Source organism: Leucopleurus acutus (assembly GCF_964270905.1).
Source record: "Leucopleurus acutus genome assembly, chromosome: 1".
Lineage (NCBI taxonomy): Eukaryota > Metazoa > Chordata > Mammalia > Artiodactyla > Delphinidae > Leucopleurus > Leucopleurus acutus.
The window spans coordinates 93,214,685-93,286,773 of NC_139142.1; the positions used below are offsets into that span (position 1 = coordinate 93,214,685).

The following is a 72,089-nucleotide window of genomic DNA, read 5'->3' on the forward strand; positions in this document are numbered from 1 at the left end:
CCCAGTGAAGAGTCAATGACACTCCAGATTCTTAGACCAAGCCTGTACAAACATATGGGGTTTGTCAATACCAGAGAAAGAGAATTTCAAGTTGAGTAATTACTCAGATAATTTGATTCTGGGAGAGTTTGCTTTCATCATGCAAACCAGCAGTTCCCCTCTTCCTGTCCTCCTCTGGTCTCCACCTCCTAGTCCTGTTTTCCCCTAGCATATTTTTTATCTGCATTATCTATAGACAACTATATCCACCTCCATCTCACTTTGACTGTATAGGTGATGGCCTTGGCTACGTATATGTACACATTAAATACAGTAGATGTTCAAGGGAATTGGATGGCTGAAGTGCAGTGGTCCAAAATCTGTTTTCCTCTACTGTACAGCTCTAGTCACAGTAAACTGTGTGTTCACAATCATCTAGTGAGTTAATGTGAATTAAGGAATTTAGACATTGTCTAAAATCCTGGACTGTCTTTTGCAGATCTGGATTATTTGGATGCTTGTCTAGACTTGACTACAGACATATCCAGGTGCACAGGCCTATTTCAACATATGTTTAGGCCATGTAGATGATCCAGATGATTCCAAGTTCAAGTATTTCCTACTTTTTTAATCTGAAGTATAGTTGATTTACAACACTGTGTTAGATTCAGGTGTACAGCAAAGTGCAAATATTTCCTGCTTTACTAATGCCCATCCCGGACCACTTTGAATACCTCTCCCTTTTACCTGGATTCTGGGTCAATTAGAATGTCTCTGAGCCAGAGTGTTGATTCAGTACTGATCTTGAGAGTAAGAATGGAGGACAGTAGGAAGCTGCGTGTCACTAGGCATGGCCAAAAAAAAAAAGAATGGGGGACCGGCATGGATTCCAAAAGAAAAGAGCTCTGCCAAATAGCAGGATGAGAAGAATATTCAGGTTGACTCAATGGCCAAGATTTACAAGTGTATAAATGAGTTTAAGTTTTCAGTTTTTAAGTGGCCTTCAGTATACACATCCATATTGGTGATATAACAGAAAGAAACTGGTATTTGGAAAATTCACTCATCTATTTTATTCTCTCTCAAGAGCTAATTCCGAAGTTTGCATTTTACCCCTGACTACATGTAATGATTAGATAAACTAGATAACTGTTAAATCTCTAAGGTAATTGTTAAATCTGAGCTAGGATAAAATGTGATTGTAGGGGATCTGCCCTGGCCATGTTCTCTACTGATCTGTTGCTCTTTTCTTTGGGGCCATGGAAAGTAAGATGGGGAGAAATGTTGAGGGAGAAGGATAATGGTATATGAGGAGCACTCCTTAGAAGTTTGAACTCACTGGGTTGTAGATTTAGATATAGATTCAGAGACTTCCCCTCCCCCAAATCATGGACCTGTGATAAGAGTTAATAGGTGCTACTGCCTAGGGTATTCTCTTTCTTAGGGCACTCATGGAACTAAACAACAATGCAGACATGAAAAAAAGGAATTTTATTTTAATTTCAAACCCATTGTATGAATTTCTTTCCTAGAACACATATATAATCTGGTTGAGGCATAAATTGAGAGACTGGGAAACCACAGTCTTCCATTGAACTTTAGCCACAGTTAAATCACATGAGGTTAAACAAGAGTTAATTTAACATAATTCATAGGAAAAGGCAAATGCTGAATTTGTAAGTATTTCTCCAAAGGTGTGAATATTGCAGTACCCAACCCACCGAAAACAAAATCAAAAGCCCTTTATTCATACTAGTGGGTGTGTTTAGCTCTAGGTACCCAGTGTCAGCCTGGCCTTTGTAATGGAATTGAATGCTTCTGCCCCAGTCATTACAAAGCTCCCATCTCAGGGCAGGACAGTGAGGAGTGGGGCGTGAGTCTTGCTGATGGCTTGTCTTTCCCAAAGCATGTTTTGTGGAACTGGGCCTTTAGGGCTGCAGTTTCCTGCACAAATCTTGGCCTCCGTATTTTCTCCTGCAGTCTGGTTTCTGGTTTGGATGCGCTCAGATGACCGGTGTCTCCCGGCTCGCTAACACCCCACAGGAGGTAAGTGTATAAAAGACCAGAGGCCACGGTTGTTCATGGGAGGAGGACTACCTGGCAAAGGTGGGTGTTTTCCATGTGGAATACTGTTGAGAAGTGCTCCAGGGCAGGGACTGACCAAACTTTTTTAGTGGTCGAGGCACTTGTCTGAATTTCTTGGGATGAAAATCATTCCTAGCAGGTCGTTGGTCTCATCTGGGTGCAAGGATAAGTCATTTTTCTTCTGCATCTTTTCAATACATCGACCTTGCAATGTCTGTACGTGGAAGCGTCTCAGAAGTGTGACCAGGATGACCTTCATCATCACCATGGCAATGTATTTTCCCGCACAGGCCCGGGGCCCAAAGCCAAATGGCTGAAAGTACCTGTAAGGAACCTAGGAAAATGATCAGACAATTAGCCCGAGAAGTAAAGGCTAGAGTCATGCATATCTGTTTGATTCACCCTGAAAACACTGTGAGTCAGAATGCTCGGTTTCGGCGACTTGGCCATACTGCTCCTTCACGGAGAGGAATGACTATAACTCAGATAAGCCTCTTTCTCCCTCCAGTTTGATTCACCCTTTGTGTTACGGACACAACTTCAAACAATTCCCTGTTTTGCTTTTCATGTAAATACTCAGCTAGCTCTGTGGGAAGACCATGGCTTTACTGCTGTTCTGCCAGTCATTGAGGCAAAGATTGTTGTTGTGCCAGGGCATATAACATGATGACAAGGACAAATTTAGGCAAAGGTGTGGATTCCCTGTCTATTAGTGCCAAGGATCTAAATATATTTAGTTATACAAATATTTAATGGGACACCTCTGCCTGTCTTGTCCCCATTTGGACTCACATAGTGCCTGGCACTTAATACACGCTCAGTAAGTTATTTTTGACCAATTGCCAACATGGCGTGGGTTGCTTATCTAGAAATAAAATGAATTAGACAACTGGTTTAACTAAGATCATATTTCCATATGCAAATGGAAAAAGGGGACACAGAGGGAACTATCAGGATAATTCAGGTTAAAAAAATCATTGCCTAGAATTGACATAATGGAGGCAGAATCTCCAGTACACCTCAGTTACAGAAAAAGAAGAAGCTGAGGCTCTTGTAATTACAAAGTCGTATATAGAATGAGGCCTAGTGCTTGTGGGGCCATTTGAGAAACCAAAGGCCCACTGCCAAAACCAAATCTTTTCTTCTCACTTGATTTCCATCTGAAGCAGGAGTGGATTTCCTTGACTTAGATGATGCTACGGCTGAATCTACATGGTGACAAGGTGATAAGTTTAAATGGAAAAGTTAAGTTTAAATGGGTTGGTTAAAGAAAATTTGCCTCATTTTAAGCAAATTAAGGGCCTGAATTGTTCACCTTTTGACCTATTGTGTGGCCTCCATCAAGACATTTCTGAGAGCTGGAGAGCCAGCCTCCTTGCCTTGAGGACAGACATGGTGGTCGTGTTCCAAGCTAGGGGAAATGTGTTTTCCTGGTGAGGTGTGAAGAGAATGAGTAAATAGAATGAAATATACATGGTGCAAACACAGAAACAGAGAGGACTTAAGAGTTGACATTTTCAAGAGTGGCACACACAGTTTTAAGGAAGGGCTCTTACATTCTTGGCAAAGTTTTCAAGAGTAAATTCATTGGGCTTGGGGAAAAACTCGAGTCTATGCATTCTTCCAATATTCAGGATAATGTTAGTCCCCTTTTTCACTGGGTAGCCATCGATGACATCATCCTCTAAGGCTTTGCGCATGACCAGGTCCACGACAGGCTGGTACCGCATGCTCTCATAAATAAAGTTTTCTACCACTTTTAGTTTTTGCATATCATCAATCCTTATGTCTCTTTCAGCTGTGGGATCAGATAAAAAGGACAAAGTAGGTCATGTTAGTTTCAACATGTGATGGGCATAAAACTCATAGTTTCAGATCAGTATAGTTATAGGTCAGTTCGGTCTTGGTTGAAAAAATTTATATATATAATTGTAAAATATTTTATGTTTGGTCCACAGAGTATCTTATGAAAATTCAGATTTGAAGTCAATTATCTTAACATCTGAGAGATTTCATACAAATGTCTGGATTTGTATAGAAATTAAAAAACAGGTTACATTGGACTCACATCCCCACATGACAATAGTTAGCTGAGGGTGGGTGGCTGATGAGCCCTTTAGAGGAACTTCCTCTCTGCAGCATCATGTAGACCTACCTAATCTGCTTCAAACATTTATTGCCACCTGTGTGGTTCTTGAGTTTTGTCCCCTACTCTGAATTCTAGAAGACGTTCATTCCTCCTCTAGTCAAGTGAGATGGTGAGATTAATGATGTTCACAGAAATTTTCTCTTCTGGTATCCAATGCAGTCATCTGTCAGAAAATATCACTGAAAACTACCCACCACCAGTCTCTCCCATCAGGAAACTTGCACAAGCCTCTTAGATAGCCTCATCCACCACAGGGCAGACAGCAGAAGCAAGAAGACCTACAATCCTGCAGCCTGTGGAACAAAAACCACATTCACAGAAAGATGGAAAAGATGAAAAGGCAGAGGGCTATGTACCAGATGAAGGAGCAAGGTAAAACCCCAGAAAAGCAACTAAATGAAGTGGAGATAGGCAACCTTCCAGAAAAAGAATTCAGAATAATGATAGTGAAGATGATCCAGGACCTTGGAAAAAGAATGGAGGCAAAGATCAAGAAGATGCAAGAAATGTTTAACAAAGATCTAGAAGAATTAAAGAACAAACAAACAGAGATGAACAATACAATAACTGAAATGAAAAGTACACTAGAAGGAATCAATAGCAGAATAACTGAGGCAGAAGAACGGATAAGTGACCTGGAAGACAAAATGGTGGAATTCACTGCTGCGGAACAGAATAAAGAAAATGAATGAAAAGAAATGAAGACAGCCTAAGAGACCTCTGGGACAACATTAAACACAACAACATTCGCATTATAGGGGTCTCAGAAGGAGAAGAGAGAGAGAAAGGACCCGAGAAAATATTTGAAGAGGTTATAGTCGAAAACTTCCCTAACATGGGAAAGGAAATAGCAGCCCACGTCCAGGAAGTGCATAGAGTCCCATACAGGATAAACCCAAGGAGAAACACGCCAAGACACATAGTAATCAAATTGGCAAAAATTAAAGACAAAGAAAAATTATTGAAAGCAGCAAGGGAAAATTGACAAATAACATACAAGGGAACCCCCATAAGGTTAACAGCTGATTTCTCAGCAGAAACTCTCCAAGCCAGAAGGGAGTGGCATGATATACTTAAAGTGATGAGAGGGAAGAACCTACAACCAAGATTACTCGACCCACAAAGGATCTCATTCAGATTCAATGGAGAAATCAAAAGCTTCACAGACAAACAAAAGCTAAGAGAATTCAGCATCACCAAACCAGCTCTAGAACAAATGCTAAAGGAACTTCTCTAAGTGGGAAACACAAGAGAAGAAAAACGTACAAAAACAAACCCAAAACAATTAAGAAAATAGTCATAGGAACATACATATCAATAATTACCTTAAACGTGAATGGATTAAATGCTCCACCCGAAACAAACAGTGTTGCTGAATTGATAGAAAAGCAAGCCGCATATATGTGCTGTCTAAAAAGTCCCATTTCAGACCTAGGGACACAGTCAGACTGAAAGTGAGGGGATGGAAAAAGATATTCCATGCAAATGGAAATGAAATAAAGCTGCAGGAGCAATACTCATATCAGATAAAATACACTTTAAAATAAAGAATGTTACAAGAGACAAGGAAGGACACTACATAATGATCTAGGAAACAATCCAAGAAGAAGGTATAACAATTATAAATATGTATGCACCCAACATAGGAGCACCTCAATACATAAGGCAACTGCTAACAGCTATAAAATAGGAAATCGACATTAACACAATAAGAGTGGGGGACTTTAACACCTCACTTACACCAATGGACAGATCATCCAGACAAAAAGTTAATAAGGAAACACACGTGTTAATTGACGTAATAGACCAGATAGATTTAATTGATATTTATAGGACATTCCATCCAAAAACAGCAGATTACACTTTCTCCTCAAGTGCACACAGAACATTCTCCAGGATAGGTCACATCTTGGGTCACAAATCAAGCCTCAGCAAATTTAAGAAAATTGAAATCATATCGAGCATCTTTTCTGACCACAACGCTATGTGATTAGAAATCAATTACAGGGAAAAAAAGGTAAAAAACAGAAACACATGGAGGCTAAACAGTACGTTACTAAATAACCAAGAGATCACTGAAGAAATCAAACAGGAAATCAAAAAATACCTAGAGACAAATGAAAATGAAAACAGGACGATCCAAAACCTATGGGATGCAGCAAAGCAGTTTTAGAGGAAAGTTTATAGCAATATAAACCTACGTCAAGAAACAAGAAAAATCTCAAGTAAACAATCTAACCTTACAGCTAAAGGAACTAGAGAAAGAAGAACAAACAAAACCCAAAGTTATCAGAAGGAAAGAAATCATAAAGATCAAAGCAGAAATAAGTGAAATAGAAACAAAGAAAACAATAGCAAAGATGAATAAAACTAAAAGCTGGTTCCTTGAGAAGATAAACAAAATTGATAAACCACTAGCCAGACTCACCAAGAAAAGGAGGGAGAGGACTCAAACCAATAAAATTAGAAATGAAAAAGGAGAAGTTAAAACAGACACCGCAGAAATACAAAGCATCCTAAGAGACTACTACAAGCAACTCTCTGCCAATAAAATGGACAACCTGGAAGAAATGGACAAATGCTTAGAAAGGTATAACCTTCCAAGACTGGACGAGGAAGCAATAGAAAATATGAACAGACCAATCACAAGTAATGAAATTGAAACTGTGATTAAAAATCTTCCAACAAACAAAAGTCCAGGACCAGATGGCTTCACAGATGAATTCTATCAAACATTTAGAGAAGAGCTAACACTCATCCTTCTCAAACTCTTCCAAAAAATTGCAGAGGAAGGAACACTCCCAAACCCATTCTTTGAGGGCACCATCACCCTGATACCAAAACCAGACAAAGATACTACAAAAAAATTATAGACCAATATCACTGATGAACATAGATGCAAAAATCCTCAAGAAAATACTAGCAAACAGAATCCAGCAGCACATTAAAAGGATCATACACCATGATCAAGTGGGATTTATCCCAGGGATGCAAGGATTCTTCAATATACTCAAATCAATCAATGTGATACAGCATATTAACAAATTGAAGAATAAAAGCCATATGATCATCTCAATAGATGCAGAAAAAGCTTTGGACAAAATTCAACAGCATTTATGATAAAAACTCTCCAGAAAGTGGGCATAGAGGGCACCTACCTCAACATAATAAAGACAATATATGACAAACCCACAGCAAACATCATTCTCAATGGTGAAAAACTGAAAGCATTTCTTCTAAGATAAGAAACAAGACAAGGATGTCCACTCTCACCACTATTATTCAACATGGTTTTGGAAGTCCTAGCCATTTCAATCAGAGAAGAAAAAGAAGTGAAAGGAATACAAATTGGAAAAGAAGAAGTAAAACTGTCACTGTTTGCAGATGATATGATACTATATATAGAGAATCCTAAAGATGCCAGCAGAGAACTACTAGAGGTAATCAATGAATTTGGTAAAGTTGGAGGATACAAAATTAGTGCGCAGAAATCTCTTGCATTCCTATACACTAATGTTGAAAAATCTGAAAGAAAAATTAAGGAAACACTCCCAGTTACCATTGCAACAAAAGGAATAAAATACCTAGGAATAAACATATCTAGGGAGATAAAAGACTTGTATGCAGATAACTATAAGACACAGATGAAAGAAATTAAAGATGATACCGACAGATGGAGAGATATACCATGTTCTTGGATTTGAAGAATCAATGTTGTGAAAATGACTGTACTACCGAAAGCAATCTACAGATTCAATGCAATCCCTCTCAAATTACCAATGGCATTTTTTACAGAACTAGAACAAAAAAAATCTTAAAATTTGTATCGAGACACAGAAGACCCTGAATAGCCAAAGCAGTCTTGAAGGAAAAAGTGGAGCTGGAGGAATCAGACTCCCTGACTTCAGACTATACTACACAGCTATAGTAATCAAGACAATATGGTACTGGCACAGAAACTGAAACATAGATCAGTGGAAGAAGATAGAAAGCCCAGAGATAAACCCACACACCTATGGTCAAGTAATCTATGACAAAGGAGGCTAGGGTATACAATGGAGAAAAGACAGTCTCTTCAATAAGTGGTGCTGGGACAACTGGACAGCTACATGTAAATGAATGAAATTAGAACAATCCTTAACACCATACAAAAAAATAAACTCAAAATATATTAAAGACCTAAATGTAAGACCGGACATTATAAAACTCCTAGAGGAAAACATAGGAAGAACACTGTTTGACATAAATCACAGCAAGATCTTTTTTGATTCACCTCCTTGGGTAATGGAAATAAAAACAGAAATAAACAAATGGGACCTAATGAAACTTAAAAGCTTTTGCACAGCAAAGGAAGCCGTAAACAAGACAAAAAGGCAACCCTCAGAATGGGAGAAAATATTTGCAAATGAATCAACGGACAAAGGATTAATCTCCAAAATATATAAACAGTTGATGCAGCTCAATATTAAAAAAAAACAAAGAACCAAATCCAAAAATGGGCAGAAGACCTAAACAGACATTTCTCCAAAGAAGACATACAGATAGCTAAGAAGCACATGAAAAGCTGCTCAACATCACTAATTATTAGAGAAATGCAAATCAAAACTACAGTGAGGTATCACCTCACACCAGTTAGAATGGGCATCAGCAGAGAATCTGCAGACATCAAATGCTGGAGAGAGTTTGGAGAAAATGGAACCCTCTTGCACTGTTGGTGGGAATGTAAATTGATACAGCCACTATGGAGAACAGTATGGAGGTTCCTTAAAAAACTATAAGCAGAATTACCATATGACCCAGCAATCCCACTACTGGGCATATACCCAGAGAAAACCATAATTCAAATAGGCACATGCACCCCAATGTTCATTGCAGCACTGTTTACAATAGCCAGGTCATGGAAGCAACCTAAATGCCCATCGACAGACGAATGGATAAAGTAGATGTGGTACATATATACAATGGAATATATCTCAGCCATGAAAAGGAACGAAATTGGGTCATTTGTAGAGATGTGGATGGATCTAGAGACTGTCATACAGAGTGAAGTAAGTCAAAAAGAGAAAAACCAATGTCGTATATTAACACATATATTTGGAACCTAGAAAAATGCTACAGATGAACTGGTTTGTAGGGCAGAAATTGAGACGCAGATGTAGAGAAGAAACGTATGGACACCAAGCGGGGAAAGCAGTGGGGGGTGCGGGTCGTGGTGTGATGGATTGGGAGATTGGGATTGACATGTATACACTGATGTGTATGAAATGGATGACTAATAAAAACCTTCTGTATAAAAAAGTAAAGAAAATTTTTTAAAAAAGAGAAAAATATCACTGTTAGTCTCTCCTCCTCATCTCATCAAGGACAACCTGGGTGGTAAAGTGGCAAGAACGCCCTCTCTCCACCACAACAAATGGGGTGCCTCATCAGCTCCAGGTGAGCTGGGGATTGATGGACACCTCCATGTCTCAGCTTGGCTCGACACTGGTCAGAGAGGCTTGGATTACTCTCAGAATTGGCAAAACTTCAAAGCATCCTGAAATGGGCTACTGTTTTTGCAGAATGAAAGTCAACCCAGGGTCCTGAGGCAGCTCTGTCTCCTGTACAGTTAGGTTATTCAGGAGTGGTCTCACTTGGTTAGAGAACTTTAACAACACAGCCCCTCACATACTGCTTTTCGAACACAGCAAGAGTCTAATGGGTGTATTTATCTGTGGTGGGGAGTTAGAGGGCAGATGATGGAGAAGGTAACAAAAGGCATACTTTTAGAGGTAATTACCAGTCCTGTGGGTCTAGGGGGAACAAGTATACATGTACTAGTGGTTGTCCCAGTTTTATCTTTCAAGAGGACTGTCGTGTCAGGGGGATATCAGGGGGCACAAGAACTTTTCATGTCTCAAGGAAATTGTATTAAAGGTTTATGATCTCAAGAGCAGTTTCCCCTGTGTTGCCTGTACCCCCATCATTCTGTGACTCTCTCTCACTCCACTGAGCTTGTTTCTTGAATTCTCTTTTTCTCACGAGACTGAGAGCCCAGGACTGCAGGGATGGCACTGGCTTGTTCACCGCGGTGCCCTTGCACCTGGCACAGAACCCATAACCTGAAAAGGGTGCTTGAGAAAACATTCCAGAATTTGAAACCCGGATGTCATTCTGGCTCCTTACTATCTACCTTTCCAGGCAGTGGCCCTCCTATGGCAACGCGTCTGCAGAACCCTTTCACATATTTAATCCGTGTATGAAATTTCCCCTTGTCATCTGTTTCAAGCAGCACTCAAATGGTTTTAAAGATAAATAAGATAAAAAGTTTAAAAAATACATGGTGCCTTTTAACAACAAAATAGGTTGTTTCACAGAGACCTGTAAAGTCAAGAAAGAACAATCTATATCATTACTGATACCTCTTCGCATATGTCTGAAATGTGTTCCTAAAGAGATTACTTATGTGAAGCACACTCCAAATAAGGCATTCTGTTTTCTCCAGAAAGCAATTCTGACTTCTTCTGAACGTGGCAGTGTCTCCAGGGAAGGGTGGGGATATCCAAAGCAGTGGCAGAGTGATGCTGAAGCAATGGCAGAGCAGGGAGGGGACAGAGTGGGGAAGAGCTGAGCAGGGACCTGGAGGCTCTCCTGCAGAGGAGGAGGAGAGGGTGGGGGAGGGAAACTGATCGCTCCCCCGCCTCTGCTATTATCACCCTTTCCTCCTCCCTCTGCCACCACCTGGAAGAACGGGCTGCTTGAAACCCAGAAACACTGCAGAAAATGATAGCCATTTCCCTGGGTGGACCGTCAAAAGCCTTTTGTCACTGATAAGGTAGCAAATCCTTGTGGATGATCCCATGTTTTTTTACACACAGACAAATAGAACCGCATATATGTGTTTATGTGCCCATCAAAAAAGACCTTGAAGAATACACATCAAAATATAAACAGTGGGGCTTCCCTGGTGGCACAGTGGTTGAGGGTCCGCCTGCCGATGCGGGGGATATGGGTTCGTGCCCCGGTCCAGGAGGATCCCACATGCCGCGGAGCGGCTGGGCCCGTGAGCCATGGCCGCTGAGCCTGCGCGTCCAGAGCCTGTACTTTGCAATGAGAGAGGCCACAACAGTGAGAGGCCCGCGTACAGCAAAAAAAAAAAAAAAAAAAAATTTAACAGTGATTCCCCCTGGGGAATGGGAAGGAGAGTCGAAGGGATCAGGAAATAATACTTTCTGCTTTATATATCTCTCTCTTATTTGGATTTTTTTCCAGCCAGCGTGTATTTTTTTTTATATTAGAAAAACACAGAAACCTGTTTGGCATAATGAAAATACGACACATTGACTTGCTCTGTTGTTCTCTGGGTGGATTCTAATAAAGATTTTGACATAAGATTCTTAGGACCTAGAAGCTGATATTCAGAAGGAATTGTTTTCTAATCTCTATTATTTGCTTGATAAATTCTTACCAACAACAGTCTGGATTTCCTTCATTATTGCCTCTTCAACTAGGGGGTGCTTTGCAATGAGAAACAGCATGAAAAACACAGAGACGGACATGGTGTCTGGTGCTGCAATCAGCATTTCCAATACGCACTGGTTCACATTCTCTCTTGTCAGGTCACCACGTTTCTGAACAATTGAAAGCGGGGAGAAACATTGGCAACGTGAATGAACGGTTCAGAACAGGAGGGGAGGTGGCGCTCAAGGATTAATAACCTCAACAAAATGAAATCATAGAAATTATGTGTCTCTGTGTCTGATGATGGACATTTGCATTAACAATCTTCATCTCAAAGCTGAAGAACTTAACGAAATATCTATGTGTTCAGTGTCTTTGGATTCCCCAGTTTTCCTATTTTTATTGTGCAGAAACACAGAAGTTTCAGTCTTAAAGTTCAATCTTACCTGACTGTCTAATAGGGGGCTATTGGATTGGGCATTATAGAAATACTGGAGCATATGGTCAAAGCAGAAACATGCAACAGTTAACAGGAGAGAATTTTTAGACACTGATACAGTCATACACGTATGTTGTGTGGGAATTAGGGTCAGTTCAGGTCTGTACCTCAGCCAAAATCAACTCAGTGGTGAAATCCATTGAGTCTTCCAGTTTCTCTGCTATGAAAATCCTGCGTCTTTTTTTTTCTACCAGAATTTCCATTTCTTCTTTCAGCTCCTCACTGGAAAAAACAGTGTAAATATTATCTACTTGTACACAGATATGACATCTAGATAAATGGATTTGTTTGCCATGTTTAAAAGTAAAATGATCTGCTTTAGTGGAAGCCATTAGTGCTCATGAATAACTGAATTTATACTTAATTCTTCACAAATATTCTTAAATTACATATTATATCATGTTAAGGAACCAGAGTTAGCCCATGTATCTCGGCAGTGGTAGCAAAATCAAGGCTGTAACTGTAGTTAAGGGATGAAAACTGGTACCAAATGGCTAAATCCAATTATGTTGTCTGCTATTTGATTGGGCCAGCACAGTGCTTAAGTTAAACATCAAAAACCAAAGCCAGTGAATGCCTTTAGTGGGAGCATGCACTCTCCAGTCTCCCACGGGCACCTCCATTTCCTGTGTCTTACATCCACCCAGCCCACTTTTATCTGCATAGTCTCGAAGACAATTGAGTTTGAGGTTCCTCTTCTACACAGGCAGGAAGTATTTTTCCTGATATTTATCTCATACCTTGCAGTTTCTGCCTCATAGTAACACTAAGTAAATATTTGTTGAACGAATGACTGTCTGCATCAATATACATATGCCTTTTGACAGTGTGCAGGCGGGAAAAACACCTTCGACAAAGGGTCAGGTTCTGGTCCAGGTTGTTGTCGTTCCACGTAACCTAGTTTAAGTCTCTGAGTCTTATGTCTCTTTTAAAGTGAAGGGATCAGGCTAGATGAACAATAAGGCCACCTTGAGATCTCAATTCTGTTATCTTTGACTTTGTCTTTAAGTGTATGCATTCACATATAATTGTATTGTTCCCCAATCTCAGGGAACAGTATTCTGTATTATGTTAAATGTACAGTAAATCTTTCTTTCAAATTCTTGTTGACACAATTGCCTACACGCTTAAATACTCCGTTGACCTAAATAGCCTCTATGTTTACTTCAGTTCAACAGGAAAAGTAACAGAGGATTCTTTAAGATACCTCCTATCTTCAAAAGTTTTTTGCGGGGGCATCTCAAGGAAGATGTTTAAACATTCTGAGAGATATTCTTCAGGGTAGTATTTTCATTGTGTCATTCTAAATAAGGATGCCTACTATTGTTTATCTCTGTAAGTATGCTTTATAGGCGCGCGCACAAACACACACACACACTCACCATTCCAGACATACAGCAGGGATATAGTCACGTTTATTCATTTACCTACCCATCCATTTGTTCAGCAAATATTTGTTGAGTATCTCCTACATTTATTCAATAGTGGGCTAGAATGCTCATAGCATTCCTACCTAAGCAGTGGCTCCCAAATGGCCTGGGATGTGTTGAAATGCCCCTAGACTTTGAATTCCTAGAGAATTTCTTGATGGAGCTGCATCCACTTCTAAGCATCTCCTTCCTCCCTGGGCCAGAATCAGGGGCCTGTGAATATCCACTGGGATTCCTCCTATTCAGGTTAAAATTTGCTTCTGCTTAAATGTATGTATTTGAATTTGTATGTCATTAAAAACTAGGAGAATTGAGTTAAATGTCAGTTTACAGGGAATAAGAAGTCTCTGACTTACAAATTATATTGCAAGAATTCCTCTGTTTGTACGAAAATAATGGTGGCTAGGTTCCTAGTCCAGGCCACAAACACTTATTTAATGTATTCTGAGACTGAAAAGCCTACATTTGACAAAACAAAAAGTAGAAAACAGTACTGTGCTAATATTGGGAATTCAAAGAGGGAAAATTATAAAATTGAATAAATAGGGATGGAAGTAGATGTCCCAGAAACCTTTACATAAATATATTTTTAAAAATATTGGTATGAAAGACAAATTCTATATGATCTCTCTTATATGTGGGATCTTAAAAAAACAATAACAAAAGGAGAAATCCCAACCTCAGTTTTACAGGAAGAGATTGGTGATTGCCATGAGTGCTGGGGGTAGGTTGGGTGTGAAATGTGTGAAGGGGGTCAAAGGTACAAACTTCCTTCCAGTTATATGATCAATAAATCATGGGGATGTAATGTACAGCATGATGTCTACAGTTAATATACAGTATTGCATATTTAAAAGTTGCTAAGAGAGTAGATCTTAAAAGTTCTCATCACAAGGAAAAAGTTTTGTAACTATGTATGGTAAAAGATGTTAACTAGATTAATTGTGATGAACATTTCTCAATATATTCAAATATTGAATCAGGCTGTACACCTGAAACTAACATAATGTTATATGTCAATTATGCCTCAAAAAAAGTATCAGCATTATTGCAATGGAATGCAGGGGAAGGAGATTAAAAGATTTCTTTAGGTTTTTACTGCTCTAGATCAGAGGAGATAGTACATAGTGAACTAACCATTGGCAAATTTATATAGAGAGGGAATGTTGTTGAGATAATTTTAAAGAAACCAAAGAGAAACTGTTATACAGTCTCATGCAGTAAGTTTCTATGGGCCTGCTGACCATACTGAAGCTAAACTAATGACCAAGTTTAACTGCGGACCAATAAGACTCTTGAGACGACCACAAATTCTGACAGCAGTGAAGAGATGAACCATTTATCTTACCGATTCAAGTCACAATAAACTCCGGTAGAAACAAAGAGAAATGTTTAAAGGACCAGGTGTCCAAATCATCCACCTAATACTCATCATCCGCTTGAAATACATAAAGCAACATCAAGCTGACTACCTGGAGACTAATACTACTGAATTTCAAAACACGCAAACAGGATGAAGTTAGCTCTTCAAACAACTTTGGGAAATTGTAGAGATGGAGAATTTAAGATAGTCAGGGACATCTGGGAAAGATATGAACAGAGGGATGGGGAAAACTAACATGTTTATTGCCTACTATGTGTCATGCTTTGTGCTGATTGCCCTTCATAGAGGATCTCATTAACCTGTATTGCCACCACGGAGGGTATGTTATATTTTACTTTGAAGAACTTCCCAAGGACATTTGGTTACTAAGTGGTAGAGATAGGATACAAACCAGGTCTGTCTACCTTTAGATCCCCTGTGCTTTCCACTGGTGGTTAGAGGTGGCATGTATACTGGCTGGCTACTTACACTCTGAAAACCATTGATTATCCCTTAGGTCATTGGGCATTTGTCTAGTCTTCTGCTAGACTAGTCTGACACCAAAGCAAAGCCATTTAATGACAGTTTTAGGATCCCCCAAGATATAAGATGCATAGCTAAACAAACAACACGTCTTAAAAAAGTTCATCATGAAAAAAATTCTCTTGCAACTACTGTCAATTCTGACAAATTGAATTAAGTTAAATTCATTCAGAAGCAACACAACAATAAAATGATTTATGTTTCCATTTTTCCAGACATGCAAAGAGAATTTTGACTAATGATAAGGATAGGTTCAGCCAACCCTTCTCTTCAACTCAAAATACACAGCAGTGTCCTAGTTCCAGAGATGGAGCTCTCAGCCTCCTAGGGGAAAACTGCCCTGGGCCAAAGTCTTCTTTTCCTCTGTGGTCTGGCCACATGCTGCCAAATTGCTGTAGGAAGTGTTTCACCGGCAACTTAACAGCTCCCTTGCGGTCTGGAGAGGAGAAAGCTTGCCGAAGAGGCCAGCAATAACTAAGACACAACACAGATCAATCCAATCTCAGCAATAAATATTCCAAAATATGTTACTTACACAGACTTTTCATACTTTCTGCGTAGCCAAGAAATCTTAAAGAAGATGTCTGGTTTGAGAAGGAGAGCTTGCCATGCATCAAAATAACCCTGGATTTTAACCACGATGGCCCTTTCTGGAAAAACAGAAAAAGATCAGAACAGATGAGCAAAAATGTGAGCCCAAGAATGGTACACTGCTCAGAGAAGATCCCCTGTAGACTCTCCTACCATCTGGGACTCTAAGCAGGTCAAGGTTCCACCTTCACTGGGTGTTTCAGCCAGGGGAATGCCACTAAACAAATCAACACTAATTTATTCTGCTTGGCATCTAAACTGGCCACGTTAACCAGAGATTTGCCAGTTTCAAGTTTGTGCTAGAGACACAGCCTAGAATCTCACACGCTTCTCCATGGCTGAGCCTCCAACTCCCTTCTGTTTACCTGACCGTTTGAAATGAGAAGTAATTAATGCTGTTATGGCCTCAATTCTGGTGCCTGGAAAGGCAAAAAGCCTCCCCACTCTGTTTATATTTCAGTCCAGAGTGTAGAATTCATCTTGGAATCTTCAGTGCCTTGTCCTGAGTCTTGTGCACAGTCAGATCTTAACGGATGTTCTCGAATTAAATTGAATACTAGAGAAAAGAAAACCCCTGCTTTTTTCAAATTACACACAAGAGAAGGGAAGAGACATGAAGATGCAGAAACTGCAGTTCATAGAAATGAAGAAGCTTGCCCAACGTCATACAGCCAGAGTGGCAGGAAGTCCCTAGGCTGGAGCTCGATTCTGTCTGACCTCAGGGCCATGTCCTTTCCTCTTCGGTGCACTGAGTCCCTCAGGCCAAATGAGAGTTTAACAAGGACCCGGTGAGCAGAGGGAAATATGCATAAGTCTGTATGGGTTATGAAGGTTCTTAGACCGCAGTCTGCATCCATAAGTTAACAGAGAGCTGTACAATTCCCTTTACTTGATCCCTCCTAAGAGTCAAGGCTAGTGGGGAACCAAAGAGCAGGGACTTCTAAAATAGGTACCTGTCATATCTTAGGAGAGATGTACGTGGAACAGGCAAACAGGACTTTCAGAGTCCCTGTGTGAAAGGGGATAAGGCAAGAGGCTGTGACTTTCAGAGTGAATGGGGCTCCCATCCTAATGTCAATCAGATGGGGTTCCTATGACTCTGGTAAGGAATCATTAAAGAGCCGGGGAGATGAGGTGAGGAGAGGGGAGCGGAGAAAGGGAGGGCTTATCGCTTGTCTGCTTGTCCAAATGTGGTCAATCAGGGAGCAGGTGTGATAGCTCAGCCGGTTTGGACAAGTGTGAAACTCGTGCCTTGTTCTTGTGCCTGTGATGTTCTTCCTTCAGATCTGCACGTGGCTCATCCTCACACTTCATTTGGGCTATTTTCAGACATCCTCTCCACAGAGGCCTTCCTGACCACCCTTTGTCTCCACAAGAGCTTCAGCCTCCCACTGACCTCCCCCTTCACTTTCTAGCCCTTTGCTCTACTCTTTTTTTTTTTTTTTTTTTGAGGTACGCGGGCCTCTCACTGCTGTGGCCTCTGCCATTGCGGAGCACAGGCTCCGGACGCGCAGGCTCAGTGGCCATGGCTCACGGGCCCAGCCACTCCGTGGCATGTGGGATCCTCCCGGACCGGGGCACAAACCCGTGTCCCCTGCATCAGCAGGCGGACTCTCAACTACTGCGCCACCCGGTAAGCCCTGTTTATTTAAGGCACTTATTATAGCCTAATATATTACTAGATAGTTAGTTGTTTACTGTCCATATACCCACTAGGATGTAAACTCTTTGAAGGCAAGGACTTCGTCTTGTCCAACTGGTCTATCCCCAGAACCTAAGTCTGGCATAAAATAGGCAATCAATAAATATTAATTGAATGAATGTATGAATCAATGAGCATTGCTAGAAATCAAGTCAGGAGAAATTACATTAAGCTGACAGCAGCAGAATGGAATGAATCCACATGATTAATGTTTGTTCTTTTGTTGGCGGTAGAGTTGCATGTATGTGTTTAATATTTGATTCTGTAATATAGTGAGGAAAGCAGTTTCTTGAGTGAGACATCTTGCAAGGATTGTTATAAATGCTGTGACAAAGTTTATGTGAAGCAACTTTTTATACTGCTTGGCACATAGTAGATACTAAATTTATGTTAGTTATCATCATCATTTCCAGCAGCCTCAGTACCCTTATCATCATATAGAATCAAAATTTTCATACTTAGTGGCTTTGAGGGAGAGGTATGTATGTACATTTATGTGTGTGTGTAGATATATGGAATGTGTCTATGTGTTTGTGTGTGTATATATAACTATACATACATATATACACATATATATGTCTATATCATGCCCAAAAGAATGGTTGGTAATGGTTAAATACATAGGTTTGGTGGTAGGATATATTTATGACCAAATCAAATGATCACATCTGTTAAGTTTCAGCTGTGGGTAGAATCCTATTTTCTAGAGCAATGAAGAGAGATACAAAAGAAATAGAAGATGGCCCCTGCTGTGGATATTTATGACCTTATAAGTGAACAAGGCAGACATACCAGGAAAAATATTTGGGAATACTTAGAAGGGTTTAAAGAAGAGCAGTATGCAAAAGAACATATCTTTGCTTGAGTCCGTTATCCTTCTTCTCATGCCCTGTTTAATACAGGGCTGAATGTCAAGTCATAAGAATGAAAATTTCAGGGCTTCCCTGGTGGCGCAATGGTTGGGAGTCCACCTGCCGGTGCAGGGGATGCGGGTTTGAGCCCTGGTCCGGGAGGATCCCACATGCCGCGGAGCGGCTGGGCCGGTGCACTGCAGCTGCTGAGCCTGCGCTCTGGACTCCATGGGCCACAACTGCTGAAGGCCGCCTGCCACGGCTGCTGAGGCTTCCGTGCCTGGGGTCCGTGCTCTGCAGCAGGAGAGGCCACAGCAATGGGAAGCCCGTACACCACAATGAAGAGTGGCCCCTGCTTGCCACGGCTGGAGGAAGCCCGCGCACAGCAATGAAGACCCAACACAGCCAAAAAAAAAAAAAAAAGTAAATAAATATATTTTTTAAAAAAGTGAAAATTTCAGTACCGTTCAAGGGGATCCCCAGGAAGAGCTTGTTAGAGGTGTCCAGCATGATGCACCGCACGAGGGTCAACACATCCACATAGCCCGACTCGTTGCGGACCTCCTCCAGCCTGTCCAGATGCTTGGTGATGGAATCAGCACAGACGGTCACCGTGCGCACCAGGCCGGGGCCAGACAAAGCTGAAGGGTACACGTCAGAGTGAGCCGCCTCCAACTCCAGGGCACACAAACTATCAGGCAATTTTGGCTTTTTATGTTTGGAGCTTAACTGACAACAAATTTTTATTCAGTAAATGGGTGGAAATTTTCATATTCTTTTTATTTTTCTATATTCTACTAATTGTCTACTAGAAAGTATCACTTTTATGATTAAAAATGAATGAATGAATGAATGACAAATCTTTTTAAAACAAATGATTCACAATTAAACTTTTATTCTACCTATGACAAATCATTTGTGAGATTGCAAATGAAACATTTAGTATGTGTGATCATAAATTACAAATCAGTAATTTTCTATATTATGTACATTTCTCTCTAAAGAAGGTTTGGATTTCACTTGGGTGATATTTTATGTTTCAATGAGTGGCAGAATATTGCTACAGAAGTATTCAAATTGGATCTTACTTTTTAGATCTAAGGTGCTTCCTGTTTAATTGTAGTTCATATGTGTAAAGTCCTAGTCTTATAAACTACCAAATGTATCCTTAATTTTGGTTTCTCTTCAAACTACATCCAGATTAATTGTACTCAATCAATGTCATAACAACAAAACAAAACTTTGTTGGTTGAACAGTTTTCTTCACAGGACTGAGAACACTGGGGACAGTGATAACCTATTAGCATTGTACTTCAAGTCCATAGTACAGGGTGGCCCTTGATATATATTTGTCAAAAGGAGGAATGAATGAATGAATAGATGAATGAATGAATGAAACCAGGTAGAGTGAACTGGCTCTGATCTCTCTCTTTCTTGGCTCCTGACCATCTGAGCATCTAGTGGTCCTAATGGTAGGTGGTCTAACATGAGTTTAACTCTTAAAGTCCTCCTTTCTCTGTTTGTTCAAGGTTGCTCTAAGCTTTCTTTAGGAGTAATCTCTCTTTTTTACGTCTTTTTTATTCAGACTTGCTGTTAAAGTCAGAGCCCTCAAACAAAGCAAATCAGCTGTGCTGCAGAAGCCCCTGAAGGCACACTTTCCAAATAAGAAAGGAAGCCTGGTGAGTGGTCCTAGAGTCTAAGCATTTCCACCCATGTGTAAAAAGGAAGTTTGGGTTGGCAGCATACGTTCTGACTTTAGGAGGGACCTGGAGGTATGAAAGGCCAGGATGCTGTTTCCTGGGTGACTGTCACAGTCACAAGTGAGATAAATGATTCCTCAATGAATCAGTCCTTTGCATGGAAGGGTTGGCTTTGTTTATCACTCCCAGACTGATGTATGATTTGCCTCTACGTTCAAGAGCTTGAAACCACATTTCAAATGTATAAACCACATTTCAAATGTATAAAAGGAATGGGGAGCCTTTAGAACCTGGAAAAGGCAAGGAAACACTTTCTCCCTAGAGGCTCCAGAAAGGAACACAGCCTTGCCAGTGCCTTGATTTTAGCCCCGTGAGACCCATGTCAGACTTTTGACCCATAAAACTGTAAGGTAATGAATGTATAGTTTGAAGCCAAAGGCTTCCATTCCAGCAGCATATATAGTAAAGGGGGAAACCACTAGATAAGGAGGTTTGTAATCCAGTCTCTGCTCCTCCATACCTGGCTATGTTGCCTGGAGGAAAAATCACAAGCTCTCTAGAAATGTACTCCTTAAGTATAAAACTCAGAGTCTGGATGGAATGACATATACAACTCTTCTCAGTTCTAAAATTCTGTAATTTATTTGCAAATTGCTATTTTAAGATATCTGGGATGTCAGCCAATGATTCAGCAAACATGTTGGTTATGCTAAATCAACTATATGGCTGACATACTAAGTTCTTAACTGAAGTGATCTTAAGTATATAGGGTGCCAATTCTCCTTCACATTCATGAAATTGTTTGTGGGTCAACAAGAAGGACAGAGTTTGTGTTGGGTGAATATGTAGGCTCTGGAATTGTATCCTGTGCTACCATTTGCTGTTGGTGGAAACTTGGGCTAGCTATTTAAACTCTTTATGCCTCAGTTTTCTCAGCTGTAAAATGGAGGTGATAAGGGTATTTAACACATGGGGTTGCTGTGGAATTAAAGTTATCAAGGGCTTAAACAGTGCCTACTACATAGTACATGTATAATGAATGTTAGCTCTTACTGTTTCAAAACTGTGAAGCAGCAGAAGTTAAAAATGATTTCAAGAAGGCATATTCATAGACAAAAGAGCAGAATGTAGCCAGACATCTGAATACCTTTCATAAAGTAAGTTCTAACAGCTTTCCAGAGGACTGGATTATTGTTAAATATGACGCCTTTCTCATGCATGCCAATACACTGCAACCCAAGTTTGCTGCCGAATCGGGATGTGTAGTGACTGTGCTTCATTACATGGAACACGCTTGAGGACCTGCAGAGAAAGCAAACCTTGGGGTTACTTGTTGAGGGTCAGGAGAACTCAGTGTGATGAGTTTGCCTACCAGGTGGCTCTCATACCAAATGCCTGTTGATCTAAATGCAATGCATAATTTCTAGTATTCAGATTAAATAAGCACTTGTGTTAGCACAAGAACTTCCTTCTCCAGTTGAAACATTTCTACTGCTAGCTCTCTGTTTGAGCATCACTAAAGATCAACACACACGCGCGCACACACACACACACACACACACACACACACACACAGAGTTATTCGTTATTTCCCCTTATCTAACTCCAAGTCACTAAAATACTCCCCATTACTGTTGTCAGAGCTACAAGGCTGTAAGAAACTGAACCCTCCACACCACCATATTCCTGAGAGCCTCCAGCCTCCAAGCAGTCCCTCTCCAGACAGTGCTCCCCATGCAGAAGTGAGCCTCATAATTGGAAGTTGCTGGAATACCTGAAGTCTTATCTCTTTAGTTTGGAAGCAGCAGTTCTGCCTTGTACCACCCGTCCCCCAGAGGCCCTAATCAGGCCTGGCCCCTCCAGGGGAGTATCATTATAGGACTGAAGGACATCTCCTGGGCACCTCTGGCCCTGGGCTTGGCTGGCTGGGCTGGCCTGGAAGGCTCTCTCTGGTGGTGACAGCAGCTGTCTTGGGGCTCTGCGTCCATCATGATTCATCAAGGTCTCCAGGGTCACAGAGTTCTCCCAGGACATAGGACACGCTGAGCCATTAGATAGCCCTTGCTGTGGCAACCCTGGGACCTTGCGAGGAACCCAGGCTTCCTTGAACTTCCTGGTTCCTCTTCCACTGCTCTGCCCTCTATTCCCACCCCCAGGCCTGGCTCTTAAGGCCTGAGCTGGGTCTTCAGAGCAACTAGGAAGGAGCAGGCAGCCCCTCCCCACCCATGTCCTCCTTCAGGTCTTGCTTCCTGCCCCAAATCCTACTCTAATTGGGGCACGATAAGGCAATGAGCATTATAACATGTTGTAAAATCCTAGCTGAAGACGTCATGGGGCCTCCGTGTGTGAGGAGAATATTGTCTTCTTAGGACAGTGGTACAGAATTCTTCTGCAGAGAGACTCACTTTGTTGAGAAGATGTTTCAATAAGATTGATTATAAATTAGGCTATGGCATTGGAAGTATAAATTGATCATTTAAATAATTTAACATTTGAGAGCATAAAGGATAAATGGATAGTTAGTCTCTTCAGGATAAAAGATGGGGTGGCTTTATGTCTTCTATTGTATTTTCAATACGCAAATCCAGATACTTCAGTTTGTATTCCAGGGAATTAATTTGACTGATACATAGATAAAATTTTGTCCTGTATATGACATCATGCTATAGAAGGGACTGAAATTCTTATTAACTAATAGACTTCAGAATTCTAGCTATTCGTACTGTCCCCTAAATCACTCTGTAATCAAAGCAGCAAGTAATTTGTATACTCTTTACTCACAAACTCAGATCTACAAATTTTAAGTGATTAGTTGACAAACAGAATACTATTTTTCTGCTCTGACCTGTAGAGCTTTTGAGCATATCATAAAATACATTGGTCTGTCCATATGTTTTGAGGAATTACTGGTCAATTAAAAACTTCAACCCAAATAAAGAGCGAACGATTAAGTCAGTTGTCCTTTAGGGGGCGCCAACATCTCAGTTATCCTGAGACAGAGGCTCTGACTTGGCAAAAAACAAAGTAGGGAAGACAGAAGTGATACACACAGCAAGCAAAGTGTCACCAAGGATGAGGAGTTTAAAATAAGGTCACTTATCAAAAGTAGGCTGGCTTTATCTAACTGGAGTAAATCAGGAAAGTGAAGAAGGGAAGGTTGGTGATGAACTAGGGTTGCCAGCCCAGAGCTCCCCTGATATTCAGGAGAACATTAGAGATCTTCCCACAATGCGGGCCGGCCTGTAACACCAAGTGAGGGAGATGTTACATTGACTGACTGACTGACTGGCTGGGAGAGTGAGGACTTCTTACCACTGAGGAGAGACAGTGTGAGTCCCCAACCTCAGAAGGAACAGTGGGTAGTGTAAGATGCCTGATCCCTGGGGTAATTATTCTTCTTGAAACATGACTGAAGTCAAAAGACATCCCCAAAGATGGCAAACCTAACGTCTCTTCAAAATGAAAAGTAGCCAGGAAGTAAGTCCTTAGGTGGTAAAGAAAAAGCTACCCTCCCGTTCTGAGTTTAAAGAACTCACACACCTGTGGTCAGGTTCAAGATTGATAAGTACTAGAAATAGGGGGGAGACAATCAATGGAATATTTGATACCAAACATTTAAAAACACATGCCTTGTGTAGACCTGTTCTGTGCCTGTGACTTATACTCCATCAATCCTACCACATTTTCCCTGTCCTTTGCCCTCTAATATCCTTACCCAGGTTTGATACTGAGGTCACTGCAAGAGAAAAAGAATCTTTGTAACAGAGAGTTCTGACTGTAACCACCCTAAGCTGACCAAATTTAGTATCTCTAATATGGGAACACCTTCCCTGGTCTCTTGATGTGATGCAATGTGAAGTGCCTAGGACTAACAGGAACGTATTATTACACAACAATTAACCTGAATCGAATAGAGCCTATAGACCTAGTGTTCAGTTTATAAGCAATACTGGGAATAGAAGAATATGTTCAATGACACCATAATGAGACAGTAAGAGAGATTTGGAATGTGGGACATCCTGTAAGACAACTGAAGTGGTCTTTTCAGAAGGTCAAGGTCATGGGGAAAAAGGGGGGAGGACTGCTCTTCTAACTTTCCTGTTCATTTGAACTTTTCATACTAGAAAGTTGGAAAAATATTTTCTTGTCGATCATTAGAGTCTCTCCCTTCCATGCATCCTCAAGTCCCTTGACCCTCTGCTTACTTTGTCCTAGTTGCCTGGTAAAACCTCAACCCTGGCTAAATCCAGCTCTCAGTTTAGCTTACTCTGTGCTTGCACCTGGCAGTTGAATGGGGCCAGGGAAAAAACCATACATGCACATGGACACACACACACACACACACACACACACACACACACACACACACAAACACTGGCAGGTCTCAGTTAAATTCAAGTGAGCCCTTAGTGCAGCTGGCAATTCTACTACATTTCCCAAGTCCAGTCACTCTCTCACTTTCCTGGATGACTGTTATATCCTGTCTCCTCTGTCCCCCAGTGTTGTACTTCTCACCTTTATTTCAACTACAGACTTCATTTCCTATTTTATTGAGAAAACAGAAGCAACTGGAACCTCTGCAAGTCCAACCACCAGGATCAGTGCCCATATATTCAGCCTTCCCTCCTGTTACTGTGGATGAACTTGCATGTCCCTTTTCAAGGGCACATCCACTTGTTACCTGGACCCCCTTGTCATCTCACCTGGCACACTCCTTTTGTGTGCTGCATCAACACTTTCGTCTGTAACTCATCATTCCCATCAAAACACACATCTTAATATCTTGTATCTTAACAAATAAAAGCTCCTTGGACCAAACATCCCTTTCATTTCTCTGCCTCCTTTATGGCAAAAGAGTGTCTGTACCTGCTGCCTCCAATTCTTCTCTCCCCATTTTCTACAGTGGTCAGACGTTTGCTCCCAGCACTGCATAGAAACTGCCCTTGTCAAGGTCACCCATGACCTCCCTGGTGCTAAATGCAATGCTCACATCTCCGTCCAGTCATGTGGCACTATCTGGAGAGTTGACAATTCCATCCTCCCTGACAGGCATTCTCTCCTGGCTTTCAGACCACCACACTCTCCTGGTTTTCCCTTCTCTGTGTGGTTGTCCTTCTCAGCTTCCTTTGCTAGTTTCTGACTACAGTCGAAGGTCTGAATGGTTAGAACTTCCTTCTTAATATCCTATTCAGCAGTACTAGGCAAATCAAGTCAAAATATCTGAAATGGAATCCTGATTTCTCCCCATCCCGAAGTTGCTCCACCCACCTCATCTTCCATATAGCCCATATCTACCTGATAATGGTGTGGACAACCATCCTGGGTTTCCCAGCTTAAAAATCCCACAACGTGGGAAATCCTCTGGTTCCAAGTAAACTAAGACAGTTGTTCACCCTACTGATAATACTATGTTTTAGCCTTTTATTGTTGGTATATTAATACTGCAACAATATATTCCTCTACAAGGGTAGGGATTTGGGAGTGATTTGTTCATGATACCTGTTGTACATAATAAGTTCTCAATAAATATTTATTTAATGAATGAATGGAGAGCCAATACTTTCTATGATAGTTTAGAGTCATCCAGTGCTTAGTATAGAGTAAATTCTAATAAATAAATGTACATTTACAGAATAAAAGAATGAATTTCCTATAAATTCGGAAATGACTAAAACAGGTATACAAATTCTATAACCTTAACTGTTATGTTAATTGCTAACATATGGCCAAATATCATCCTAATTATCATGTTAAATGCCAGTTCCTCTTTATGGATGCTATTCACATTCTATTTTTGATATTTATGGCAAACACTAACATATACACATGACATATAGTGTCATGCATAACTTCTGTAGAACCTCAATAATTTAGCGCATCTCTGCCTGGGGAATCATGCATACTTTATCTACAGGTGATCAGATGGATCTCTCCCCATAGCCCCCAGTTGCTCAGGCAGAATCGTGGCAGCACTGGTGCCTGACTCGCACCCCATCGTGCTCCAAAGTTCTGCAGCCCCCCACTTCAGAACTAAGCTGCTTGGAAAAGTTGGCCCATAATCTCTACACAGGTGTAATAACTACAGACGTCAAAATTTTCAGAAGAGAAAATACCTGGCATATTATTCAAAGAAAAAGAAAGAGCTTTCTGACATCCAGTGGGGTCTTTTTAAGAGGTATGGGTAGTTCTGGAAGGACCTGAAGAGCAGGCAAGGGAAGATGGGGACAAACATGTCCTATTCCTGCGGGGAGCTCATCCCTTAAGAAAATTGAGCGGCTGGGAGGCAATTAAGGAGAACACAGAGACTCCAACCAGAGAAAAGCCTGTGAGGACAGGAAGGGGAAAGAACTGGGAAAGCTGGGGGAAGGGCAGAGTGAGTTTTGTCATGTTCTCAGCATGAATCAGCACCTGACCCTGTCAGGGTCGCTAAGGTCACTTTCCTAATTAAGACAGCAGTTGCCAGATGCTACCTGCACTGTAAGGAGGATCCTATTTCAGCAACTGGTCAGGGTTCCTGGGAATTTATCTGGTGATCTAAGTACCTAGTGTCTAAGAGCAATTTCTGTCCTGGTCCTCTGGTCCTTTCTCATGTGCTTCATTCTTCCCTCCATGTCTAGTCTTGCACTCCCAGCACCTGAACTACACTTAAGGGTAAGAAAATTAGACAGAACCCCTCCAACCTGCTTCGGTGTTTCCCCAGGGAAAGGCCCTCTACTCTGGAAGCTTCTTACCTTTTTTCCTCCTCAAGCTCTGTAGCACGTTGCAATCATTTGGGGGCCTCTAAACACTACGGATGCCCAGGTCCCTCCTTCCCAGGAGACTGTAAAAGTTGGGTTTGTAGCCTGGGCATTGGGGTTTTGAACAGCTCCTTGGGTTACTTTAATATGCAGCCAGGGTGAGAAGCACTGTCCTAGATCCTGAGCTGCAGGCATCATCCTTCATTTAAAAAGTAGTAAAAACACATCTTTAGCAACAGACATCAAGATATCGAAATAAGTTTGTTTAGTTTTTAATATGAAAATTCCAGCCTTGATTTTTAAATATGTCCCCGATTATTAACAGACTTACTTGCTAATAATGAGGGTTTCCTCTCCATATATCCAGACTCTCACGAATTCACCATACGTCTGGTTGTAGTAATTGCAGGCACTGCCATTCCCCATCCAGAGGAACCTGCAGTAGGAAATGAGGGGTCCAATTCCCAGAAAGTAGCCAGGACCTAGGAAAGTCATCAGATCACAGTCAGTATTTCTGCAACACCAAAAAGAGCGATTGCTTTAAATTAACTGCTATTCTTGTTCTTTTGATCTGGATGTCCTTTTATATCTTCTGATGTATATAGGTGAATCACACACACAAAATGATTAAAACAACAACACAAGTTAACATGATGCTCTTCACAGCTCCATGAGTAAAAAGTAGTCCAGAGTCTACACCACTCCAGTTCCATTTGGTCTCAAGCATTTCGGTCTGAACGGACTGAAATAGGTGTCTGCTCTATTCTTGCTGTGTTAAATGGTGTCAATGAGTTTCAAATACAAGTCAATCAGTCCCTCTCGTAACAGGCATGAAAACCAGGACAAGTGATAAGCTGACAGGTCCGTCTGGCTGCGTAGTTTTGTCTGAAAACTTTGGGTTTGAAAGCACCAGTCAATGGAATGGGTGGGTTTGAATTAGTCTGTGGTTTGGGTGTCATCTTTTTAACTGTGAGAAACACGGTCTGCAAAGACAATGTCCCAACAAAAAGCATGCATTTCTTTTTTATTTCCTTCAAAAAGGATTTGGTTTAAGAAGAGAATCTTAAGCTAAATCTCATTAGACAAAATAAAGCTAAGCACTGAGGAATGAGGCAGTGTGTCTGATCTGTGTCTAGACCAGAGTCTGAGTCTAGTGATGTGGTTTTAGTGAAGAGCCGTGGCTTTTACACCCTTGCTGACGTAGGCAATGACAGAATTGTGAGGAGCATGAATCTGGTGAGCAGCCAGGGGAGTTGCTGTTGCTTGTATCAGAGAACAAACTTGGTAGCTTGATTTTAGTGGTGGTGGTGAAAAGTTCGTCAGAAGCTTGTTGGAATGGTTTTACAAGTTTTATTGTAAAGTTATACCATTTCTGTATCTTACTCCTTTAATTCCATTCTGTCAGTGAAATAGTCGTTCAGCCAAAACTCACACAACTATCTGAGACAGTACAGTGCTGATAATTTAGATAATCTAAGTTTTGGGGTGAATCATTTAAATTGGATGTTTAAACCCAAATCTGGCAAACAAGGTTTATTCCTTAACTTTGAAGTAGCTGGGTTAATGTGGAAAAGATTATCAGGGTATTCTTTTTGCCCTTAGTGGAAAGTCTTTGTTAATGTCTATATAACCAAAACAAGTTTGGGAGTCTTGGGGTCAAGGGGTCTTAATCTTAGGATTGTTCTAATAACATTACATGTAGATGATTGACTTACAGAATTTTTTATGGGACTGGGGACACATGCCTGCCGTGAGGAATTTTCCAGGAAACTACAAAGCCGTCTGATATTTCTGGGAGTTCTGAGTTAATCTGATAGTGTAGAGTGGTGTTGTTTCTACTGGGATTATCTGGATAATTATATTATACTCTACTTTTGATTGATCCACAGAGCTTGTGGAAGATTTTTTTTAGATTTTCAAGGGAACGATAGTGATCCCCATTTTTCATCCACTGTCCAGGTCCCATCTACCCCTTGTGGTGGCACCAACATCACCACCATGCCCAAAAATAAAAAAAAATAAAGAATGGGATAAAGAGGAGGAATAGGTTCAAGAAAGGGAGAGGGCAGAGGACATGGATGAGGCAAAGTGGGAGGGAGACAGAAAGGAGTACAGAAAGCATTCCAGAGACATTTTCACCTTTAGACCAAAATTGGAATGAATTTAAATTAAAAAAATCCAAAACCTGGAATATTACCTTGTTCCACCCCATCTTAAATTTACTTTAAAGGATACTTTTGCCATGTCTATTTTACCGAAACAAAATGCAGACTGGAAGGGATTATCTAAGATTTTTTTAATGCTTTCATTTAATATATGCAGATAATTGGTAGAAAAATGTTCACCTGAATTCATTTGCTAATATGCCTTGGGCTTCAGCCATCTCCTCAGGTTTACTCTTCGCTGTTTTGCAAATTTCCTTTACTTTCATGGACGAAAAGCCCAAGGAAACACTCTCCTTAGATACAGAACTAAATGACTGTGTTACCTGGTATTGAGGATGTGTTTTTATAATTCCAAACCAAGAGAAGAAAGCCAGTGAGCAGCAGGATTGCAATGCTGGCAACAGGCGCAACTTCGGTCACCATGCTGGTGATGTTATAATGCACTGAGTTCAGCACTTCCAAAACCATCTTGTGTTGCTTGATCTCAGGGAAAGCAATTTAAAGTCCTGTGGAAATCAGAGTGGCAGAAAAATTAGAGAATCCCCAAAGGTACGTCTAGGACTCCTGTTGCTTCAGAGGATGCTGTACTGTAGAGATGGGTGCTTTGTTTTATAATATGATTGGACATTTAGACAAGACAAATTTGTAGTTACAAGTCAAAACAAGCAAGCCCAAGAGAGATCTATTGGCTTGAAGTGCAGCATTTCTGACCTTGGTAGAGTCTCAGTTTTGTTTAGACATTTGGTCTGATAGAACCTTATCATCTTGCCCTTGAACAGGTAGAGTGACTGAATTCTCAACTGAGAGCCAAATTTCTTACCAAAATACATGAAAATGAAGCTCGTTCCAGAGGTGGAGTCATTCTGTGACTTCATCAGCACCTGGTTTAGGCAATCTTTTCCTCTGGAGGCCAAATCAATTTTTTTTTTTTAAAAAAAAACAATCCCTCACCCCCTTCCTGTTCAAAATTACTTCCCCCAAAGAGTAAGGTTTTCCAGTAAGAAGGAAAACTTCTAACTTCTCACTCTCTTCATCCATTCTTCTTCTGACTTTTTAACCATCTTTATGACCATAACCTTAAACTCTTTATCATATAGGTTGCTTATCTCCACTTCACTTAGTTCTTCTTTTGGGGTTTTATCTTATTCCTTCATTTGGAACATATTTCTCTGGTGCCTCATTTTGCCTAATTCACCATTTTTATTCCTATATGTTTGGTAGGTTGGTTTTGTTTTCAATCTTGGAAAAGTGGCCTTATGAGCAAATGTCCTATGGGGCCCATCAGTGCACTCCCCTCTGGTCACCCAAGCAATAAGCTTTAGTGGTGCCCTCTGTGTGAACTACGTGGGTCTGTCTGTTGTGGCAGGCTGACTACTGTAGGCGTGGTGGTTGGTGTAGCTGCACCTGTGTCAGGTGGGTTGCCAGGCCCTGCCTTGGGCATAGGCTGCCCCCTGTAGGTGGGCAGGGCTGTGTCATGAAATGATTGGCTACAGAGCCCTGGGAAAGGGGGTCCTTGGGCTAATGCTGGTCTAGTGGTGGGCAAAGCTTCGTCTCGGGGTGGCCAGCAGCAGGTTCAGGGCTTCCAGAGTTGGATCAGCCTGTTGATGGGGGGGGGCCATGGCTTAGGGGTATCTGGGCCTGGTGTACACCCACTGGTGGGCAGGGCCAATTCCTGACTTGTGTGGCCGTGGGCTCCGGGCTGACCCAGAGCTAGTGATAGCCCACTGGTGAGTGCACCAGACCCCGACACAACTGGCTGTAGTGCCATGGTTTTCCCAGGGCTATTGTCTACCCAGTGATGGGTGAGGACAGTCCCAGGCCTAGGGGTGACTCACTGGTGGGTGGCTCTGTGTCTGGCTTCAAGGTCCTGAGTTTCTGTTGTAGATGTTAGCTGGCTGGTGGGCAGTGGCAGGGCTGAGGAGGGGCCTCAGGGCTAGTGCTGACCCTCTGGTGAGCAGAGCTGGGTCCCAGGGTCTCTGGCTGCAGTGCCCTGGGTTTCAGGAGTGGGCGTCAACCTGAGGGTGGTTGGGACCAGTGCTGAGGCCTACCTATGGTTGGTGAGGCTGGATTTAGGGCTAATGTAGGCCTTCTGGTGTGTGGGCCTGGGTCTGATGGCTAGTGTCAGGGTCCTGGAGGTCCTGGGGCTTTACTGGCCTATTGGTGGGTAGGGCCAGTCCTGGAGCTACTGGGTACACAGGGTGTCCTTCGGCAGCAGGCCTGTTGGTGAGTGGGGCAGTATCCCTGCCCAGCTAATTGCCTGGACTGGGGCTTCCCGGGACTGAGGCAGACTCGCAAGTAGACAAGGGCAAGTCACTGCACTGCACTAATAATCTAGACAGAGAATTCCACAATGGTGATTACCAGCACCAGTGTTCTCTTAGTGGGATGTGCTCTCATTAGTGACTGCTGCCAGTATCTAAGTTCTTAGGCTGAGTTTCAGTTGCCTCTTGCCTCTCTGGGAGGCTCTCTAAGATCAACAAGTGGGTTTGACCCAGGCTTCTTTCAGATTACTTCTTCTGCCCTTGGACTTAGAGCATGTGAAATTTTATATGCACCTTTTAGGACTGGATTTTCTATTCTCCACAGACCTCTGGCTCTCCCAGAAGTAGCCCTACTGGCCTTAAAGCCAAATCTTCTGCAGGATAGAGAGCCCAGAAATAAAGTGCATTGACCGTGCACTTGTGGCCAATTAATCTACAACAAAGGAAGCAAGAAAATACAATTGAGAAAAGACAGTCTCTTCCAAAAGTGGTGCTGGGAAAACTGGACAGCACAGTAAAACTGGACAGCTACATGTGAAAGAATGAAATTAGAACATTCTCTAACACCATATACAAAAATAAACTAAAAATGGATTAAAGACCTAAATGTAAGATCGGATACTGTAAAACTCTTATAGGGAAACATAGGCAGAACACTCTTTGACATAAATCGCAGCAATATCGTTTTGGATCTGTCTCCTAGAGTAATGAAAATACAAACAAAAATAAACAAATGGAACCTAACTTAACTTAAAAGCTTTTGCACAGGAAAGAAAACGATAAACAAAGCAAAAAGCCCACTTAAGAAACGGGAAAAAATATTTGCAAACGATGTGACCCACAAGAGATTAATTTCCATAATATACAAACAGCTCATGCAGCTCAATATAAAAAAAAACAACCCAATCAAAAAAATGGGCAGAAGATCTAAATAGACATTTCTCCAGAGAAGACGTACTGATGGCCAACAGGCACATGAAAAGATGCTCAATATCACTAATTATTAGAGAAATGCAAATCAGAACTATAGTAAGGTATCACTTCACATGGGTCAGAATAGCCATCATGAAAAAGTCTACAAATAATAAATGCTGAAGAGGTTGTGGGGAAAAAGGAACCCTCCTACACCACTGTTGGGAGTGTAAATTGGTGCAGCCACTATGGAAAACAGTATGGAGGTTCCTTAAAAAACTAAAAATAGAGCTAACATATGATCCAGCAATCCCACTTCTGGGCATATGTCCAGAGAAAACTGTAATTCGGAAAGATACATGTACCCCAGTGTTCATAGCAGCACTATTTATTACAATAACCAAGACATGGAAGCATCCTAAGTGTCCATTGACAGATGAATGGATAAAGAAGATGTGGCATATGGAATATACTACATGGAATATACCAATGGAATCATACTCAGCTGTAAAAAAAAAAAAAAAAAAGAAATAATGTCATTTACAGCAACATGGATGGACCTAGAAATTAACATACTAAGTGAAGTTAGTATCAAAGACAAATATCATATGATATTGCTTTCATATGTGGAATCTAAGAAAAAAATACAAATGAACTTATTTACAAAACAGGAACAGACTGACAGACATAGAAAACAAGCTTATGGTTACCAAAGCGCCTAGGTTGGGGGAGGGATCAATCCCAAAGGGGAGTTTGGGATTAAAATATATACACTACTATATATAAAATAGATAGCCAACAAGGACCTACTGTATAGCCCAGGGAACTATACTCAATATCATGTAATAACCGCTAATGGAAAAGAATCTAAGAAAGTATATACATATAAATCAACTATATTTCAATAAAAACTAAAGAAAAAAATAAATAAGTTTGATTTTAGCCATTACAAAAACACAGAAGTTCTGGGGGGGGCTCATCTTCCTGGTGTAGAACATCCAGCCGGGGAGCCCAATGTGGGATTCATACGCCTGACTCATTGGGGAAGACATCTGCAGTCATAATTATCCTCTCAGTGAGTTGCCCACCCGGGGTGTAGGGATCTTAACCATGTCTCCCGTCCCTCCTACCTGTCTCGTTGTGGTTCCTTCTTTATATCTTTAGTTGTAGAAGATCCTTTCTGCTAGTCTTCAGACCTTTCTCATCAGTAGTTGCTCTGTAAATAGTTGTAATTTTGGTGTGACCCTGGGAGGAAAGGAGTTCAGGATCTTCTTGGCCACACCCTCCTTCCTATGAGATTGAAGGAATGTGTGAGGATTCTGTAGGCATTCCTTTTGTTAATTTCAGTGTGGGCTCTGTGGCTGGCAGCCCTAAGCAGCCTGAGGGCCACTGGGAAGAAGGTAAGAATGTGCAGGATGGGGGAGAATTTGGGGACTGGTTGGGCCAGGCTTGGTCTTGGAAGCAGAGATGATTGGGCCCCAGGAAGAAAGGGGTGCAGGCCAGCCACAGGCAGGACGGAAGAAGGAGCAGGGGCCCAGGGTTGACTAGGGAAGAGGAGGGGAGGAAGGTCCCTCAGGGGAGCTGATTTGGGGAGCAGACTGAGGCCAAAATTATTCCAATGCCTAAGAATGAACAGAAGGTCTAGGAGAGTCCTACTGCTGTCATATGTTTCTGAAGTATGTTGTACTTAAATCCTCAAGTGCTTTTGTTCTTTTTAAAAATTTTAAATTATGAAATATGCGTGCACACACACACACAGAGTATTTTACCAACCATGGACACCCCTCCTATTTGCCACATTGGCTTTAGAACCCCTGCCCGTCGCTTTAGAGAACTAGAACTGTACAACTAAGTCCAAGCCCTCACCCCCTCTTTTCTCTGCAGAAGTGCCTATGCTCCAGAACTCAGTCCTCCATCCTCGTGTGCATGGTTTTTTGTTTTGTTTTGTTTTGTTTTTCTGCGGTACGCGGACCTCTCACTGCTGTGGCCTCTCCCGTTGCGGAGCACAGGCTCTGGACGCGCAGGTTCAGCGGCCATGGCTCACGGGCCCAGCTGCTCCGCGGCACGTGGGATCTTCCCAGACTGGGGCACGAACCCGTGTTCCCTCCATCGGCAGGCGGACTCTCAACCACTGTGCCACCAGGGAAGCCCGTGTGCATGGTTTTAAATGTGCTCCCATCCCCTGCAGGAACTCTGATGAGAGTGTCTGTAATCAGAGTCCATGGCACTGCAGAGAGAGCCAAGGCTGGAAACACAGGTTCAGAGACAGGTGTTTCTGCGTAGGAGGGGTTGCTCAGGACATGGAAGCCTTGGGGAACTCCAAGTGTCTGAGGACATGCGGAAGCAAGGGATCTTGAGGGCTGGCACTTGGGAGACCAGGACTGTGGAAAACCTGTACGTGGTGGGTCTGCCAGGGTGGATTTCCCCAGTGAATTGCAGAGAGATTGTGGTGTAAACCCTCCCAGTGACCTCATGTGTGACCCATAGGCCATGGGAAACATGACAAAGATAATGAAATGCCCAGAAACCAGTGAAGGCTCTGCAGTGTGCATGTGCTGGTTGGTGTGTGTGGTGCAGGAGGTGGGGAAGGGTACAGTGGGCTTCTACTTACTCCCCCAATGCTGCTCTCAGCACAGGAAGGGATGCATCTGGGCCTCTTGCCCTGCTTTTCTGTTTTTCTCAAACGCTGGGACTGAAATGTAGAGGGCAGAGACTTGCACATGTGTGGAATAATTAGTGACCCAATTATCCCATTTTATTGAACTAAAGACACTCAACAGCACTGTGTCAGGCACTGAGGAGTGTACAGAGGTGACCAATTTAAAGTTTCTTGCCCCAGGAGGTTCACAGTGTCTGGGGACAAGGGCCTGGGTCCCAGCCCCAGGGAGAGGCTGCCACGGGAGAGAGATCCAGGCCAGTGTGAAGGACCACAAATGTGTACGAGGTTCCTGCTGATGGGGTGAGAAGAGCTTCCCCAAGGAGAGGCGCTGAGATAGGAGAAGACTTCTTTGGGTACAAAGGGGCTTTTAAGCTGAGAGTCAGCAGGAGTGAAGGCAGGAGGGGATGAAAGTTACATGGAGGAGGACGCATGAGTGGTGAGCTGGAAAGGAGCAGCTTTGGTGACAGAAATGGCCAATGGGCAATCCTTGGAGTCCCCCACCCATAGGGGCCCCTGTAGGCTTCTTCATGGCATTGTGTGGGGTGGAGGCAGTTGCAGGCCTCAGCAGCCTGAGTAACCAGGAGACCCCCCCCCCCTTAATGGGAACTCATGGATTTTACTACTTATTAACTTCCCCTGCTGGTGCACAGGGTCTTAGCAGCTATTTCAAGGTTCCCTCTTCCCTCAAAGATTTCTGGGCATTCTGGGTGTGTCTGATGTTATGCCAGGCCTTCGCTGATCCATAATGAGGATCCCTCTGCTTCTCCCTGTCGCTTCCCACTGAACCCTAGTTTGCCAGTGAGTCAGAACCCCAGTTGTATACATGGTTAAAGTCTTTTCTCATAAGGTCTTCAGGTCCATATCTTTCAGGAGATGCAACTAGATGCTGGGATGCTTCACCTCACACCACCCATGAAAGGTTTCCAATGTGGCCCCAGCTGGAACTCCTGATGCAGAGGAAGAGAGGGAGGGTGGGCAGGACACAACCTTGGTTGAGCACATACTATAATGGCAGGATCAGGGCCTCTTAGGCCATCTCATTGCATCCAATGTGTGGGGTACATTCTATGCTCATTTTTTAGATGGGGAAACTGAGACTTAGTATTTCCATGATAGCAAAACTTGTACAGCTGGAAAGCAGCAGAACTGTCCAGGTCTATCTGGCTCAGAAGCCGCTTTCATCACACCTTCTTGTCTTTCTTCTCCGCTTACCTCCCCATGTTGTAGAGAAGGAAGTACAGCTAGCAATATGGTCACACACAGTTTCTGAGCCAAGACTGGCATTTGGGGAGCTCTCTACCAGCAGACCTTTGTTCTTCTCCCAGCTCTCCACAGCCCTTCTCTGGGCCTCAGGTCTCTGATCTATAGAATGGAAGTGTTATTCTGCTCATCTCCATGGTCCTTTCAGCGGTGACAGGTCGTGATTTGTGCTCTGTCTCCCCTCACCCTCATCAAGGATGGTCAGGAGACCCTCGAAAGATGCCAGTCATGTGGTGGAGTGCCATGCGCCATGCCTGAGCATCTGGACAGTGGAGAGACTTCCTGGGTGGACTTGGGCTGCTTCCCCAGAAAGAGGAGCCAGCAGTGGTGGCTGGAGAATCTGGGGCAGATAAAGGGTTCTGCTTTCAGGTTTGGGGGGGCCTTATTTTATGTACAAACGAGCATATTTTCTTCTTTTTATCCTATACCTAGCCAACTTTACAGTAGGAAGTAAACAAGCAGGTAGACAAATCTATGGGATATAATTCTGATTGGCAAAGCAGGGTGTAGCTGTTTTCTAAGGAGACTTGGCTGCCAGTAACCAGCTGTGAGACCGTGGACAAGTCACTTCATTTCTCTGGGCCTCTGCTTCCTTTTTTGCTCAGGAGTTGCCTGGATTAGGTACTGGGTGGTCTGATATTCCTTGGCTTTGTGAATGAAATGGTAAATATGAGTAGCATCAGGGCCAGCTCCATGGGCGTGTGAAGTCACATGGAGTCCTGTACTTAGAAGAGCCCCATGCTTGGATTAATGTTCTGCTCTTACTGTCTTGATTTTAATACTTTTTTTTTTTTTTTTGAGCAAAGGGCCTCAGATTTTAATTTTGCTCTGGGTCCCACAGATTGTGAAGCTGGTCCTGGCTGGCAGTGCCTGTCCTCTGTTCCAAGGGCCTGGAGCCCTCTACCAAGTTGTGAGGTGAGGATGTTTCCCCTGGCCCTTCATATGACCTTTCGAATCCTCTTCTGTCACCTGGGAGCTAAGGCCTCCTGCAGGCACGGGCTACTACTACTCCTGCTGGCACGGTCTACATCGTGTCCTTCTGCATGTGCCCATCTATGGCTCCCCCCACCAGCACCCACACTTCTTCCTGCTCCTTTTAGTGACCCAGGCTCTGTGCTTTCCCATGGTAGGGGCTTAGTGAACATTTGTGGACTAAGTAGTTGTCTAAATGTGTGATTGATTAGTGCATGAGTGAAACAGCCCAGCAAATGTCCTGGTGGAAGGGGCCCTGGTCTAGGAATCAGTTCTGGGCTCTGCTCACAACACTCCCTGAGCCTCCTTTGCCTAAGTAGCAAGAGCGGGCCTTGGGGATATAGTAGGAGCTCTCCACCAGCACTGCCACTCTGAGACAGGCCTTGCCGGCATCTCTACCATCATTTCACCAGGTCCAGCTGACACAGACATCTGTCCAGAAGAAAGTCACCTCAACTGACCAAATGACGAGAGGTCGTACATGTTCTCCTCCGGTAGACCTCTGGGGACCCCACACGTCATAGAGAAGCAGGATGTAATGCGGTGTTGAGGAGAGAGATTAGGGAGGAGATAGAGGCGGTGTAGAGATGAGAGTGATTTCCTAAATTCCATTTTGAAGTCAGTTTTCAAAAGCAGAGACTTGGAGAATACCCCTCTCCCCACAAAGAAACGCCAGATTGTGAGAGACAAGAAATGTCCATCCAGAATTCCATTTTTCAAAGACAGTATCTGGAAGGTATTAGCCTGGTCTCCTGCTCTCAGGGACTGGAAGCTAAGTGGATGTTCTTTAGGCATCAAGCAGCTGGGCAGACACAATTTTGACTCCTTATTTACTTAGAGTTTTGTCAGTGAAAACAGTTAATCGATAGTCGATCTAAGAAAGAGATGGAAAATTTTATTCGAGCCAATAATCCTGAGGATGATAACCCAGTAGACAGTCGCTCCAAGAACTCTGAGAACTGTTTCAAAGAGGTACAGGGAGAGGTCAGTGTACTTGGGATTTTGGCAAAGGTGTACATGAAATGAAGCAGTCATCTCAGTAGAAGATTGCTACTATTCATGAGGAAGAAACAGTTAATGGCTTCAGTGCTTTTCTAACTATGGGAAGATATAAGAAACTGGGTTCATAAAAATTTTCTGTTGAAAATATCCAGCTATCTAAAGTCTTGTTCTGCCAGTTTTCCCTTAGCATAGGGTGCCTGATCCTCACCCTGAATTCCTTTCAGGGTACATTGCATGTCAGTGATGGCAGTGGCTAATAATTTAATTCTTGTAGAACTGGATGGTGGGTAACATTCTTTATTTTACAGTCCCTTCCGTTTATTTAGGTTTTAATTTCAACCAAGGTTTGGAGGCATTTCATGACCAATTTGTCCCAAGGGACTAGGAATGTTTATGCCCATGTCAGGTGGGGATTTCATTGATAGGCCACTTATTACTGGACTAGGCCCTGTTAACAGTAGCCAAAAGCCTCTGGACTGCCTGTCTTACTAGTCCATTATGGTCCAGGAAATGGTTCTGTCTTGTTGCTTCTTCTCATATCTGGAGTTACACTATTAAAATCATTGATCTTATAGGACTGTATATTTGGTCAATAGATTCAAGTCATCTAATCATCAATAATTGTATCTGAGGCTCAGTCACACATTTGGTAATGCAAGAAATAATCATCTTCTAAAAGAGGCAGAGTACAAGTAATATAGCTAATAATATTAATAGGGTCACAAGTAAGTATTTAAGCTAAGAACTTCTGTTAGGTATGGTCCAGTGTCTCCCCAGGTCATCTGACCAGTGTGATCATCAACTGCTATCTTTAAGGGAAATGATATAATGTTAGTGTACATAAAAATTACCAAGATATCCACAGGTAAAAAGTGAGTAGTGGGTCATTGTGACACCTTACAGCGTTGAGGAAAGAATGTTATCTTCTAAGGAGTTACCTGGTTGACGTCAGAAGAAGAAAAAGTGATCTTTATGGTTAAGCAGGTATTTTTGCCATTGGGGAGGTCTGGTTAATGCATAATGCAGATGTACAGTGAACACTGCAGAGGAGAAAAGGGGCCAAAGGGCAGAGAAAAAGCTTTATGTTGAAATTTATCTAGTCTTGCCTTAAAATGTGAATTTTTATTCACCAACATCAATCAATTTACTGTTGAGGTTTAAAGTGAACTCAGAAAGCAGTTACCAGCAAAATCATCTCTACTTACAGAAATCTTGCTTTAATATACCAACCATATCTCCTCACAGGAGGGCCTTGGTCCTTGCTCACTCCAGGGGAAGCTCTCAATTCCTTTCCTTTCCTTTGCTTGTGAAAAAGCTCTTTAACCTCCCAACAGCCATCTCCCCTGACATCTGAAGGAAAAGAGGTTTGTTTCCTAGTGAGTTTGGTCTGAGAAGGGGCTGCACTGGGAAAGCAGAACTGTTTCTGTGTTCCCTCTGAGTTAAGTCTATGGACATTTGAAAGTCTAGGCTAAAATATCATAAGAAGAAGTTGACTGTGTATACCAAGAGATCCCCAGAAGGGCATTACCATGGTGGATTGACTGTCATCTAAGTTTTAGGCTCTGCCTTGTGGGCTTCCACATATATCTTCCCCACTCTCTCAGCACCTGTCAGTCCACTCAGGCTGATGGAATTTTCAAGTGGTGGACTCCAAGCCTGAATATCAATGTGATAATTGAAAATAAGAAAGTGTAACTGCCAGATGGACCACGCATCCAGGCACTTTCTGTCTGCAGGTACACAGGAGGGCAGATAAGAATCACACTGCTTCTTGTTGAGCATGAGAAATGGGAAAGAGGATTTAGTTATAGGATGTGGTTTCATCTAATGGCACCAGATGCAGTAGCCCTACACATCCAGCTCCCCAGGAGAGAAATGTTTTTCCAGGTGGAACACAACTTATGAGGCCCTGACAAGGCCCCTTCTTCCAGCACGTGCATGAGTGAGCACTGCCAGCAACTACCTTACCTGGTTTCCTTGGCTGACCAACTTCCTTCAGATTGATACAGTCTTTCTGAAACTATGTTAATACTATCTGCTCTTGTTTGAATGGGAACAAGGCTGCCTAGGGTATCTGTTGTGGATCAGGTTCTCTGGAGAGTAGACTCTGAGACAGAGATTTGTGTGCATTGGGAGTGCTCTTGGGATGAACACCTATGGTGGAGTGAAGGAAGCAGGATTAGGAAGAGGGAGCTGAGCTGCCATGCAGAGTGACAAGGTCAGCCAGTCCCATGGGAGGCCCTGGAGCTGGAGTGGTCCCTTAGAGTTGTTCTGTATCAAGGTAAGGGACCCAGGCTTTGTTCCTTGCATCCATCACTGGATGTGGGTTATCACTAGATGTGAGTTATGGGAAGGGGTCATGGCTTTGGGTGAGTTCACTCTCTTCAAATGAGAGCAAGTCCTAGAGGAAAATTAATCTGAGCCATAAGATGCCAACACTCCTGCAGCTAGGGCAATAGGTGCCTCAGTTCTACAACTTATACTCCTTCATTCCACACTGTGACTTGTGAATATGAGCCCTGATCCCAGAGCCTGCTTCACAGTGACTGTTGAGCCCTGTACAAGCCCAGCCATGTCCATGCAGCAGCATGTGAGATGAGAGTCAGAAGTGGCTGCATGGGATTTCATTCATTTGAAACCTTGTTATTAGTTGTTATGGCCTCAGGCATCCTCAGGGATGATAAATTCACACGGCGGAGGGAACATATGGCCATCACATCCAGTGGTGTGGTTGGAATCTGGGTCATTACCACACTAACCATATACCACCTCTCCCACCGTGCAGAGGGACTACTATCCTTGAGCCCTCCGTTCATTCTTCTGTGTTTTTCCACCTGCAGCTCCCTGTGCCTGGGATGCTCTTTGCCTAACCTTAGCCCACCTCTAGCTGATAAACTTCTTCAGGGTCATCTTTCAGGCCAGCTCTTTCCATTGCCTAGCAGAGTTTCTCATGCCCTCTCTGAGACCCCAGAGCACCAGTTATTCCTGCTTCAGGCTTCTCTCTCCATAATTGTGGGTCTGCTGGTCTTTCTTCTGCTGAGCTCCTTAAGGCCAGGGACTGGATCTCACCCCATATGTATCTCTGAGCACAGAGCCATACGGACTCGGTGCATGAGCTGAATGGATGAAGGAAGGAACTTGAAAGCTTTGAGTCAGGAATGAAGGAGAGCAGTCAGGCTGAAGAGAAGGCATGGTGGATTGAACTAGAAAGAGTTCATGTCAGGAAGCCCAGCAGGGAAGCTCCTCATCGTTCTTGACCTGAGCTGCACAGTTTCACCTGAAACCTTCTGTCAGTATGCCCTTTCCCATGTCCACAGGTGCTACCGCCCTCATTTCTCTACCCTGTGCCCAGTGCTATGGCTGAATATATCAGCAGTAGTGCCCAGTCAAAATGTGTTTAATAAGTGAGAGAATCCAGAATTCATGGATAAAAGCCAGGATTGGGATCTAGCTGGAGGAGAAAGGTTTAATTTATTTTGAAAGCAAAAACGATAGGCTTGGATGACAGGCTGTAGTAGCTGGAGAACAAGGAGGGCACGTGTCACAGGCGAAGGCAGGTTTGAAGGTGGAAGAATCAAGTAAATCAGGTTTGAACAGAGTATAATCAGCTCACAGGGTCCGTACACTGAATACGGATATTTAGGTCAACAAAGCAGCACTCTAGTTAGGAGAAAATGTGGAAATCATATTGCAGAGCAGAAGAGAAGCATGGCACATAGATCAGGTGAGAGCTCCTGTTCTATTTGTGTTGCTTCACCTTAAATACTGCAAGCAATTTTTCAAGATCTTTCAAATACCATGTGCTTCTATTCAGAAATGACGATTATGGGTTTCCTGCTCAGACTGCCCTGGCCTCTCAGTGGCTGTCACTTGGAACCTTCCTTTGCTGTTTCCCATTTAGAAATGTTCACTAAGTGTCCACAGAGGCTCACTTGCCTCCCTGCAGAGCACCTGCTTTTTGATAAGCTACAAAATCAGCCTCACCATATTCTAGCTCCATAAAAATAGATTTCTCTTTGTAAAACACCACACAAAACTTCATTATATAAAACAGTTGAAAATTTACCAAAGATATATATATATATATATATATATAAAAGGAGTGGAAAAGCATTCAGAATAAACATACAAACAAATGTAGCGACTGTTTTTTCCTCTAACCAGGCACTGTCCTGCCTGACTTCCTGAGAAGCTCATCCCTCCAGGGGTTCTAGCTGGCTCTCTTTCTGAGTTCTGTCCATCTGCCTCAGCTTCTGTTCCAGGATTTTGTGGAGTTTATTTCTACCTTTTCTGAGGTTTGAAAGAAACTGCACTGTTTTCCTCTTTCTTCCTACATAGATTTTCACACAAAACACAAGGATGAAAGCCTTGTGGTAGGGGTGACTTCTTGAACCAATTGAAGACCTAGAAGGTTGTGTAAGCTGCCTGAACAGAATCATTGATTTTGTGGAGCTGTGGTGAGCCATCAAACTGCACTGGTCTCATATTTCTTGTAAAATGAGGATTATCATAACATCTCCCTCATGAAGATGTTTTAAGATTGGATAAGAAGAGGACACAGGGCTTCCCTGGTGGCGCAGTGGTTGAGAGTCCACCTCCTGATGCAGGGGACACGGGTTCGTGCCCCAGTCTGGGAAGATCCCACATGCTGTGGAGCAGTTGGGCCCGTGAGCCATGGCCGCTGAGCCTGCGCGTCCAGAGCCTGTGCTCTGCAACGGGAGAGGCCACAGCAGTGAGAGGCCCGCGTACCGCAAAAAAAAAAAAAAGAAGAGGACACAAAATGGTCTTTTGTTTTTGTATGTAGACCTAGATTCATTTTCTACTAAGTGTGTTGGTGATTTGTATAGAAAGAAATTAAATTCGCTTCCTTCTGTTAAGTGATATAAATTTATGAATTTATATCATTAGGGAATTTATGAACTCTTTTAACTGTTTATAAACATTTAACCATAAAGATGCAGCAATCAGTTAGAAGACAGGATGGAAGAAAAGAATTCACTTGCAATAGTGACAAAACAGGTAAAATACCTCCCTAAATAAATGTAATCATATAAATGGATATACACCAAAAACACATTTAAAACGCTAAATTAGGCACACCAAAAAAGGAGGATACAGAAGAAGCCTTGAGCATCAAAAAGGTCTGCTATGTTTGAGATTCTGTATATTTGAGAAGACTTTCATACTGATATATCCATATCAAAAGATGTAAAGTCTCCCTAAATTAATCGAAACTTAATTACTTTCATGACAAAATTCACATTTTTATGCATATAAATTGAATCTAAGGTCACATGAAAAAGAAACATATTCTTGGAGAGAAAAATTGTGGAAAACTGTAAATGAAAAGGTACTGGTCATACCAAATATTATGTTATAAATCTATAATAATTAAAACAACATGGTAAAATTACATGACTAGATCATTACTATAGAATAGAAAGTAAGGCATATACATATTGGGAATTTATTACATTATTAAAGTTGCATCAGTTAAGGAAAATATAACATTCATTTAACAGTGTCCAGACAACTAGATCATTATATGAAAAAAAAGTTGGATCTCTAAATCACTTGTAACACCAAATTAAATTCCAGATAGACCAAGAAATCCCAAGAAGAATAAAATAATAAATGTAGTATATGAAAGTATGAGTGATTTGACTCATAATAGCCGAATGTGAAAGGATCTTTTAATAAACCACACACACACGCACGCATACACACACACACACACACACACACACACACATACACACATACAAATTGGTAAATTCTACTACATAGATATAACAAAAAAGTGTGCATAAGAAAGAATACTCAGAGGGAAGAGAGCAGAGGGAAGAAGAACTACAGTCCTGCAGCCTGTGGAACAAAAACCACATTCACAGAAAGATAGAAAAGATGAAAAGGCAGAGGACTATGTACCAGATGAAGGAACAAAATAAAACCCCACAAAAACAACTAAATGAAGTGGAGATAGTCAACCTTCCAGAAAAAGAATTCAGAATAATGATACTGAAGATGATCCAGGACCTTGGGAAAAGAATGGAGGCAAAGATCGAGAAGATGCAAGAAATGTTTAACAAAGATCTAGAGAATTAAAGAACAAATAAACAGAGATGAACAACACAATAACAAATGAAAACTACACTAGAAGGAAGCAATAGCAGAATAACTGAGGCAGAAGAATGAATAAGTGACTTGGAAAACAGAATGGTGGAATTCACTGCTGTGGAACAGAATAAAGAAAAAAGAATGAAAAGAAATGAAGACAGCCTGAGAGACCTCTGGGACAACATTAAACACAACAACATTCGCATTATAGGGGTCCCAGAAGGAGAAGAGAGAGAGAAAGGACCTGAGAAAATATTTGAAGAGACTATAGTTGAAAACTTCCCTAACATGGGAAAGGAAATAGCCACCCAAGTCCAGTAAGTGCAGAGAGTCCCATACAGGATACACCCAAGGAGAAACACGCTGAGTCATAACACGCCGAGTCATATAGTAATCAAACTGGCAAAAATTAAAGACAAAGAAAAATTATTGAAAGCAGCAAGGGAAAATTGAGAAATAACCTACAAGGGAACTCCCATAAGGTTAACAGCTGATTTCTCAGCAGAAACTGTACAAGCCAGAAGGGAATGGCATGATATACTTAAAGTGATGAAAGGGAAGAACCTACAACCAAGATTACTCGACCCACAAAGGATCTCATTCAGATTCAATGGAGAAATCAAAAGCTTTCCAGACAAGCAAAAGCTAAGAGAATTCAGCACCACCAAACCAGCTCTACAACAAATGCTAAAGGAACTTCTCTAAGTGGGAAACACAAGAGAAGAAAAGCACCACCAAACCAGCTCTACAACAAATGCTAAAGGAACTTCTCTAAGTGGGAAACACAAGAGAAGAAAAGGACCTACAAAAACAAACCCAAAACAATTAAGAAAATAGTCATAGGAACATACATATCAATAATTACCTTAAACGTGAATGGATTAAATGCTCCACCCGAAACAAACAGAAAAGCAATATGGATGCTTTTCTATCCATATTGCTGAATGGATAGAAAAGCAAGCCGCATATATGTGCTGTCTAAAAAGTCCCATTTCAGACCTAGACACAGTCAGACTGAAAGTGAGGGGATGGAAAAAGATATTCCATGCAAATGGAAATCAAAAGCTGGAGTAGCAATACTCATATCAGATAAAATAGACTTTAAAATAAAGAATGTTACAAGACACAAGGAAGGATACTACATAATGATCAAGGGATCAACCCAAGAAGAAGATATAACAATTGAAAATATTTATGCACCCAACTTAGGGGCATCTCAATACATAAGGCAACTGCTTACAGTTCTAAAAGAGGAAATCGACAGTAACACAATAAGAGTGAGGGACTTTAACACCTCACTTACACCAGTTGAAAGATCATCCAAACAGAAAATTATTAAGGAAACACAAGCTTTAAATGACACAATAAGCCAGATAGATTTAATTGATATTTATAGGACATTCCATCCAAAAACAGCAGATTACACTTCCTTCTCAAGTGCACATTGAACATTCTCCAGGGTAGATCACATCTTGGGTCACAAATCAAGCCTCAGTAAATTTAAGAAAATTGAAATCATATCAAGCATCTTTTCTGACCACAACGCTATGAGATTAGAAATGAATTACAGGGAAAAAAAGGTAAAAAACAGAAACACATGGAGGCTAAACAATACGTTACTAAATAATCAAGATATCACTGAAGAAGTCAAAGAGGAAATCAAAAAATACCTAGAGACAAATGACAATGAAAACTTGATGATCCAAAACCTACGGGATGCAACAAAAGCAGATCTAAGAGGGAAGTTTATAGCTATACAAGACTACCTCAAGAAACAAGAAAAATCTCAAACGATATAACCTTACATCTAAAGGAACTAGAGAAAGAAGAACAAACAAAACTCAAAGTTAGCAGAAAGAAAGAAATCATAAAGATCAGAGCAGAAATAAATGAAATAGAAACAAAGAAAACAATAGCAAAGACCAATAAAACTAAAAGGTGGTTCTTTGAGAAGATAAGCAAAATTGATAAACTATTAGCCAGACTCATCAAGAAAAAGAAGGAGAGGACTCAAATCAATAAAATTAGAAATGAAAAAGGAGAAGTTAAAACAGACACTGCAGAAATACAAAGCATCCTAAGAGACTGCTACAAGCAACTCTATGCCAATAAAATGGACAACCTGGAAGAAATGGACAAATTTTTAGAAAGGTTTAGCCTTCCAAGATTGGACCAGGAAGAAATAGAAAATATGAACAGACCAATCACAAGTAATGAAATTGAAACTGTAATTAAAAATATTCCAACAAACAAAAGTCCAGGACCAGATGGCTTCACAGGTGAATTCTATCGAACATTTGGAGAAGAGCTAACACCCATCCTCTCAAACTCTTCCAAAAAATTGCAGAGGAAGGAACACTCCCAAACTCATTCTATGAGGCCACCATCACCCTGATACCAAAGCCAGACAAAGATACTACAAAAACAGAAACTTACAGACCAATGTCAGTGATGAATATAGATGCAAAACTCCTCAACAAAATACTAGCAAACAGAATCCAACAACACATTAAAAGGATCATACACCATGATCAAGTGGGATTTATCCCAGGGATGCAAGGATTCTTCAGTATACGCAAATGAATCAAGGTGATACACCATATTAACAAATTGAAGAATAAAAACCATGTGATCATCTCAATAGATGCAGAAAAATCATTGGACATAATTCAACACCCGTTTATGATAAAAACTCTCCAGAAAGTGGGCATAGAGGGAACCCACCTCAACATAATAAAGGCCATATATGACAGACCCACAGCAAACATCATTCTCAATGGTGAAAAACTGAAAACATTTCCTCTCAGATCAGGAAAAGACAAGGATGTCCATTCTTGCCACTATCATTCAGCATAGTTTTGGAAGTCCTAGCCATGGCAATCAGAGAAGAAAAAGAAATAAAAGGAATACAAATTGGAAAAGAAGAAGTAAAACTGTCACTGTTTGCAGATGACATGATACTATACATAGAGAATCCTAAAGATGCCACCAGAAAACTGCTAGAGCTAACCAATGAATTTCGTAAAGTTGCAGGATGCAAAATTAATGCACAGAAATCTCTTGCATTTCTATACACTAATGTTGAAAAATCTGAAAGAGAAATTAAGGAAACACGCCCATTTACCATTGCAACAAAAAGAATAAAATACCTAGGAATCAACCTACCTAGGGAGACAAAAGACCTGTATGCAGAAAACTATAAGACAATGTTGAAAGAAATTAAAGATGATACCAACAGATGGAGAGATATACCATGTTCTTGGATTGGAAGAATCAGTATTGTGAAAATGACTCTACTACCCAAAGCAATCTACAGATTCAATGCAATCTCTATTAAATTACCAATGTCATCTTGTACAGAACTAGAACAAAAAATCTTAAAATTTGTAGACACAAAAGACCCTGAATAGCCAAAACAGTCTTGAGAGAAAAAAACAGAGCTGGAGGAATCAGACTCCCTGACTTCAGACTATACTGCAAAGCTACAGTAATCAAGACAATATGGTACTGGCACAAGAACAGAAAAATGATCAGTGGAACAAGATAGAAAGCCCAGAGATAAACCCATGCACCTATGGTCAACTAATCTATAACAAAGGAGGCAAGGATATACAATGGAGAAAAGACAGTCTCTTCAATAAGTGGTGCTGGGACAACTGGACAGCTACATGTAAAAGAATGAAATTAGAACACTCCCGAACGCCATACACAACAATAAACTCAAAATGGATTCGAGACCTAAATGTAAGACCGGACACTATAAAACTCTTAGAGGAAAGCATAGGAAGAACACTCTTTGACATAAATCACAGCAAGATATTTTTTTATCCATCTCCTAGAGTAATGGAAATAAAAACAGAAATAAACAAATGGGACCTAATGAAACTTAAAAGCTTTTGCAAAGCAAAGGAAACCACAAACAATACGAAAAGACAACCCTCAACATGGAAAAAAATATTTGCAAACGAATCAATGGACAAAGGATTAATCTCCAAAATATATGAACAGCTCATGCAGCTCAATATCAAAAAAACAAACAATCCAATCCAAAAATGGGCAGAAGACTTAAATAAACATTTCCCAAAGAGGACATACTGCTGGCCAAGAAGCACATGAAAAGCTGCTCAAGATCACTAATTATTAGAGAAATGCAAATCAAAACTACAATGAGGTATCGCCTCACACCAGTTAGAATGGGCATTATCAGAAAATCTACAAACAACAAATGCTGGAGAAGGTGTGGAGAAAAGGGAACCCTCTTGCTTTGTTTGTGGGAATGTAAATTGATACAGCCACTATGGAGAACAGTATGGAGGTTCCTTAAAAAGCTAAAAATAGAATTACCATATGACCCAGCAATCCCACTACTGGGCATATACCCAGAGAAAACCATAATTCAAAAAGGCCCATGCACGCCAGTGTTAATTGCAGGACTGTTTACAATAGCCAGGTCATGGAAGCAACCTAATTGCCCATCGACAGACGAATAGAGAAAGAAGATGTTGTACATATATACAATGGAATATTACTCAGCCATAAAAAGGGAAAAAATTGGGTTATTTGTAGAGACGTGGATGGATCTAGATACTGTCATACAGAGTGAAGTAAGTCAGAAGGAGAAAAACAAATATCGCATATTAACGCATATATGTGTAACCTAGAAAAATGGTACACATCAGCTGGTTTGCAGGGCAGAAATTGAGACACAGATGTAGAGAACAAACGTATGGACACCAAGTGGGGAAAGCGGCGGAGGGGGTGGGGTGGGGGTGGTGTGATGAATTGCGAGATTGGGATTGACATGTATACAGTGATGTGTATAAAATTGATGACTAATAAGGACCTGCTGTATAAAAAAATAAAATAAAATTCAAGAAAAAAAATGTCCAAAGTGGTACCTATTAAAACTCTGCTATGGTCCCCCCTCCCCAAAAAGAAAGAATACTCAGGAGAAAGGAGAAAGGACAAACACAGAACTGAGAAATATGCTTGCAACCTGTTTAACTGATAAAGAGCTATCTTCCATAATATATTTCTTTGTTCCATAATTACTTCTTCATATATAAAAAAACTCCTGCAAGTAAAAATGAAATGGATAAATAAGAACAAATAGTTATTAAAAAAGGAAATATAAATGATTTAAATATGAAAAGATGCTCAACTTCAGTGTTTAATAATAGAAATGCAATTAAATGTATGAGATGTCTTTTTTGGTTGCCTTTTGGATTAACAAAGATTGTCCAACTAGAAAAACTAGGGGCTTTATCAAAGATGAAGTCTAGTGAACCAAACAAATGAGTTCTATGCTTCCAAGATTCAACCTATACTCTGTTTGGATTTTGGACTTCTTGAAGAAATGTAGATGTCTGTGAAGTAAACTGGCATTTAAAAATAGAGTTTGCGGGCTTTCCTGATGTTGCAGTGGTTAATAATCCGCCTGCCAATGCAGGAGACACGGGTTCGAGCCCTGGTCTGGGAAGATCCCACATACCATGGAGCAGCTAAGCCCATGTGCCACAACTACTGAGCCTGCACTCTAGAGCCCGAGAGCCACAACTGCTGAGCCCGTGTGCTGCAACTACTGAATCCCATGTGCCTACAGCCTGTGCTCCACAACAAGAGAAGACACCACAATGAGAAGCTGGCGTATTGCAATGAAGAGTAGCCCCCGTTCGCCGCAACTAGAGAAAGCCTGCACGCAGGAACAAAGATCCAACACAGCCAAAAATAAATAAATTTATTAAAAAAAACAGAGTTTGCAACAATACTAGAACTATAATTGTTGCAGGCAAAAATCATCAGTAGATGCTAAAGAGTGGAAAAGTCATGACTGAGATACACAGTATTTATACAGTTTCAAACTCTCTCCCTATAAGCTACTTATTAATAACAAAGTGAGAAGTAGTAACTGTACAGTAGTGAATCCAGGCAGCCACCATCCTGTGAGGAAGCCCAACTTGCCACACGTAGAAGATCTGAAGCTCCCAGTGACAGACATCAAGTACGTGATGTATGTGAGTAAAGGAGCCTTTGAATGATCCCAGCCTTTAGATTTCACGTTTTCCAGCTGAGAACTCCAACATCATGGAGCAGAGACAAGCCATTCCTGATGTACCTTGTCCAAATTCCTAAACCCCAGAATCCACGAGCATAATAAATGGCTGATTAATGGTGGTGAGTTTGGGGATAATTTATTATGTAGCCCTAGTAACTGGAACAGGTGGCGTCTGCCAAATTTCTCCACCATAAAGTTACCATTTTTCCCTTTGTAAGAAGTAAATAATTTGTAAGGAAGTACTTTGAGACTAGATAAATATCTGTTCCTCATTAAGTTTTCACCCTTATCAAACTAGTTTTAGTGTCCTTTGATGATTTTTTAATTCTACCATTCCCTCTATATTTCTGAATTAGCATTTTTTTATAAGGAAGAGCTTTTCTGTTCCCCTACGTATATATGTATGTATCTATTCATAACAGTGTGCTTTCATGGATTCTTATTTTATACAGTGGAATATAACACACTTTTATTACTGATGCTCAAGTTGTTGCAGATTTGTCCTGTAGAAGATCCTTTGAGCTAATCCTGGGTCATTTTCCCAAGTACTCATTGAGCATCTCCTTAGTTTCTGGTACAAAAAGTTGTCCCAGGCTCATCTTGTGCTTTTCATGATCCAGTTCTGGAATACAAGGCTTTTCTCCAAGGAGCTCTGGTCATTTTATTGAAGAATGGTAGCTAGAAAACAAGACATAAGTGCTAGATGTGTTCATTGCTATTGGGGTGTCATTGCTTTAAGTGCTCTGAGTGGGCTGAGCTAGAAATTTGTTTATATACCTATTTATCTGTTAAAAAGCTTGAGTTCATACGGATACCTCCAATTTCAATCTATAACCTCAGGGAACATGCTAATGTTTCCTTTATCCATGTTTGTAACTCTTCTCTGATAGTAAGAAATCTGACCCTGAGTCCTCTTAAAAAATTTACTCATTTGCTCAAGAGTAGGATACACAGAAAGTAGTTTCAGAGTTACTAACCCATGAACTGAGAAATGCAGTCTACTAACTGTAGTTCAGCATTTGTTTTCAGTCATTTTTTAGGTAAAATTTATATAGGGTAAAATGCACATAAGTGTACAATCTGATATATTTTGGCACAGGAACACACACATACTCCTCCTACTGAGGCATAGAACATCCCATCACCCCGGAAAGTCCCCTTATGCCTCTTAAACCACTTTTCTGATTTTTTTTCACTATAGATAGTTTTGTCTTTTGTAAAACTTCATGTAAATAAATTCATACATTGTCTACTCTTTTATGACTGGCTTATTTCACTCAGCATAATGTCTATGAAATTCATACATCATCTATCAGTAGTTTGTTCATGATTATTGCTGAGTAGTATGTATCTTATCCACAGTTCATTAATCTGTTTTCCTGGGGGTATTAGTTTGGGTTGTGTTCTTTTTTGACCATATGAATAAACTGCTATGAATATTCTTCTGCAAGTCTTTTTGTGGATATACATTTTCATTTCTTTTGAGCAAACACTTTGATGCAGATGTGCAATAGGTACATCCTTAACTGTATAAGAAAATAACCTTTCCAAAGTTGTACCATTTTAAACTCCCACCAGCAGTTTATGAGAGTTTCAGTTGCTTCACATCCTCATCAACATTTAGTATTTTCAGTCCTTTTAATTTTAGCTATTCTAGTAGTTTTAATTTTTATTTTTTTGAATGGCAGTGACTTGGAGCATTCTTCCCCAACTTTTTAACCATAGACATCCCCAAGTCTTGGGGTTTGGCTCATTCTCCATTCTCTCTCTTCCTTTGAATTTAGTTCAGGGAGGGAGAATGTATGGTTCTTAAGATTTTTGAAATTAAGCTTGAAGAAATGGATCAGAAAGTTCAAGGATGCTCCTTACATTCCTAATTCACATTTCGATAAGCTTTTATCAATGAGACAAAAGGTTTATAATTAATCATGTGCATATAATTTACTTGGGTTTGTTCTCTTTTGTAAAGCTGATATATTTATAAAGAAAATAAGTATCTGGCATTGTTTACATGCTAACACTTCCAGAGTTTTTATGAAAATTATACAAGTGGAAAGATGAATTCTCATAAAATTTTCCTAGCATCTTTTTTTATTTTTAGAAAGTTATTTTTAGACTGTTCAAGGCTAGCATCAACATATTGCCAGACCAATAATTGTACTGGGTGTTTTCATAGTACTTTCTTTTGTGCATACTTTCAGTATGGCCACCACACCCCTATACGGTATTATCTGCACTTTATAGATGAAGAAATGTGGGCCTCCTGAGAGAGGTGAAGCACCTTTTTACGATATCACAGTTGGTAGCAGATCAGGAATTAAAATGAAGGAGTCTGTGTCATGGCCCATACTGATTCCATTAGGAGCTGCTGGGGCCTCCTGGTGAGCACAATGTGTTCCTTAGCCCTAAAAACTTCTTGTTCTTTTGTTTCAAACAGCACCATGGAACATCTCAGGGGCCATACACAGCCAGGGCCAGGGAATGTCTAAATTCGGATGAGGGCGGGGGTGGTAGACCCCAGAACTTTCAGGCAGGGGCAGATGTCTCAGCTGGTTTCTCCTAGAGAGGGACGCATCTTCAGTTGAGCATAGGTGGGGAGTGGCACTGTGACCTGCACTCTCTCGCCCTCCTTCCATGATGGGGAGCTGAAAGAGGCCCTGGTGTATTCCAAGGACTCAGGACTCTGTTAGGATGGTCGGGGTCTGGATTGGAACATCCAAGAGGGCTGAGCCTACCCTCTACTCCTGGATGCATGGTCAATAAATTCTTCACCTCCCCATTCCTGACTCTCTGGACAGAGAATTTCAGTCATTTCAAGGCAGCCTCCATCCATATTTCTAGGTCCTTCACCTAGGTCCACATTATAGTGCCAACACCCTTATCCAACTATTTCATTTCTTATTCTTCATTAGGAGGTTTTAGTGGCAGAATAGCTCAGGAAACATCCTCCAGCTGCAATATACAAGTTATTTTCCAAAGGAAAACCTCAACCTGAACACTGATATGTCTAATAATATACTTGTCCAGTGTAGATGTTTCTCAGACTGTGGACATCTTTGACTGGAATTATAGCATGAGAGAAAAAGTATTAACTTGTAAGGACAAAAATCTAGAAAATATTTCAAAGAGATGTGGCTTTAGGCTGAAACTTATGTCAGTTAAAAAAATACAGACTTTCATAAAATAGAAACATTCATGGCCGAATCTAAAAATAGGCTACTGATAGGAATTCCCTGGAGGTCCAGTGGTCAGGACTTGGCACTTTCACTGCTGAGGGCCTGGGTTTAATCCCTGGTTGGGGAGCTAAGATCCCACAAGCTGCACTGCGAGGACAAAAATTAAATAAATAAAGATAGGCTACTTGGGTGTCCATTAAAATACTGTATTTATGGCAAACAGTGTACCTTCCTCAGAAGACGCTGGGGCACAAACCTGAACGTGTCCTCCTCTGTGTGCTAGAGGATTAAAAAAATTAAAATCATGATTCTCATGCAAACATAAAACAAACACATGTGAAAGATTTTATCAAATTCACTGATTGAATGAGGGCACTTATAAGATATTGTAACTGGTTCAAAGAAGAATCCAAAAGACCACAGGTTTGTATGGGGTAAAGAAATGTTGAAGTAACTTTGTATATGGACTTGAAACTTGCTGTATTATTTTCTTGGGGGTCCAGAATTTATTTTCATGTCTTTAGTCAAGAATTCTTTGTATTGCTATCCCTTATTTATAATTTTCAGAGTTGTAAAGTAACTAAAGGCAAAAAAAAGCACAAAGCCCTCATAGAATCGAATAATTTGAGAAGGCTCTAACATCCCATTGAAAGGCTATCCAATAATTTCCTTTACTTATTCCAAAATCTTACATGTTTCCTCACACTTGAATGATTTTCTTGGTCATCTTTTCCATTTCCTGGTTTCTAAGAGAGAGTTTTCCCTCTTTGTCAGGAAGCCTTAGATTGTGTGCTGGGAACCAGGCAAGCCTGGGGTTCAGACCTCAATTCTGCATTTACTAGGCATGTGGCCTCATTGAAATCCCTCCTTCACTGAGTCCACTTCTTACAATGGATGTAAGGATTAAAGTGCCTGGTACATAGATATAACAGAACCAAACCCTTACTTGCTAATTCTGTGTGGGATGTGGATCCAAATTCAATGTAGTCAAACCTATCACTACCCCTATTTTAGAGATGTGGAAACTGAGGCACTGGGTGTTTAAGGCACTGACCCAGGGTTATGCTTTTCAGTCATGTGGTGGAGCTGAAATTCAAACCCAGGCCAGCTGGTTCTGCGGCAACACTCAGCCTGCACTCAGGAAATGAAGGTACCATGGCACTGCTTAGTTTCTTTTTAAAAATAATTTATTTATTTACTTTTGGCTGCGTTGGGTCTTCGTTGCGGTCCGCAGGCTACTCATTGCAGTGGCTTCTCTTGTGGAGCATAGACTGTAGGCGCACAGGCTTCAGTAGTTGTGGTGTGCGGGCTCAGTAGTTGTGGCACATGGGCTTAGTTGCTCCACAGCATGTGGGATCTTCCCAGAACAGGGATCGAACTTGTGTCCCCTGCATTGGCAGGCGGATTCTTAACCACTGCGCCCCCAGAGAAATCCCTGCTTAGTTTCTTTAATCCAACCACATCTTGACATGAGTGACTTGGCTGATTACCCTAGGAAGTCAGCTGTGGAGTTGGTGGTCACACCTCACTCCCTGGTCACTCTACCCCTGTTTGGCACTGGGGTGGGTGCCATGTGTCTCAGTGCTCTCCCTGAAACCTGCTGTGTCAAGATTCCAAGATCTGCTTGTGTTGTTGTTTGTTTTTATTTTTTTATTGACATGTAATATAAAACTTGTAGAAAAAGGCACAGCTCAGTGAATTTTCACAAAGTGAATGCATATGCATTTAAGCAGCAGATCAAGAAACAGAACCTGACTGGCACCCCAGAAACCAGCTTGTGCTGTCTGCCAGTCACGACCCCAAGGGTGACCACCACCCTAACTGCTAACACCGTAGTGCCACTTGCCTTTGATCCTTATGTAAAGGCAACCACATCATCTGCATTCTTTTGTGTCTGGCTTCTTTCATTTAACATTCTGTTTGAGATTCATATTGAATGTAGCTGTAGTTTGCTCATCTCACTGCTGTATGAAAATGTAATTTATTTTCCAGTCTATGAATGATAGACAGTTTGGTAGTTTCCAATTTATGGTTCCAGCATACACCTTTTGGCTCACAGAGTTACTACTGCCATTATCTGGGAAAACAAGAACATCCAAAAATTGTTTTTTTACTGAGCACACATACAGCATACACATTTATTCATCCCCAGATAGAGCCTAAGGTAGGGCACCTGTGGTGAAGGACAAATTATTTTTCTTAATTTCAACCCATGATGGTCTGATACTTAAAAAATACAACAAAAATAAATTCGAAAATGAAATGAAAAACGCTTAAATCAGTCTCTGTCTCTTCACTGAGACAAGTCCTCTGGTCATGTACTTAAATAATGTGGCTGTGTCACATTGCTGTAAAATGTTTAAAAGCTGACTCTCCATATCTGTGTTTATCTCATCGTGAATCCAGCTTGTAAATTCTTACTTCTGGATTCTATGGAGATAAAACTAATGTTCATAGTTACAATAGAGATTGGGCTTTTTAAGGAGTTTCTACAAGGTACAAAAGAAGAAAATTATTAGCACTTTATTTGTCAACATCACGTTTACCAAAACACAGTCACAATAAATATGTTTGTTTATGCTGACAGCCAGGGAGCTCTGAGGAATGGTATTCAGCTCTCAGCATCACGAGAAGTATTGTTTTCCTACTTAAAGTAGAACATAGTTATAATATCAGAAAAATTGTCCAACTTTCTGTGTTCATGGCACACTTTGAACTGTTAATGCTTTCGATGGTCCATCTAAAATAATCAAAGACTCTGAACACCACTAAGGATTTAAACACTGCTTAAGATTGTTACAATAAAATTACAAGGTACAGCAGTCTCGCCTTATCAGAGGTTTTGCTTTCTGTAGGTTCAGGTACCTGCTGTCAACCAGGGTCTGAAAATATTAAATGGACAATTCCAGAAGCAAACAATTCATAAGTTTTAACTTGAGTGTCATTCTGATTGCTTGATGAGATCTCGGGTTGTCTGGCTTGGTCCCTCCCAGCACGTGAATCACCCCTTTGTCCAGCATATCCTGCCCCATTGATCACTTCACAGCTGCCTCAGTTTCCATCCACTATCATGTTATCATGACACTTGTGTTAAAATCACCCTTATTTTAAAAGGGTTTAAAATCACCCTCAGTAAAGTCCCCAAGTGCAAGAGTAGCAATGCTAGCAAATCGGATATACCAAAGAAAAGATGTAAAGTGCTCCCTTCATATGAAAGTTTTCAAATTACTAAGTAAAGAAAAAAAATGTATGCTGAGGTTTCCAAGATCTATGGTAAGAAAGAATCTTCTGTCTGTGAAATTGTGAAGAAGGAAAAAGAAATTCATGCTAGTTTTGCTGTCTGATCTCAAACTGCAAAATTTATGGCCACTTGGCTTCCCTGGTGGGGCAGTGGTTACGAATCCACCTGCCAGTGCAGGGGATACGGGTTCGAGCCCTGGTCCGGGAAGATCCCACATGCTGTGGAGCAACTAAGCCTGTGCGCCACAACTACTGAGCCCGTGTGCCACAACTACTAAAGCCCGTGTGCCTAGAGCCCATGCTCCACAACGAGAAGCCACCGCAATGAGAAGCCCGTGCACCACAATGAAGAGTAGCCCCCGCTCACCGCAACTAGAGAAAGCCCGTGAGCAGCAACAAAGATGCAACGCAGCCAAAAATAAATAAACAAAAAGTTACGGCCACAATGTGTGGTAAATGCTTATTAAATTGGAAAAGTCATAAAATTAGTACAAGATATTTTGAGAGAGAGAGAAAAAGGCCACATTCACATAACTCTTATTACAAGATATTATCATATTTGTTCTATTATTAGTTACTGTTAATTTCTTACTGTGCCTAATTTATAAATTAATCTTTACCACACGTATGTATACCTAGGAAAAAAGCATTGCACATATAGGGTTCAGTACTGTCTGAGTTTTCAGGCATCCACTAAGGGTGGTGGATTGTTTCCCCAGGATGAGGGGGGAAGTAGTGTAGTGCACTGTAATTACAACTACATGGTGACGATGTTTCAGGCAGATTGTAAGTGCACGCACAGTTGTGGCTTTGTTCACTTAGTCACCTGGGAAATATTTGAAAAGAATTTTTGGTGCCCTGATGGGGCTCATTTTTGTCAAAGAGAAAGTTTCCACACATCCCTGTGTCCTCGACACAGTCCCCTGGAGTTCCTGTCTTTTCCTCTCAGAAGTGATAGCCCCTTGGGCTACACTGAATCACACTCCTACTCAGCTCAGCATTCTGTCTGGAAAAATCACTGAAATTACATGCAGCAAAGACATTTCACACAAATGCGATTGCTCTGTGGTGAGGGATTTGAGGAACAGAAGCTGCAGTACAGGATGGAGCAGCACTGGCCCCAGCATCTGTAGACGAGCCTCAGACAGGAACCTTCCTCAGCACAGCATTAGGGGCACCTATTTCTTCATCATAAAGCACCAAATTCACAGATACCAGCCAAGTTTTAAAAGAGCAGCAACAGTAGAGATATAATCTAGGTGCCACATCCAGCACCCTGGGAGGAAGTAATCAGCCTCCTGAAGGATGGAAGACCAGGTAGCTAGTGAGAACCCTTGGTCTTGATAGACATTAATAAATGTTTTCATTATATTGTCTAATAACTTGAGATTTAGGGAAATAATTCAAATGGAATCTTCTAGGAGAGCATTAACTGACAATATAATTTTAGGGTTACCCTCAAGCTATGTCAGTTCAAGCAAAAGTAAGAGAATCACTTGAAAATTATATGGAGCAAATAGTTGGAAAAATATATAAATGTTCAAAGTCTGTCCAAGGCTTCTGAGGATAACTGGGTTCCCAAATAATTCCATTTACTGTTTTATACTCGGACAGTCCTGTGGTTTATGGTTTAACTTCCCTGTGCTTGTCTGTGTCCTGCGGAAGTCTGGCCAGCACCAGGTCTCAGCACACTCTGCTTCTGAGGGTCCGGGATAACCACCTTTAGCCAGCACCTCCTGGTCCTTCCTCTTTCCCATCCCATGACCCACCCTGGTCCTCTCACCAGCCTCCCCGTACTCAGTGTGTTCTCTAGGTTCTTCATCCCACACTCTCCATCTTCATAGGCTACTTTCTCCACCGTGGTCCTTCAACATCTGCCCTGAGGCAAGTATTTAAATCAGACAGGTAAAGCCCTTACTAAGGAAGAAAAGCTGATGTTTGTGTTGGTTTTTCTTGAACTCTGTAGACCAGATACCAGCATTGAGAGAATTCCCGACTTGAGTCCCTTCTCTAGAAGGCCAAGTCTCTGAGCAGAGGCAGAAGAAGGAATCCAGTAGAAGATTATGGATTAAAAGTGGGGTTTCGACCACCTCAACTAATTAGAATGGCTACTATCAAAAAATGGAAATTAACAAGTGTTGATGAGGACGTGTAGAAATTGGAAACTGGTGCACTGCTGGTGGGAATGTAAAATAGTGCAGCCACTATGGAAAATAGTATGGCTGTCCCTCCAAAAATTAAAAATAGAATTACCATATAATCCAGCTATTTCTCTTCTGTATATATAGCCAAAAAAATTGTAAGTAGGGACATGAAGATATATTTATACACCCACTTTTTTTTTTATAAACATCTTTATTGGAGTATAATTGCTTTACAATGGTGTCTTAGTTTCTGCTTTATAACAAAGTGAATCAGCTATACATATACATATATCCCCATATCTCCTCCCTCTTGCATATCCCTTCCACCCTCCCTATCGACCCTCTAGGTGGTCACAAAGCACTGAGCTGATCTCCCTGTTCTATTACACCCATGTTTATAGCAGCATATTCACAGTAGCCAAAAGGTGGAAGCAACCCAGGGGCCCATCAACAGATAAATGGATAAACAAAATATGGTATATTACAATGAAATATTATTGAACCTTAAAAAAGAAGGAAATGCTGACACATGCTGCAAAATGGATGAACATTGAAGACATTATGCCAACTGAAATAAGCCAGTCATAAAAGGACAAATACTGTATGATTCCACTAATACAAGGTATTAGATTCACAGGTACCAAAATCACAGAGACAGAAAGTAAAGTACCCAATCAAAAAATGGGCGGAAGACCTAAATAGACATTTCTCCAAAGAAGACATACAGATGGCCAAGAAGCACACGGAAAGCTGTTCAACATCACTAATTATTAGAGAAATGCAAATCAAAACTACAATGAGGTATCACCTCACACCAGTCAGAATGGCCATCATCAGAAAATCTACAAACAACAAATGCTGGAGAGTGTGTGGAGAAAAGGGAACCCTCTTGCATTGTTGTGGGAATGTAAATTGATACAGCTACTATGGAGGACAGTATGGAAGTTCCTTAAAAAACTAAAAATAGAATTACCATATGACCCAGCAATCCCACTACTGGGCATATACCCAGAGAAAACCATAATTCAAAAAGACACATGCACCCCAATGTTCATTGCAGCACTGTTTACAATAGCCAGGTCATGGAAACAATCTAAATGCCCATCGACAGACGAATGGATAAAGAAGATGTGGTACATATATACAATAGAGTAGTACTCAGCCATAAAAAGGAACGAAATTGGCTCATTTGTAGAGATGTGGATGAATCTAGAGACTGTCATACAGAGTGAAGTAAGTCAGAAACAGAAAAACAAATATCGTATATTAATGCATATATGTGGAACCTAGAAAAATGGTACAGATGAACTGGTTTGCAGGGCAGAAATAGAGACACAGATGTAGAGAACAAACGTCTGGACACCCAGGGGGGAAAGTGGCAGGGGGTGGTGGTGGTGTGATGAATTGGGAGATTGGGACTGACACATATACACTAATATGTATAAAATGGTTAACTAATAAGAACCTGCTGTATAAAAAAAATAAAATTTTAAACAAAAGAAAAAAAGTAAAGTAATGGCTGTCAGAGGCTGGGGGTGGTGGAGGAAATGGGAAGTCATTGTTAAATGAGTATAGAATTTCAGGTTTGTTAGATGAAAAGACTTCAGGAGATATTAGTGATGATTGCACTACAATGTGAATGTAATTAATATTTAATATCACTGAACTGTACAGTTAAAGATAATTAAGGTAAATTTTGTGTTAAGTGTTAACACTTAAGTGTTAAAAAATTTTTAAAGGAAAAGAAAAAAAGGGAGGTTTAAGCTTGTGTCTCCACATCTGTGCATCTCATCAGTGTATTAGTGCCACTAGCTTGATTCCAGTTCCTTAATCACACAAGGAAGACTTGAAAACTTCATGTGCCAATTTATTTCCTCCAATTTCCCCTGTAATTAATAGAACCATAGTTCATGGGGAAAAGAATAACTAGAATATAGGCCAGGTAGACCAAGTCTGGCCCACATCCAGATGTTTTTGGAGTGAAGTGTTGAAGCAGTCAGCTGCCTTCGTCAACGGGCAGAATGTCCTTTGCCATTTCTGCCTCACTTAGCACAGCCTTTCTGAGACACTGTCTTGCTTTACGCTTTAGGACCAGAGCACTGGGGTCAGGCTAGGAACAGAGGACAGGCAGATGACTCCAGGAAGTAGATGCAGTGCTGAACTGAAATTTAGACCCCCATCCCTGGGCTGGTAGTACCACCAGCGAACAGTGCAACATGCTGTGCAGAGTGTAGCCTGAGCCTTCTGGAGGGGAAAATGACAGTTGAGTGAGCATATACTGGGCTGAGAACCAGGAGACTGAGTTCTTTCCTTGTCTTGGTGTCCATGAGTTGTGTGGCCTTAGGCAGAATTCTTAACCTCTAAGCCTTTAGGGTTTGTAGATGGTAGATCTTTTTGCTCCAGCAATAACATTCCTTAAGTCCATGAAAACAGTAAAAATCATGTAAAGAATTTCTCCTGAACCCCTGAGATATGATTAATTCCTAACAAGAAAACATGCAATTGTTTCAGCCTAATGAACTTAAGTTACCTTTATTTCCATGGTCTATAATTGCAAGGTCTTTTGAAAGGGGTGGATTGATTAACTCTTTTTTTATTTCCTTTGTTTTCTTGTGATTAACAGAGGGAAGCTTCTTTGATTGCCTTTATGGCCACTTTTAAATTACCTGCATTCGTATCGTTAACAGCTAGAAGCTTTGAGAAAGTATCAGCATTGAGGGTACATCTTCCTGAGACTGAGTAAAAAGCAGGTTGTTTTATAAGAGCTGTTTCTACCCCTGCTGTTGTTAAATGCTTTTAACCCAAGTGGCCTGACAGGGAACATGCTCATAAAGGTCTCAAGAGAGTGCCGATCAGAACGCATATCATTGGAAACATGAGTAGCCAACTGGAAAACCAAAAATGACTTAACAGGTTGTGATGAAGGGAATGTAAAAGCTGGGGCAGCATTGGACTCAAAAGGATTAAAATGATCCTGTTTGTAGGTACCTGCATCCAGCAATTCTCTTGGAAATGTCCCAGCTCTGGTCATGTAGACCAAGTCACAGATGATTCATCCAAGAAGGCAAACGAGGCTAAGAGGAGCAGGGCAAGGGCTGATCTATACAAAAGAAGCAGCCAAAGTTCAATCTTAGTGCTCTCCAGGGTAGGAGTAAGCAATGATTGTCCTAAGTTACAATTTTTTATTAATTTTCAGTTTGTAAAAGTTGCCTGCCATTGTCATTTATTATTGGTCTCACCTGCAGTAAGAATGGCAGGACAGATTTCTGCATTCAGTGTCTCTCAGCCTTTCCATGTAGCAGAAACAACACTGGACAAGGAGCCAGTGTCCCTTGTGCTCTTTCCCTACCCATCAGTCTATCATGGGGAAGACGTTAAGCTTCTTTAGGCCTCAGTTTCCACATTGAGTAGAGTTGCTTTGGATGGTATGAGCATTTTAACAGTATTAATTCTTTCAATCCAAGAGCAAGGGATATCTTTCCATTTCTTTTAATCATCTTTAGTTTCCTTTATCAATGTTTTATTGTTTTCAGCTTATTTGTCATTCATCTCCTTGGTTAAGTTTATTCCTAGGTATTTTGTGGGGGGGTGTGATTTTAAATAGGATTTTTTTTTTTACTCTCTCTTTCTGACATTTCATCGTTAGTGTAAAAAAATGGAACAGATTTCTGTATATAGCCTTGTATCCTACTACCTTGCTGAATTCATTCATTAGTTCTAATTGTTTTTGTGTGAAGACTTTAATTCTCTCTGTACAGTGTCATGTCATCTGCATATGGTGACAGTTTTACATTTTCCCTTCCAATTTGTGTACATTTTATTTCTTTTTCTTGTCTGATTGCTGTGGCTAGGACCTGTAACACTGTGTTAAATAGGACTGGTGAGAGTGGGCATACTTGTCTTGTTCCTGAATTTAGTAGGAATACTTTCAGCTTTTAGTAGGAATGCTTTCAGCTTTTCACTGTTGAGTGTTATGTTGGCTGTGGGTTTGTCATGAATAGCTTTTATTATGTTGAGGCATGTTTCCTCTGTTCCCACACTGGTGAGAGTTTTAATCATGAATGAGTGTGGAATTTTGTCAAATGCTTTTTCTGCATCTATTGAGGTGATCATGTGGTTCTTGCCTTTTCTTTTGTTAACGTCGTGTGTCATATTGATTTTTGTATGTTGAACCATAATTGCAACACTAAAATGAATACAACTTGATCATGGTCGATGATCCATTTTATGTATTGTTGGATTCAGTTTGCTAATATTTCGTTGAGGATTTTTACATCTGTATTCATCAAAGATATTGGCCTGTAATTTTCTTTCTTTCCTTCTCCCTTCCTTTCTCCCTCCCTTCCTTCCTTTCTTCCTTTCTTTCTTTCTTCCATTCTTCCTTCCTTCCTTCCTTCCTTCCTTTCTCCCTTTATCCCTTTCTCTCTTTCTCTCTTTCTTTCTCTCTTTCTTTCTAGTTTTGATATCAGGGTGATGGTGGCTTTATAGATGAATTTGGGAGTATTCCCTCCTCCTCAGGGTTTTGGAATATTTTGAGAAGGATTGGTAAAAGTTCTTCTCTGTATGTTTGGTAGATTTCTCCAGTGAAGTCATCCAGTCCTGGATTTTTGTTTGCAGGGAGTTGTTTTTTTTCTTTTTCTTTTTAAAGATTCCATTTCACTTCAGGTGATTGGCCTTATCAAACTATCTATTTCTTCTTGACTCAGTTTTGGCAGGCTGCATGTCTCTAGAAACTTGTCCATTTCTTCTAGGTTGTCCAATTTGTTGGCATATAATTGTTCATAGTATTCTCTTATAATTATTTGTATTTCTGTGGTATCAGTTGTTATTTCTCCTCTTTCATTTCTTAGTTTGTTTGGGTCCTCTCCCTTTTCTTCTTGGTGATCCTGGCTAAGGGTTTGTCAGTTTCATCTTTTCAAAAAACTAGCTCTAAGTTTTATTGATCTTTTCTATTTTTTTAATTTTAATTTTATTGGAGTATAGTTGATTTACAACATTGTGTTAGTTTCAAGTGCACAGCAAAGTGATTCAGTTATACATATGCACATATTCATTCTTTTTTAGATTCGTTTCTCTTATAGGTTATCACAGAATATTAAGTAGAGTTCCCTGTGCAATACAGTATGTCCTTGTTCGTTACCTATCTTATGTATAGTAGCGTGTATATGTTCATCTCAAGCTCCTGATTTATCCCTCTCCCCCGTGTTTCCCCTTTGGTAACCATAAGTTTGTTTTCTATATCTATAAAAATGTTTCTGTTTTGTAAATAAGTTCATTTGTATCATTTTAAAAATTAGATTCCACATATGAGTGATATCATGTAATAATTGTCTTTCTCTGTCTGACTTATTTCACTTAGTATGATAATCTGTAGGTCCATCCATGTTGCTGCAAATAGCATTATTTCATTCTTTTTTATGGCTGAGTAATATTCCATTGTATATATGTCCACATCTTCTTTATCCATTCCTCTGTTGATGGACATTTATTGGCTATTGTAAATAGTGCTGCAGTGAACATTGGTGGCCATGTATCTTTTCAAATTATGATTTTCTCCAGATATATGCCCAGGAGTGGGATTGCTGGATCATATGGTAGTTCTGTTTTTAGTTTTTTAAGGAACCTCCGTACTGTTCTCCATAGTGACTGCACCAATTGACATTCCCACCAACAGTGCAGGAGGCTTCTCTTTTCTCCACACCATCTCCAGCATTTATGATTTGTAGACTTTTTGATGATGGTCATTCTGACTGGTGTGAGGTGGTACCTCATTGTAGTTTTGATTTGCATTTTCTAATAATTAGCAATGTTGAGCATTGTTTCATGTGCTTTTTGGTCATCTGTATGTTTTCTTTGGAGAAATATCTACTTAGATCTTCTGCCCATTTTTTGATTGCGTTCTTTATGTTTTTTAAGCTGCATGAGCTCTTTGTATATTTTGGAAATTAATCCCTTGTCGGTCACTTAGGTTGCAAATATTTTCTCCCATTCTGTGGGTTGCCTTTTCATTTTGTTTATGGTTTCCTTTGCTGTGAAGAACTTTTAAGTTTAATTAGGTCGCATTTGTTTATTTTTGTTTTTATTTTCATTACTTTAGGAGGTGGATCGAAAAAGCTCTTGCTGAGATTTATGTCAAACAGTGTTCTGCCTATAATACTCTAAGAGTTCTATAGTGTCTGGCCTTACATTTAGGTCTTTAATCCATTTTGAGTTTATTTTTGTGTATCGTGTTCTAATTTCATTCTTTTACATGAAGCTTTCCCATTTTCCCAGCACCACTTATTGAAGAGGCTGTCTTTTCTCCATTGTATATTCTTGCCTCCTTTGTCATAGATTAACTGACTATAGTTGTGTGTTTTATCTCTGGGCTTTCTATCCTGTTCCATTGATTTATATGTCTGTTTTTGTGCCAGTACCATACTGTTTTGATTACTTTAGCTTTTTAGTATAGTTTGAAGTTAGAAAGCCTACTTCCTCCAGAAATGTTTTTCTTTCTCAAGATTGCTTTGGCTAGAGTCTTTTGTGTTTCCACACAAATTTAAAAAATTTTTTGTTCTAGTTCTGTGAAAAATGCCATTGGTAATTTGATAGAGATTGCATTGAATCTGTAGATTGTGGGTAGTACAGTCATTTTGACAATATTGATTTTTCCAATCCAAGAACATGCTATATCTTTCCATCTGTTTGTGTCATCTTCGATTTCTTTCATCAGTGTCTTATAGTTTCCAGAGTACAGGTCTTTTGCCTCCTTACATAGGTTTATTCCTAGGTATTTTATTCTTTTTGATGCAATGGTAAATGGGATTGTTTCCTTAATTTCTCTTTCTGATCTTTCATTGTTAGTATATAGAAATGCAACAGAGTTCTGTGTTTTAATTTTGTATCTTGCAACCTTACTGTCTTCATAGATGAGCTCTAGTAGTTTTCTGGTAGCATCTTTAGGATTTTCTATGTCATGTCATCTGCAAACAGTGACAGTTTTAACTTCTTTTCCAGTTTGGATTCATCTTATTTCTTTTTCTTCTCTGATTTCCATGGCTGGGACTTCCAAAACTATGTTTAATAAAAGTGGCAAGAGTGGACATCCCTGTCTTGCTCCTGATCTTACCAGAAATGCTTTCAGCTTTTCACCATTGAGTATGATGTTAGCTGTGGGTTTGTCATAGATGGCCTTTATCATGTTGTGATAGGTTCCCTTTATGCCCACTCTCTGGAGAGTATTTATCATAAATGAGTGTTGAATTTTTGTTGAAAGATTTTTCTGCATCTATTGAGATGATCATATGGTTTTTATTCTTCAATTTGTTAATGTGGTGTGTAACACTGATTGAGTTGCAAATATTGAAAAATCTTGCATCCCTGGGATAAATCCCACTTGATCATGATGTATGATCCTTTTAGTGTATTGTTGGATTCAGATTGCTAGTATTTTCTTGAGGATTTTTATGTCTATGTTTATCAGTGGTATTGGTCTCTAATTTTCTTTTTTTGTGATATCTTTGTCTGGTTTTGGTAGCAGGGTGATGGTGGCTTCATACAATGAGTTTTGGACTATTCCTTCCTCTGCAATAGTTTGAGAAGTATAAACGTTAACTCTTCTCTAAATGTTTGATAGAATCCAGCTGTGAAGCCGTCTGGTGCTGGACTTTTTGTTGTTGTTGTTGGAAGTTTTTAAATCACAGTTTGAGTTCAGCACTTGCAATTGATCTGTTCATATTTTCTGTTGCTTCCTGGTTAAGTCTTGGGAATCCATACATTTCTAAGAATTTGTCCATTTCTTCTAGGTTGTCCATTTTATTGGCATATTGTTGCTTGTAGTAGTCTCTTATGATCCTTTGTATTTCTGTGGTGTCTACTGTAACTTCTTCTTTTTCATTTCTAATTTTATTGATTTGAGCCCTTTCCCTTTTTTCTTTCTTTTTTTTTTTTTTTGCTGTACGTGGGCCTCTCACTGTTGTGGCCTCTCACGTTGCGGAGCACAGGCTCCGGACGCACAGGCTCAGCGGCCATGGCTCACGGGCCCAGCCGCTCCGTGGCATGTGGGATCTTCCCGGACCAGGGCACGAACCCGTGTCCCCTGCATCGGCAGGCGGACTCTCAACCACTGCGCCACCAGGGAAGCCCCCTTTTTTTCTTGATGATCTTAATTATTTCCTTCCTTCTGACTTTGGGTTTTGTTTGTTCTTTTTCTAAATCTTTTAGGTGATAGGGTTGTTGTTGTTGTTGTTGTTAGATTTTTCTTGTTTCTTGAGGAAGGCCTGTATTGCTATGAACTTCCCTCTTAGAACTGCTTTTGCTGTGTCCCATAGATTTTGTAAGTTTGGGTTTTCATTTTCATTTGTCTTGAGGTATTTTCTGAGTTCTTCTTTGATTTCACCATTGACCCACTGGTTTTTCACTGGCATGTTTAGTTTCCTTGTGTTTGTTCTTTTCCCATTTTTCTTTTTGTGATTTATTTCTAGTTTCAGACTATTGTGGTCAGAAAAGATGCTTGAAATAATTTTTATCCTTTAAATTTGTTTAGGCTTGTTTTATGATCTAGTATGTTGTCTATCCTAGGGAACGTTCCATGTGCACTTGAAAAGAATATGTATTTTTTTGGATGTAGTGTCCTAGATAACAATTCAGTCCAACTGGTCTGTAATGTCATTTAGGACCTCTGTTGCCTTATTAATATTCTGTCTGGATGATCTGTCCCTTGATGTCAATGGGTGTTAGTGTCTCCTACTATTATTGTATTCCTATCAGTTTCTCCCTTTGTCTCTGTTAGTATTTGTTTTACATATTTAGGTGCTCCTATACTGGGTGCATATATGTTAATGAGTGTAATATTCTCTACTTGTATTGATCCCTTTGTCATCATATAATGCCCCGCTTTGTCTTTCTTTATGGTCATTGTTTTAAAGTCTGTTTTGTCAGATAAGAGTATTGCTTCCCCCTGCTTTCTTGTCATTTCCCTTTGAATGAAATATCTTTTTCTATCCCTTCGCTTTCAGTCTGTGTGTGTCTTTCTCCCTCAAGTCAGTCTCTTGTAGGCAGCATATTATAGGTTCTTGGTTTGTTTGTTTTTTTAATCCAATCTGATACTTTAAGTCTTTTGATCAGAACATTTAGTCCATTGACCTTTAAAGTAATTATTGATAGGTATGTACTCTTAGCCATTTTAAATCTTGTTTTCCATTTGATTTTGTAGTTCTTCCTTGTTCATTTCTTTTTGTTTTTCCTTTTGTGGTTTGATGATTTTTTTTTGTAGTATGCTTGAGTTCCCTTCTTTTTTATTTTTGTGAGTCTTTTATATGTTTTTGATTTGTGGTTACCATGGAGTTCAAGTATGTTGACCCATAACTGTATCTATTTGCTTTAAGCTGGTAGTCACTCAAGTTCAAACCCATTCTAAAAAGAGGTACATTTTTATACTTCCCCTCCCGTGTTTTGTGATATTATGTCCTATTTTACACCTTTATGCTTATCCTTTTACTATTAATTGTAGTTATAATCGCTTTTACAATTTTTGTATTGTTCTTTAGTCTATGTATTGGCTTACTTAAGTGATCTTCAATCTTTTCATATATTTACCTTTCCTATTGTGATTTTCCCTTTTCCATAGTTACTTGCTTCTTTTCTATTTAGAGAAGACCTTTAAATATTTCTTTTAGCATAGGTTTAATATTGCTGAATTCTTTCAGTGTTTACTTGTCTGAGAAATTCTTTATCTCTTTTTCTATTCTAGATGTTAATCTTACTGGGTAGTGTATTCTAGGTTCAGGTATTTCCCTTTCAGGAGTTTTGAATATATCATGCCACTCCCTTCTGGCCTGCAAAGTTTCTGGAAAGAAATCAGCTGATAGCCTTATGGAGGTTCCCTTGTACCTGACTTTGCTTTTCTCTTGCTGCCTTTAGAATCCTCTCTTTAATTTTTGCCATTTTAATTATGATATGTCTTGGTGTGGATCTGTTTGAGTCCATCTTGTTTGGGACCCTCTGTTTTTCCTCTACCTAGATATGTTTCCTCCTTTAGATTTGTGAAGTTTTCACCTATAATTTCTTCAAATACATTTTTGATCCCCTTTTCTCTGTCTTCTCCTTCTGGAACCCCTATTATGTGTAGGTCAGCATGCTTTGTATTATCTCTTACATCTCTTATGTTGCTTCTGTGAATGAAAAAATGTCTTCTGCCGTATCAGTAAACAAAGGGTGTTGCAGCTGTCAAGCCCCCCCGCCCCCACCGCCCTGATGGTGAGCCCTGAGGGAACTCAGGATGGAGACAAAAGGGATGCCTGCTGACAAGCCCTCAGCCACTGCAGCGACCCTCATCAGTGCACCCTGAGGAGACTCAGGATTGGAAAGAACAGGATACTGGTCCTAGATAGCTAAGGAGCGTATCAAAGAAATAGTTTCAATGAGCCCAGACTCTTGCATCTTCCCATACATAGAAAAGTCCTGAGTTTATTAACTTAAGGTATCTGTTTTTTTTTAATTAATACCAATCTTTTGAAGTTCCAACTACCTGGTCTTTATTTCAAGAACTCCTATATATCCTGGCTCATCCCTTACTTCTTTGGAGCAGTCCCTTAGAGCTATCTGAGAGGCTGCGTCCTGGTCCTAAGTCCTCAGTTTTGTCTGCCAAATAAAACACAAGTCTCAACTTTTAGGTTGCGCATTTTTTTTTCAGTTGACACTCATTTTCTTTCATCTGTCTTCCTGTCTGATGTTACATTTGTGTGATTTTCATTATCCTGTCTTTCAGATCACTTGTTCATTCTTCTGTGTCATTTAGTCTGCTATTCATTGCTCCTAGATTGATTTTTAATCTCGGCAATTGAATTGCCTAATTTTGATTGGTCCATCTTTATAGTTTTTAGTTCCTTGTTACAGTGATCTGCTTTTCTATTGATAATCTTTCTTAATTACTTTAGCAATTTAATTACCTCTTTTTTGAACTCAGGGTTTAGTAGAATGGTGAGATCTGATTATTTGTTCTTCCAGGTGATTTTTCTTTTTCTTTTAATTGGGAGTAGTTCCTCTGTCTTTTCATTTTACTTAACTTTCTCTGTCTCTGTGAATTTAGGAGAAACAGTTATTATCGTGGTCTTGAAGTGGTGTTTTTTTGTGGGAGGATACCTGCATAGACTGCGTGTATCTGATATTTTTGGTGTGAGGGCTGTTTTTGGTGCAGATGTCAGCCATGTCTTTCCTCAGAGTGTGCTGGCTGTTAGCCCCTTGATAGGGTATGTGGTTGATATTGTAGTATTGAGAGGCTATACGGGATGTGAGGTGGGTATTCCTCTTTGCTCCATGGTTGTCACCACCATGTCAGGGGCAGGGTCTGCTCAATAGTTGTTGGAGTAGAAGCCCTGAGGGTTGGGTTTGATCAGGCTCCATTGCCCTTGAGTGCTCCATTTGCCCTGCCCCAAAGGAGATGATTGCTGAAGTAAGTGAGGCAATCCAGATTTTCTGATCCCAATGGTCACAGAGGACTTATGTGCCACCTGTGTAGGCTTCTGTGGTTCCACTCAGAAGCTGCCCAAAGTCACGCCCCTTTCTGTTATGTTCATCCCAGATCTAGTACAAGGCTGTGGTGTGGAGTAAGCTGGGGCGGGGGGGTCAGGGCACTGTGGCTGCAGGAATTGAGATGGCTGCGCTGCCACTTGAGATCTGGGTTGCCTCTGTGGAAGACTTCTCCCATGACCTGTCTGCTCCAGATCTAACACTAAGCCATGTTGTGGAGTGGACAGGCACTCTGCCTGGAAAATAACCACTGCAGACTCCTTCCCAGTGCCTGTCTGCTGGAGATTTAGCACTTAGCTGATGCACATTATTGTAGTGCCACTCCGTGTGCACTGATGCTGTCCACTGCATACCCACCCACTGCCCCATACATGTGCTGACAGTGGGCTTTGCAGCTCCACCCGGATCACACCCCAGGCCCTCCAGGCTGTCTCTGCATAGCTGAACCTAATCTTTGCTCAAATCTCACATCAGGTTGTGGTGTGGAGTGAGTAGGGGCCAGGGTTTTTGCCTCTTCAGATTGGGAAGTACAGTGAGGCTGCAGCCGCCAGTGCAAGGCTCTCTCTACCCTGATTGTTAGCAAGCCAGCATGTGCACGCTCCTCATGAGTAGTGTCTAGCCTTCTCCAGCCTTTCTGTCTGTCTCAGTGGATTTCCCAGCAGACAAGGGGGCTTGTCTCCTCCGTGCGGGATCCCAGAACTCAGATGCCCAGATTGTGGCTCAACCTGCTCACTCCCCTGGGTGCCAGTCCACCTGTGTGGACCTTCTGTTCCTTACAGATCCCTCCCAAGAGCACAAGGCACAATCCAAAGCCTTTTTATTCCATCCTACTCGGCCACATGGAGATCTTTCTTACAGCTTTGGTTGATAGGAGTGCTTCTGCCAGGTTCCAGTTAGTCTTCCATGAGAATTGTTCTACATGTAGATGTGTTTTTGATATGTTTGTGGGGGGAGGTGAGCTCTCCATCCTCCTACTCTGCCATCTTGATAATGCCCAATGGTAATTTTCTGGTGAAGAGGAGAGCTTTTTGCTGATTGACGGTTTAGGGAATTGGACACTATAACAAAAGGCAAAAGGAGCAGAGTTTCTATAGGCTCTGGAAGAGAATACTAAGTACAGACCTCATTTGTGACAATAAAATGAGCACTGGACTTGGGATCAGAAAATCTGGATTTGAGTCCTTCTCATTGGGTCCCCTGGTTTCCACTCTTTTTCTTCATTCTTTTTAAAATGTTTTAAACTTTTTATATAATTTTTAGAGGTTAATTTCTCTTTGCAGTTATTACAAAATATTGGCTATATTCTCCGTGTTGTACAGTATATCCTTGAGCCTATCTTATACCCAATAGTATGCACCTCCCACTGCCCCCACCCCTCCCCAACTGGTAACCACTAGTTTGTTCTCTATTTCTTTATGTTTCTTTTTGTTGTATTTACTAGTTTGTTATATTTTTTAGATCTCACATATAAGTGATATACAGTATTTGTCTTTCTCTGTCTGACTTATTTCACTTAGCATAATGCCCTCCAAGTCCATCCATGTTGCTG

General features: G+C 40.8%; 1 protein-coding gene across 1 annotated transcript; it reads right to left on the reverse strand.

The window, feature by feature from the left end:
* Positions 1-2,149: 2,149 nt before the first annotated feature.
* Positions 2,150-29,734, reverse strand: LOC309958832 (aromatase-like; the record flags this gene model as incomplete). The annotated part of the gene is made up of 9 exons (XM_082834975.1): positions 29,558-29,734; positions 27,401-27,551; positions 21,480-21,634; positions 19,097-19,273; positions 16,024-16,138; positions 12,260-12,374; positions 11,661-11,823; positions 3,621-3,862; positions 2,150-2,398 (listed from the first exon to the last, which is right to left on the reverse strand). Exons 1-9 carry the CDS (start codon positions 29,700-29,702, stop codon positions 2,150-2,152), a joined length of 1,512 nt encoding a protein of 503 aa, XP_082691101.1. The 5' UTR covers positions 29,703-29,734.
* Between the last annotated feature and the right edge of the window lie 42,355 nt (positions 29,735-72,089).